Source organism: Lycium ferocissimum, chromosome 1, assembly GCF_029784015.1.
Source record: "Lycium ferocissimum isolate CSIRO_LF1 chromosome 1, AGI_CSIRO_Lferr_CH_V1, whole genome shotgun sequence".
In the NCBI taxonomy this organism is placed as follows: Eukaryota; Viridiplantae; Streptophyta; class Magnoliopsida; order Solanales; family Solanaceae; genus Lycium; species Lycium ferocissimum.
In genome coordinates, this window is record NC_081342.1 from 13,177,500 (window position 1) to 13,245,100 (window position 67,601).

At 33.0% G+C, this 67,601-nt stretch overlaps 2 protein-coding genes and 1 long non-coding RNA gene across 3 annotated transcripts; 2 read left to right on the forward strand and 1 right to left on the reverse strand.

The window, feature by feature from the left end:
• Positions 1 to 29,108: 29,108 nt before the first annotated feature.
• LOC132068803 (uncharacterized) lies at positions 29,109 to 30,757 on the forward strand. The gene is made up of 3 exons (XR_009417515.1): positions 29,109 to 29,202; positions 29,648 to 29,708; positions 30,495 to 30,757. It is a non-coding gene; the product is annotated as an uncharacterized LOC132068803 (long non-coding RNA).
• Positions 30,758 to 36,039: 5,282 nt separating this feature from the next.
• On the forward strand, positions 36,040 to 45,995 carry LOC132048857 (sucrose synthase 2-like). Its single transcript, XM_059439547.1, has 15 exons — positions 36,040 to 36,270; positions 36,860 to 36,992; positions 37,913 to 38,064; positions 38,172 to 38,364; positions 38,909 to 39,027; positions 39,137 to 39,353; positions 41,509 to 41,604; positions 41,688 to 41,861; positions 42,018 to 42,134; positions 42,251 to 42,417; positions 43,912 to 44,136; positions 44,618 to 44,939; positions 45,030 to 45,274; positions 45,389 to 45,527; positions 45,669 to 45,995. Exons 1-15 carry the CDS (start codon positions 36,173 to 36,175, stop codon positions 45,705 to 45,707), a joined length of 2,436 nt encoding a protein of 811 aa, XP_059295530.1. The 5' UTR covers positions 36,040 to 36,172; the 3' UTR covers positions 45,708 to 45,995.
• A 1,474-nt stretch (positions 45,996 to 47,469) lies between these two features.
• LOC132048864 (uncharacterized) lies at positions 47,470 to 53,506 on the reverse strand. Its single transcript, XM_059439553.1, has 6 exons — positions 53,126 to 53,506; positions 52,289 to 52,354; positions 48,959 to 49,033; positions 48,317 to 48,446; positions 48,108 to 48,230; positions 47,470 to 47,975 (listed from the first exon to the last, which is right to left on the reverse strand). The coding sequence occupies exons 1-6, from the start codon at positions 53,281 to 53,283 to the stop codon at positions 47,832 to 47,834; spliced, it is 696 nt and encodes a 231-aa protein (XP_059295536.1). The 5' UTR covers positions 53,284 to 53,506; the 3' UTR covers positions 47,470 to 47,831.
• Positions 53,507 to 67,601: the final 14,095 nt, after the last annotated feature.

The window sequence follows — 67,601 nt, forward strand, 5'->3', positions numbered from 1 at the left end:
AACGTATTTTATGATATTACAACTAAGAGCGGTTTATGTTGATAGATAATGATTTCTAAAATCTCATTGAAAGTTTTTCAACCAAATCAATGAATTTCACTCTAAGCTTTTCCAAGCCTTAGAGTGTGTGATATTAGGCACAATCAATTTAACCTCAAGTAACTATCCTCTTCCGAGCTCAAGTTATTAGATGGATTTAATGACCCAAATTCTTGTTAATCAATCTTTCCCAACCTAGATTTCCTCTTCCAAGCTCAATCTAAGTAAATGGGTGAGTCCTAGGGTTAGCTAATCCCTTTGGAAACATTCAAGAACGAGATTAATTAAATCAACAAAGACCCACTTCAATAGCAATAAGAATCATTCAATACATAAGCACAACAAGAGTTTCAATCCAACACTTTAATCATAGAATATTTCCATAAACAAGATTCAAGTGAAGAAAGTAAATACACACACACTTAGATATACAACACAAAACAAGGAATTGAAGAAAGGATTAAGAAATATCTCATCAAGTTCTTCCAATCTTCTCCTCCAAAGTGTAGAGAAACCTAGCCTCCAAAACTTGCAAAATGACCAAAGATGATAATGTTTTGCCCTAGCCTCTCTTTTGTAGCTCCCCCCAATTTTTCCAAGTCCAAAGAAATGTCAAAATCTGCCCCCATATTTCTGTTTTTGCAATTCTGCCCTGTTTTTGCAAAACTGTCCACTTTTGACAGTTTTGCAAATCTGTCCCTTTTGGCAAAACTGTCCAGTTTTGACAGTTTTGCAAAAATGTCCATTTTGGCCTCTTTTTGACTTTCTTTTCACTTGGTTTCTTCCGATTACTCATTTCAGCTACTTGGCTTGTTTTGCTCTATTTTGTTCCATTTTGGTCTATTTTGATCCATTTTGCTCTTTTATGCTCTCCGGGCATCTTTTCCTACAAAACAACATAAAAACACAAAAAGTAACAACAAAAGTGCTTAAGGAGTCACAAAAGCTTAAGGAATTAGCGTCGAATATCGCGTAATTTCACGACTCATCATTGTGGTAAATGGAAATCATACCACATGCCTTGTTCTCATGCCATCAAGTGTTTCGAGGCAAATGGAAATAGGGCATCAAATTATGTGGCATCAGAATATAACGTCAAAAATTATCTTAAAGCGCATGCTGATCATTTCTACCCACTTGGTGATCAGGCTTATTCGCCAAACGATTCATTTTCAATGATTGCTAACAAGGAGTATATCCGTAAATTGCGTGTTAACGCACGAACTCAGGTTCCCAATCAAATGGAGTATATCCGTAAATTGCGTGTTAATGCACGAACTCGAATTCTCAATCAAATGGATGTTTCGGATAGGACATACTCTCAAAAGTGCTCGACGTGTAAGGAGTTTGGCCATGATAAGCATTTGTGTAATCTACGAGGCCGTGGTGGTGCAAGTACCTCTGGTGGTAGAAGAACCTCTCATAGTGGAAGAGCCTCTCGTGGTTAAAGAACCTCATGATTTTATGAATGTATTTTAATTCTTCTTGATATATTCGAATTGTCTTGAATTATAAATCTTAAGTATTTTCTTCTTGTAATGAATGATGTATTATTTTTTTTAATCAAGCATTTTGAATTAGGCATTTTTAAAATGCGAGTTTTTTTAAACGAATGAGTTATACAAAAGTTCTTAACCAAAAGAGTTATATAAAAGTTATGTTATACAAGTGTGTCATATTTTGTGAAAACTCATATTTTGCGCGTTTAAATGTTGCGCAATATAAGTGTGTCATATAAAACAGTCAAAAGCGAGCATAGTGTTGTCAAATCAAGGATATCATTCCAAAAACTCATATTTTGCGCATTTAAATATTGGGCAATATAAGTGTGTCATGTAAAGCGGTCAAAAGCGAGAGTAGTGTTGTCAAATCAACGATGTCATTCCGAAAACTCATACTTTGCGCATTTAAATGTTGCGCAATATAAATATGTCATATAAAGCGTCAAAAGCGAGCATAGTCTTGTCAAATCGAGGATGTCATTCGGAAAACTCATATTTTGTGCATTTAAATGTTGCGCAATATAAGTGTGTTATATAAAGCGGTTAAAGCGAGCATAGTATTGTCAAATCAGGAGTAGTATATAACATGAATGACGAACAACTAGCAATCATATTAAAATGAGTTATTATGTCAATTTGGAACCAATTTTCTGATATTGGTTCTATCACATGTTTTACCCAAAACATATTCGAAGCAATGGGTAGGTCACGAAAACTAGATAAGGATGATTTTAAATACTCAAATTACCCGAGCTACGTATACAATCAAGAATAATACAATGAGAGCTAAGTGGAATTGGCATGTTAGGGAAGCCGAAATGCAAGAACCAAACTTGAGAGCACTCGACTCAAACATCCAAAAAGTCGTGCTACGTCAATGCATCGTGGTACACCACAAGAGTTCAATTTTGCTCTTAACCATTTTCGCGAAAAGAACAATCGGATGAAAGTACGTTGCCTCGGTGATAGAATTTGGTCAACATGGTTACGTCAAATTCGGATCCAAGGATTCGTACTATGAGATGTCCGATGAAGATAATGAATCCTCGTGACCCTATTAATATTTTTTTTATATAATAAAGTAGATAGGTAGGGTCATAATGATAACCCCAAGGGTACTTGGGGTTTGTAATTATATAAGTAGCCGTTCATTTGTTATTAAATCACAACATATTCAATGTCGAGTAGTAGAAATTTAGATTGGTTGGTATTTCTTCCTAATGATTCGAATGACAGTGGTGATGAAAGCTCAAATCATAGCAGTTATTCCTGTAAATCGAGTTATCTTGATAACAATGAATTGAAGATAGACGATTTGAAACCCCACCTTCTTATAGAGCGTAATGCTAATTTTTGCAATGTGAAATATTTAGATCCAAGAGAATATTATTGCGGGTTACGCCGAGAGTGGGCATATTGGCATGCCAAATCAGAACGTCTTGTTCGTGACTTGAAAAATGTCAACGCTAAAATCCCTACAAGGTTCTCAATGACCATGTCTCGAACTGATCCACATTCTTGTGAGATTGCCGTACAAACGATTAGAAAAGAAAACAATAGAATGCTAGCAAGATATTGTAGATTTTACATGCTAAAGTTGGCCTAAGAACAAGCATCATCAACGGGTAGAGAACTAACATCTACAGAAAAAAGATATGTCTTAAGAAATCCAAAATATTTTTCTGATGACGATAATGAGAAATTCTATTCTGATGATGATTAGGGGTTATTTTGGTTCACTTGCTTAGTTTTTGGGTCATTTAAGTTCTGGACTCATGATTTAATTTGTATTTTTAATTTATGATGAAGTCATCAATTTGAAGAAAATTAGTATGTTTTTAATTTGCTTTGATTATTATAATCTATTATTAATTTATATAAGCTTCTTAGAGTTAATAATAATACATAAAGTTCAACAATCACAATTTTAAAGAAAACACAAATAAATTAATACATAAAAGGTGCCGATTACATAGTACATGAAAATGTACAACTAGTAAAAACAAAATACAATAAAATAAAAAAACTAAACCACAAATACGTAAAAACAAAATACATAGAAATAATAAACTTAATAAACAAAATACATAAAAATAATAAACAACAACAAGATAGCATAAATAATCTTTCAAAATTTCAGTTTTTCTTTCAAAGTATTTTTCTCGTGTTGAGTGTCTCTAAGGCTAGCCTTTAAAAAACTTTATTTTTTCTTTGGATTCTTTTAGCAAGATCTCCAAAAGATCAATTTTTTCTCGAACTTCCATAAGCTTAAACTATAAGTCAAACTTCACGGTATCTCTAGTGATACGTGAAGTCGCGGTATCTCTATCAATAGAAGCTTTTTAAATTTCTCTGCCACAGTTTTATCTAGGGGAATGCCATCTTCCCATCGAAAATGTTTGCAACAATTCATATCCTATAAACATTACAAGAAAATCAGTTTTTGAAAGTAAAATTATGTAGATAATGTGAAAAAAATCTAAACCCTAAAAACTTGTAAAAACACTTACTTCGGATACTTTACAGCGCCAAAAACAACACCTGGATTATCTTGGTTCCATGATGTTCTTAGCTTACAGTAATAACCGCATTCACAAACATCGAATTTTATAGCAAAGTTTGATGTTTTGGAGCTTTGATACATGATTTTCGGGGCTTAAGTATGTCGAAAGAGTGAAAATGGAGGAGGTGAAGAGTGACTTGAAGATGGTCGAGTGTTAGGGTTTATATTAACCCTATTGCGCAGGAATTTCATGCGCAAAAGGACTTAACAGCGGTGTTAACTGTTAGCTGTTAAGTTTCCTGCGCAAAAGTTAGTATTGTAATTTTTTTTAGTGAATATTTATGTTCAAAATCTCACAAAGTGGATTATTTCGGTTGATATATATAATACTAGCAATACATGCCATATCTATTCACTTTAATTATTCAGTCTTTAAGGTTTGTATTTTGAAAATAACTTTTAAAAACATTCTAATTGTTATTATATATAGCAACATATGCAAAATGTATTTTTTGTACCATCACTTTAGTTATAATTAAAAAATGGAGTTGATGGAATTAAGTCTTTGAGATGGAAAGAGTCGGACTTTTTTCTCATTATCATGACAATAAAAGTTGTTAAATTTTTTCTTTTAAATTCTTTAATATTTTATATGTATACCGATAGGTTGATTTCCATTTCAATTAAGTAACTGCTCAGATCCAAACATAAGAACCATTGTTGTATATATTGGATTTGTTAAAAGCAAAACTAATAAAATATTTTTATTAAATTAATTTAAAAATATATTATAATTTTTTATATTAACAAATTATAGATAAAGCAAATTGTTACAAAGAAATCAAAATTAGAAAGATATATATTAAATCATTAATCACCAAATTTTAATTCTGAAATGAAAATATAAAGTAATACATTTTATAAATGTAAAGAAACAATAATCAGAGACTGCAAATGAGAGTAAATAAGTAAAGTATTGACAATGAAAGAAAACGGGGATAAAGTCACTCCCTCCCTTCACTTTTACTTGTCGGCGTTAACATATCAAGAAAAAAAAAATTCTTCTTATTTTACCCTTTACATTAATTATTCATTTTCAAATTATTTTCTAGGGCTATTGAGGCTATACACCAAGAAATATGAATATTATGATAAAATATATACTTTATTTATTAATTCTCAAAGAACGCAAAAAGTCAAAAGTGAACAAGTTATGTGTAGGAGAATTAAAATAACTTTTGGTACAAATTTGGATGGCTATTGTTCATCCTCTCTTTACGTTTAAAGTATTGACAAAGAAGGAAAACGGGGATAAAAGTCACTCCCTCTGTTTATTTTTACTTGTCCACGTTAACATATCAAGATAAAGAAATCAATATGGTAATTATTAATTAGTACGAAACTTCAATTATGTTGATTGTGTATAAAGTTAACGACTACGCATATATTATAGGCGTACATATTTGTATATATGTCATCCTTTTTGTTGTATTCATTTATTTATCATGGGGACCATCAAGCTAGGCAACGCAAGAAAAGTGGGGAGAATCATGCAGAAGGGGCTGGCCATTAATTTCCATGGAATTAATGAGTGAATATTTGTGTGTTCTTATTATTATTTTTACCCTTTAATTACTCATTTTCAAACTATTTTCGAAGGCTATTAAGACTTACACCAATAAATATGAATATTATGGTAAAATATATACTTTCTTTGTCCTATATTACTTGTCACTTTCCCTTTTGCATGCAGTAAAAGATATATTTTACTATCTTACCTCTATCTCTCCCCAATAAATATATTCTAATCAAAATTGACTATTTTCAAGAACATTTATTACCAAGCGTAAGATGGGAAAGATTTAATTAATTTTATCTTAGTTTTGTAAATGAACAAGTAATTTGGACATATATTTTTAGTAATGTGGCTAAGTAATATGGGACGGAGAGGATGAGATGTGAAAGATTTAATTAAATTTATCTTAGTTTTGTAAATGAACAAGTAATTTGGACATATATTTTTATTAATATTGAGTACTTCATTTATGAACAAGTAAAAGTGCACGGACAAAATAAATATGTGGTGGACAATTAAAATTGAAGTGCATACTTGTATACATGAGCGTAAAAATAAATATTCAAGAAAAAGTAGTTTAGTAATGTGGCCAAGTAATATGGAATGGAGGGAGTACTTCATTTATTCATTCTTAAAGAACTTGAAAAGTCAAAAGTCAAAAGTCAACAAGTATAAATGCACGGAGGAAATAAATGTGTCAGAGAATTAAATTTGAAGTACATACGTGTATACATAAGAAGAGATAAATATTCAGTACTATGACATATGACCACGTGAGATAAAAAAGTAGGAGGTTAAAATGTACAATTTATATAGCTTGTGGTACAAATTTTCTATTGTTGTGTTAGTCCTCTCTTCACAGTTAGATATATTAGAAATAAAAAAGAAGAAAAATATAGAATAGAAAAATAGACATATATTTTTAGTAATGTGGCCAAGTAATATGGACGAAGGGAGTACTTCATTTTTATTAATTCTTAAAGAATGTGAAATGTCAGGTATAGTAACGTAGCCAAGTAATATGGGAAAAAGAGAGTACTTCATTTATTATTTTTTAAAGAACGTGAAAAGCCAAGTAATGTGGCTAAGAAATATGGGACGGAAGGAGTACTTCATTTATTAATTCTTAAATAACGTGAAAAGTCAAAAGTGAACAAGTAAAAGTACACGGAGAAAATAAATATGTGTCAAAAAATTAAAATTAAACTGCATACATGTATACATGGAAAGAAAATAAATATTCAGCAAAAGCGTGAAAATTCAAAAGTGAACAAGTAAAAGTGCACGGAGAAAATAAATATATATCGGAGAATTAAAATAGAAGTGCACATGTGTATACATGAGAAGAGAATAAATATTCAGTACTATGGCATATATCCACGTGAAATTTATTAATTCTTAAAGAATGTGAAAATTCAAAAGTGAACAAATTAAAGTGCACGGAGGAAATAAATTTGTGTAGGAGATTTAAAATTGAACTGCATATGTCTATACATTAGAAGAGAATAAATATTCAGCTAGAACACGAAAAGTCAAAAGTGAACAAATAAAAATGTACGGAGGAAATAAATGTGTCGGAGAATTAAATTTGAAGTGCATACGTCTGTCTATACATGAGAAGGGAATAAATATTAAGTACTATCACGTATATCTATGTGGGATATAAAAATAGTTGGATAAAGTGTACAAGTTATATAGCTTATGGTACAAGCATTCATTGAGTATACAATTGTGAAGCTCACGGTACAAGCTGGAGAAGCGGTGTTAGCCCCTCCTCCATGCTTATATATAACTAGCAATACATGCCCGTGCATGTCTATTCACTTTAATTAGCTAGTCTTTAAGGTTTGTATTTTGAAAGTAACTTTAAAAAGATTCTAATTGTTATTATATATAGCAACATCTACAAAATGTATTTTATGTACCAGTCACTTTAGTTATAATTAAAAAATGGAGTTGATGGAATTAAGTCTTTGAGATGGAAAGAGTTGGACTTTTTTCTCATTATCATGACAATGAAAGTTGTTCATTGATGTGAAAAAGAAAATTAGTAAGAATAAGAGGGAAAATTAACATTTTGATTCTACATTTTTTCTTTTAAATTCTTTAATATCTTATATGTATACCGATACAGTTGATATCTATTTCAATTAAGTAATCGTTCGATCCAAACATCAGAACCATCGTTGTATATATTCAATTTTTTAAAAGCAAAACTAATAAAATATTTTAATTAAAAAATATATTATAATTTTTTATATTAACAATTATAGATAAAACAAATTGTTATAAAGAAATTATAATTAGAAAGATATATGTTATATCATAAATCACTAAATTTTAATTCTAAAATGAAAATATAAAGTAATACATTTTATAAATGTAAAGAAACAATAATCAGAGACTGCAAAGGAGAGTAAATAAGTAAAGTATTGACAAAGAAGGAAAACGGGTATAAAAGTCACTCCTTCCCTTCACTTTTACTTGTCGACGTTAACATATCAAAAAAAAAAAATTCTTCTTCTTATTTTACCCTTCACATTAATTACTCATTTTCAAATTATTTTCTGAGGCCATTGAAACTATGCATCAATAAATATGGATATTATGATAAAATATATACTTCATTTATTAATTGTCAAAGAACGTGAAAAGTCAAAAGTGAACAAGTTATGTGTAGGAGAATTAAAATAACTTTTGGTACAAATTTGCATTGCTATTGTTCATCCTCTCTTTACGTTTAAAGTATTGACAAAGAAGGAAAACGGGGATAAAAGTCACTCCCACTGTTTACTTTTACTTGTCCACATTAACATATCAAGATAAAGAAATCAATATGGTAATTATTAATTAGTACGAAACTTCAATTATGTTGATTGTGTATAAAGATAACGACTATGCATATATTATAGGCGCGCATATTTGTATACATGTTATCCTTTTTCTTGTATTCCTTTATTTATCATAGGAACCATCAAGCTAAGCAACGCAAGAACAGTGGGGAGAATCATGCAAAAGGGGCTGGCCATTAATTTTCATGTAATTAATGAGTGAATATTTGTGTGTTCTTATTATTAATTTTACCCTTCACGTTAATTACTCATTTTCAAATTATTTTCGAAGGCTATTGAGACTTACACCAATTAATATGAATATTATGGTAAAATATATATACTTATCACTTTCTCTTTTGCACGCTTCTTAAGAAATCAGAAATAAAATTTGTATTTTACTATCTTACCCCTATCTCTCTCTAATAAATACATTCTAATCAAAATTGACTATTTTCAAGAACATTTATTACTAAGGGTAAGATGGGAAAGATTTAATTAATTTTATCTTGTAATTTTATTTTGATTTTGTAAATGAAGAAGTAATTTGGACAAATATTTTTAGTAATGTGGCCAAGTAATATGGGACGAAGAGGATAAGATGTGAAAGATTTAATTAATTTTATCCCGGTTCTGTAAATGAACAAGTAATTTGAACATATATTTTTAGTAATATTGAGTACTTCATTTATGAACAAGTAAATGTGCACGGAGGAAATAAATATGTGTTGGAGAATTAAAATTGAAGTGCATACATATTTGTATACATGACCAGAGAATAAATATTCAGTACTATGACATATGTCTGCGTGGGATAAAAAAGTAGTTTAGTAATGTAGCCAAGTAATATGGGATGGAGGGAATACTTCATTCATTAATTCTTAAAGAACTTGAAAAGTCAAAAGTCAATAAGTATAAGTGCACAGATGAAATAAATGTGTCGGAGAATTAAATTTAAAGTGAATACATGTATACATGAGAAGAGATAAATATTTAGTACCGTGACATATGACCACGTGGGATAAAAAAGTAGGAGGTTAAAATGTACAATTTATATAGCTTATGGTACAAATGTCTATTGCTGTGTTAGTCCTCTCTTCACACTTATATATAATAGAAATAGAAAAGAAGAAAAATATAGAATAGAAAAAGACATATATATTTAGTAATGTGGCCAAGTAATATGGACAAAGGGAGTATCTCATCTTTATTAATTTTTAAAGAACGTGAAAAGTCAAGTATGATAATATGACCAAGTAATATGGAATGAAGAGAGTACTTCATTTATTAATTCTTAAAAAATATGAAAAGTCAAGTAATGTGGCCAACAATTATGGGATGGAGGGAGTACTTCATTTATTAATTCTTAAATAACGTGAAAAGTCAAAAGTGAACAAGTAAAAGTGTATGGAGAAAATAAATGTGTCGAATAATTAAAATTGAAGTGCATACATGTATACATAGGAAGAAAATAAATATTCAGCAAGAACGTGAAAAGTCAAAAGTGAACAAGTGAAAGTGCGCGGAGGAAATAAATATGTGTAGGAGAATTAAAATTGAAGTGCACACGTGTAAACATGAGAAGAGAATAAATATTCAGTACTATAGCATATATCCACGTGGGATTTATTAATTTCTTAAAGAATGTGAAAAGTCAAAAGTGAATAAGTAAAAGTGCACGGAGGAAATAAATTTGTGTAGGAGAATTAAAATTGAACTGCATATGTCTATACATGAGAAGAGAATAAATATTCAGCAAGATCGCAAAAAGTCAAAAGTGAACAAGTAAAAATGCACGGAGGAAATAAATGTGTCAGAGAATTAAAATTGAAGTCCACATGTCTATACATGAGAAGGGAATAAATATTAAGAACTATGACATATATCCACGTGGGATATAAAAATAGTTGGATAAAGTGTACAAGTTATATAGCTTATGGTACAAGCATTCATTGCGTGTACAATTTGTAAAGCTTATAGTACAAGCTGGAGGAGCTGTGTTCGTCCTCCCACCGTGATTTTATATATATATATATATATATATATATATATATATATATATACCAAAAGAAATCAGACGAATTCGATAAAATATTAGAAGATATGCAATATAGTGATGCCGAAATAGAGATAGACTCGATAATAAGTCAAAAAGAATTAATGGAATCGAGCGCGTCTATCTAGTCCATTCCAAAGAATAACCGTTGGAGAACAATATTTTTGTAGATACTAGTACAGGAAATGTACCTAGAAGAAGAGTTTTTAGAACAGCAGGAGAACCCTTAGGCAATATCAAACCATCAGGGAAAAGAATGCCTATAGAAGAACCTATTATTCTTCAAGAAGGAGGTAATAAAGGTAAAATATTAAATATAGCAGCACATGATCCACAAAGATGGAATTCAGTAATAGATCTTTGGAAAGGAATAGTAGTAGCAGACTATATAAAAACATATAATGATACAGACGCAGAAACAATGTATAAATATTTAGAAACTTTTTTAGGAGAATCAACCAAAGCTTTATGGGAAGCTTATAAGGAAAATTTTCCAATGGAATTTCAACACTTAGTATCCATGGGAGCAAATCCATATAATTTTACTAATAAAATACATACTTTAATTATAGGAGAAGATCCAAATAGTGGATTATTAGTACTACAAAGAAATGCGGTAATAAAATTAGAACAAATAAGTATAAGTAGTTTGTTTCATATTAAGAAATTTTTAAAACGATTATTTTTACTACTGTACTATTAGTGGAAATGCGTTTGATCAAGAATTAGGTAAAAAATTATTTAATAAACTACCAGGAGCCTAGGAAGAGAAATAGAAGATAGATGGAATAAGAGAGACGGAGTAGTGCAGAATCCTAATCTAAAATGGTCTATAGGAATATGGTCTATAGGACATAGAATACAACATATAATGGATATACTACAAGAAAAATGTACCCATATACAGATACAAAAATAACTAAAACAAAATGAAATGAACTTTTGGAAAAGTGTAGTCTACACTACTCAAAGTTATGATAAAGACAATTATAAAAAAGAAAAAGCATAAAAAATACAGAACACATTATAATAGAAATTATCCTCAATATAATAGAAAGAAATATTATCTTAGAAAATCAGCAGCTAGAAAACCTTATTTAGACAGAAATAGGCATGTAAGAAAATATCGAACAGAAAGGAATTATAAAAATAAATTAGAATGCTTTACTTGTGAAAGTGTAGAACACTTAGCAAATACATGTCCAAAAAGAATAAATAATAAGACAAGAAATTCTCAACTAATTGAAGATTTTCAAGAAACATTAATAAATGTAGATGAATATATATCAGATACAGAAAGTAAATATTCTATAGTAAGTGTAGACACTGAAGAAAAAATCAAAACAGACTCAGAAGCAGAAGAATTAATCAATGAAATACGATTAGAAAATCTAGACTTAGAAGCAATAGATAATTTAGCAAATATAGCGGAAGACTGTAACCATGAGTTCGAAAGAAATAAGGGTTTGGATAGTAATGCATGTTTCTTTTGTAAATGGTATCCTAGTAGAGACAAAAGAGCTAAATGTACAAATTGTTATATAGAAGGATGTACAATGTGTATAGAAAAAGATTTTAAAACAAAAATAAATAGAAAAGAAACCCATAAAAAAATTGAAGACCCGACTATTAATCTAAGAATGATAATATTAGAAACAAGAATAAATGAATTAGAAAATAGATTATGTAAACTGGAAAAAGGAAAACAAAAAGAAGTAGATAATGAAGATGAAGAAATAAGATTATCGAATATACAACCAATAATGAGACCATTAAGAATAATACCAGAAGATTCTCAAGCTGAATTAATGAGTATAGAAGATCATGAAGCATTAATATGTAATGCATAAAATACTTGCAAGAATTAAAATAGATGATTATGAGATAGAAACATTAGCATTAGTAGATTCAGGTAGGGGTGGGCATAAATACCGAAAACGAAAAAACCGAACCGAACCGAATGAATTCGGTTTTCGGTTTTCGGTTTTTGTGTTTCGGTTCCGGTTCCGGTGTTTTTAAATAGCAAATTCGGTGTTCGGTTCGGTGTTCGGTTTTGAATATTCGGTTGTTCGGTTTTTCGGTTTAACCGAAATTTTAATATAATATTTTTTTATACCAATATATATTAAAATTTCAGTCCATGAATCACAAATTCACACTTCACAGCAGATATCTTCTCACTTCTCAGTCCACTTCTATGAGGCCCAATTAATTACCCAAGCCCAAATCCATTTCACTAGTAATTAATTTAATTACATTTTTTGCACGGATTGCCCTTCGTTTGGGGTGGTCTTTAAATTTTGCCCCTCAAATTTGTGGTCTTTAAATTTTGCCCTTCATATTTGTGGTCTTTAAATTTTGCCCTTTGCTTGGAAAGATGAGCGAATACATGAAGTTCTGGGTTCGAACCATAAAATAAAAAAATAATTTCGCAAGCGAGCGGGGAGTGTATGCTGGGATAAAAATACAATCTTTAAGAAAAGTTAAAGTTATGCCGGATCCCTAAGATAACTAAAAGTCTGCCTCAAGACAAAGTAGACTTTTTAGTTAAACATAACTAAAAGTCTGGGAGGGGCATACAAAATTTAAACTTTGCCTTATAAGGCAAACTTTTTTTTTTGGTTGAAAGTCTATTTTATTCCATCCAAAAAACTTTTACAAAGACAAAGTTAAAAATTCTCGTACATGGTAAAATTCCTACTCACTAACTTGTATAAGTCAAACTAGGAGCAACTATTACATTAAAAAAAAACCAGTTTTCAATCAACTACACTTAGCTAGGGATAGCAATTCATAGCAAAGAAGAGCTCTCTGCCATTTGAAGTTGTTCGCCTTGGATGTGAATATGTTGTGCAAAAGTCTATCAGGAAGAAACTGAGTTTCTTGGGTCTGCCCACAGAAGATGCAATCAGGTGGCACTTGAATGCCAAATTTCTGAAGTCTATCAACAATTGCTAACTACTTTGTATTGCCAGGCAAAGTGTGAATTTGTATCTGGGATGGACATTTGGTTGCAGCATAATACTTTTCCATGTAACTTTGGTTTATATGCTTGAAAAAATACATATATATGCTTCAAGGCAAAGTTTGCCCATAAGGCATAAGTATGCCCCCAAGCATAAGTTTAGTAAATCCTTAACAAGTTTATGCCGATGGGGGCATACTTTTAAAGGGCAAACTTTTATGCCGGACCTAAGATAACTTTGTGAAGGAATTATCAAAGTTAATATACTTATGTAATGCCCACAAGGCATGAGTATGCCGGTCCGCATAAAATTTGTAATTCCTTAACAAAAGTATGCGGGTCCGGCATAACTTTGGTAATTATAAAGGGGTTTTCAAGTTGGTCCAAAGTCACGGTTCAGCTACACATCAAGAGGTTGTCCATCTCAATGTCGTTCAAAAGAGATGAACCTTTCTATAACAAAATGAAGGTGAATCAATCCCATAAATTCCATCAAAGGAGATGTTGCATTGACTTCTCATTGAAAAACATCAAACCAGATTACCTCAGGATCACAGTGCAATATGTTCTACCCTTGATGAGAAGACCCAGAGGAGCAGTGGTATGAAAGATTATAACATTCAACAGATACAGGAAAGATACATGGTGACTAACCAAGCAAAGCAGCAGCATTGTGTTCCTCACAAAGTTATGATCAAAGTTATGCCGGTGGGGGCATATTTTTAATGGGCAAACTTTTATGCCGGACCCGGCATAACTTTATCAGAAGGAATTATCAAGTTATGCCGGACCCGGCATACTTATGCCAAGTCTTCCCATACAGCATAAGTATGCCGGTCCGTGATAACTTTGATAATTCCTTAACAAAAATATGCCGGGTCCGGCATAACTTTGGTAATTATAAAGGGGTTTTCAAGTTGGTCCAAAGTCACAGTTTCAGCTACACATCAAGAGGTTGTCCATCTCAATGTCGTTCAAAGCAGATGAACCTTTCTATAACAAAGAATCAAGGTGAATCAATCCCATAAATTCCATCAAAGCCGAGATGTTGCATTGACTTCTCATTGAAAAACATCAAACGTTACCTACGGGATCACGAAAATATGTTCTACCCTTGATGAGAAGACCCGGTAGAGATGGTATGAAAGATTATAACATTCAACAGATACGGAAAGATACATGGTGACTAACCAAGCAAAGCAAAGATTGTGTTCCTCGCAAAGTTATGATCAAAGTTATGCGGTGGGGGCATTTTTTTAATGGGCAAATTTTTATGCCGGACCCGGCATAACTTTGTGAAGGAATTATCAAAGTTATGCGGACCGCATACTTATGCCAAGTACGCCTACATAAGGCATAAGTATGCCGGGTCCGCATAACTTTGATAATTCCTTAACAAAAATATGCCGAGTCCGCATAGCGAAATTTAAACTTGCCTTGCGAATTTTTTTTTAAAATTTTGACTACGCGTGGGTTCGAACATGAACCTATGGGTGTTAGCCAAGGGCAAATTTTAAAGATTTCAAATATGAGGGGCAAAATTTAAAGACCACCCCAAAAGAAGGGCAATTCTGTGAATTGCCCATTTAATTATCCAAGCCCTAGTCCACTCCTTCAGAATTCAGAAATCAAACCTTCAGTGCTTCTCTTCAGTCTTCACGCCTCGCTGCTCGGTGCTCACTGCTGGCACTGCTCTTCTTCTTGATTCTTCCACAATCAACGCCGAACTTCCACGGTGACACAGAAAATGGTTGCGTTTCTACTCCCACAAACTTAAGGTAATTTTATTTCCTTCTTATAATTTCTCATTTTTAGCTCCCACAAACCAGTTGTCTTTACATTCTTAATTTCTTATTCAAACGAAATTTCAATTCCCCCAAGTTTTAACTTGTACAAGATGGTAGTGACAATTTCCCCAAGTTTGTAATCTCAATAAATTCCCTCAATATATCGTAGAGAAATGGGTATGTCAATATCTAAGTTTGTAAAAATGCTATGGTATTTTTTTCGCATTTGTTGTGGTATTTTTTGTATTTGTTAAATTTTCTTAAATTATCATGGGTTAGGACTTAGGATAATTTCTTGCATATTTGTTGCTTTTTGCTTGGTTCGTCGAGTGCTTGTTGAGTTGCTCTCCCTCTTGTTATAGAGCTTTATCTTATAGTTTCTTCTCTTTTTTAATTTTTTATAGATGGCGGATGAAACTAGATTAAGTTTTGGATTTCAGGCGATAGCGTACCTAATGATTTAATGATAGTCTCTGCATGTAAAGTTGTTCCTCAAATTGAATTTTTGGGGATTCGTAAAGAGAAAATGGCTCTTGATGAGAGTTGAGACACGAAGTTTTGATTCTTTACTATATCCTCGGTTTTCTGCTGTTTGTGCCCATCAGTTAGGTTATATTTTCTAATTAAACATCGCAGTGATCAGTTTCGGTTAAGATGAACCTTTGAAACGCTTATCTATAGCATGAGTCGCTATATCGTGTTTTAGAGAAGTGAACTACCCTTTCATGGAACCCAAATGATTGGAACATTATAGTGGTGGTACAACTGCAATTCTTGGTTGCCTACCATCGCGGCTGCTGGTGGCTGCTCGTTTCTCGTTCTGGTAAAGCTTCTTCTTGCGGCTAGTTCTTGAATTCTTCTTCTTCGCTAGTTCTTTGAGTATTTCTTCTTCTGTAATTTCTTAGCTTCTTCGGCTTGCGGCCTCAGTGGATTCTTTGGTTGCCTACCCATTGCGAAATTTCTGCTTGGTTCTCTTCTTGCTAGTACTCTTGGTTCTCTGCTACTTTTGGTGGCTGCTTCTTGCGGTAAATTTCTTGGATTCTTTGCTTCTTTGATGCGAAATTTCTTGTTCTTCTTCTTCTTATTTCTTGGCAGTCCGGGCTTCTTCTTATTCTTGGTATTCTTCTTCTTATTCATGTATCTTCTTATTTCTTGCCGGGCCGGATAAAAATTCCTTTATGAACATGAATCATTTAGTAACGGGTGGCTATTGCTTAACCAATGCCAAAAAACCGAATTAGAAAACCGAAACCGAACCGAACCAAACTTCAAAACAATAGAACTGATCTTCCACTTTAAAAAAACCGAAACCGAAATACCGAACCGAACTTTGAAAAAACCGAACCGAACAACCGAACGCCCACCCCTAGATTCAGGGTGCACGAAATGCATAATAAATAAAAGAATAGTTCCACCTAATTTAATAAAAATTCTAGAAAAACCAGTTGCAGCCATGCAAATGGATGGAACACATAACATATATAGACATTATGTTCATAAGGCCTACATTAGCTTTATAAATACATGTTCAGAATTTTACAAACCAAGCTATAAAATGGACAAGATATGGGTAAGAGACCTTAATATAAATGTAGATTTTGTCATAGGATTAGACTTTATGTTACATAATAATGGCGTACGTATGATTACAAGAGATGGAGTAATTTTCTTAAAAAATATTACTCATACACCAAGACAAGTTCTTAAGATCGAAACTAGAATCCGTCATAAGAAGAACGTACCGAATCAACCGCAAAAGAAAGAAGATAGTTATTATAAAGAGTGTCAAGAAAATAATACATGTTGTAAAGAGAAGCCAGAAATTAAAAATTTAACTCTAGAAGAAGAAGAAATTCTAGGAGAAGAGGATTCGTTAGAAAAAAATTATACTTTAATAGATATAGAAACAGAGTTATATAATTTTAAAACGGGAATAGAAAGAATAGGAGTAATAAAGAATCAGAAAGACCTAGTTAGTATAATAAAAATACTAGATGAAATAGAAATTATAGGAGAAAAACCATTAAAACATTGGAAAAATAATAGGATTGTATGTAAATTAGATATAATAAATCCAGACTATATAATTAAACGACTTCGATTGAAGCAACAAATCAAGATGTAGAAGATTTTAAAGTACAAATAAAAGAACTATTGGATTTAGGAGTAATACGGAGATCTACTTCTAAACATGGATCTGCAGCATTTATAGTAAGAAATCATAGCGAAATAGTAAGAGGAAAAGCGAGAATGGTAATAAACTATAAAAGACTTAATGATAATACTAGGACAGATGGATATAAGTTACCAGACAAAACAGAATTAATAAATAGAATACAAGGAAAGAAAATATTTAGTAAATTTGATTGTAAATCAGGATATTGGCAGGTACGAATGCATGAAGAAAGTATAGAATGGACTGCATTCACCTGTCCTGAAGGACATTTCGAATGGTTAGTAATGCCATTTGGATTAAAGACAGCTCCGCCAATTTTTCAAAGAAAAATGGATAGTATATTTGGAGAATACAAAAGGTTTGTATTAGTATATGTAGATGATATACTAGTATTTAGTAGAGATATTAAAGAACACTTAGGACACCTACAAACGGTATTTAGACTATTTGTAGAAAATGGAATAATAATTAGTAAGAAAAAAATGAAATTATGTAAAAATTATATAAACTTTTTAGGAGTAGTACTAGGAGAGGGTAAAATAAAGTTATAACCTCATATAGCCAAAAAAGCTTTAGAAATGCCAGATAAGTTAGACAATGTTAAAGAATTACAATTTTTTTTAGGAATAGTCAATTATGCTAGAAATTTTATAAAAGATTTAGGAAAAATAGCAGGACCATTATATTCAAAGACTGGATCTAATGGTCAAAAACACTTTAATAATGAAGACATTAAATTAGTACAAAAAATTAAAGAAAAAATAAAAAAACATTCCCGATTTAAACATGCCTCTAGAAACAGACTATTTAATTATAGAAACAGACGGTAGTTTTGAAGGATGGGGAGCAGTACTAAAAGCAAAACCCAATGAATACAGTAATAAAAATGAAGAAAAGATATGTGCTTATCAAAGTGGTAAGTATAAAGAAAAAGGAAATATGAGTAGTATAGATGTAGAGATTTTAGCTGTAATATATAGACTAAATAGTTTTAGACTACATATCCTAAATAAACTAGAAATACTAGTTAAAACAGACTGCGAAGCTATAGTTAAATTCTATCAAAAGACAAATGATAAAAATAGTAGTAGAAGACGATGGCTAAATTTCTTAGATACCATTTCAATTTATAATTTAAAATTTGAACATATAAAAGGAAAAGATAATAATTTAGCAGACCAATTAAGTAGACTAAAGATTCTTGCTTCCGATTTTCTATTTGAACAGCATGAGACCTTCCAGTTCTCATACAGCAGACAAGGGGAAAGACATAGCCTCAACTCAAGACACATACAGATAGACAGTATTAGGTAACCTTCATTTTAGACCTACATCTTTATTAGAGAGAAATACTATGGAAAGAATACAATTCGGAGCCAATAATCTAGTAGCTTTTCCGCCATCAAATTGGACTTTTAAAGTATTACCAGAATATGTAATAGACAGACAACAAAGATGCTTAGTAGATAATCTATGGATCTCACATAATAGAAAGGATGCTAAACATTTTGTCGCTACTATAAATTCTCTTTGTCAGTATTTTACAGATCGAAATTTAGACAAAAAATTTAAATTTTATGTTGTAGTGCATGGTAAAACTAATGGTGTTTTTCAAACTTGGCTAGAAGTTGTAGCCTCTATTAAAGATATAAGAAAACCTCTTTTTAAATGATTTAATGATTTTATTGAGGCATTAGACTATGCTAGAGGAATGTTGGGTCCAAATTACTATATTTCTCCAGCTCTTAGATAAAATCCAGACAAAATCCTTCAGTACAATGTACAAAAAGACACAGACAAGATAATTTTTTGTGATCATTGTTCTACTATGACTGAAGTGGTCAAGAGATTAAACCAGTAGAAAGAGACATTGGTTCAAGAAAAAATGAAACTCTTGGATCAAATGAAGACATTAGAACAAAGACTACAAGCAGTTAAGTTCGAGTTAGTGCAATCGCAGAGCTCTCCATCTCCGATAAAAATGGATGAGACGGGTGTGCATTCCCCAATGAATGCAGTCAGACCCACTGTATCGGGTAAGGATACAGCTAGTCCGGTTCAAACGGTAGCAGGTAAAGACTCATCAAATCCGTTGATGGCTATCACTTTGCCAAAAAGTGAAGATGAAGGATGTTCATCTCTCCAAACAAGACGGAGACTACCAAAGACACTTGCGCAACGAGCAACTTCTACAAAGAAAAGCATACTTGCAAAAAAGAAAAAGAATGAAAAAATAGAAAATATAGAAAAAAAGACACTAGAAAATTTTTTCCAGACAAAAGAACAAGATAAACATATAGTTAAAAATCCTAGTCCAGAATTATCTCCAAGTCAAGGGATGTCACCAGTCCATAGTTCAGATTTCGAAGGAGATGATATTAATTTCCAGGACAGTGCATTTCAAGACTCTCAAGATCCAAATGATGTAGACTCAGGCATGAGTTTTGATTCAATTGCTCTACACAATCTAGATGCTTAGATCAGTTAATGGAGAAAATAATAGAACCTAAGTAAAAAGAGACGGTTGAAGACATTGGTTGAAAACAATAAGCCTAGCAAGAAGACAAAATAAAAAAAGGTGATACAGAGAACAAAGATAGAAAGACATTTCAGAAAGGAAAATGAAAGGAAAAGAAGCCAAAGACAATGACATTTGAAGACTTTAGTGGCATCATCTTTTAGAAAGAAAAAAGAAGACAAGACAATGAAATTAGAAAAGGAAGACTTTTGGTGGAAATCTGACAAGGACATCTCAGAAAAAGAAGACCAGACTTTATTAAAGTAACTTTAATAAAGTAATGGGACAGCTCAGCAAACGGACAAAATTATAAAGTATCTTTTGAAAAGTTTCACCTGACGATGGGGCCCCAAGAGCACCCGGCTGAACTCAAAAGATTCTTCACAAATTTGAAGTCCGCGGCCGAAGTTCGCCAGACTCCTATAAATAGCAGCGTTTGTGGAGAAGCAAATCATTGAGAAAAAGAGAACTTCTGACACTTCTCTCAAAAAACCTCTCCATATTCCTCTTCCCTTTCACAATGCCCCAACTCCTTTTTCCAGTAAAACCTTTTGTAATATAACTTCCTTGTAAAATAGTATTAAGCCTTCAAGTAATTTTCTATTAGTGTGAAGTAGTTTTCGGGTTCCCCGAAAGGAAAACCTCTCTCCATCTTCAAGTCATGTAAGTTTTTATCTATGTTTTCTGTACTAATCTCCCTACTATGTAAATTATTCTATGTTTAATTAAAATATTATGTCGATAATGTTTGAGTAATTACTTACTTATTATTATGAATCTATTACTCTTATTATATGGTTATTCTCTTAATTTCTTAATATACTCGATGGATTAACCTGTAAATTTCTAGGTGTTTGAAAGGCCGTTTTAATGTCCAAATGATAAGGGACGATGTTGGCCGTGGTAACCGGGGTGTGGTTAAAGAAGAGGGATATTAAGAACCAAGATTAAGAGAAAGAGATGAACAGTGTAATGAGATTCATAACTGAACAGAGTTTAAAAAAAAAAATTGGTGTATATGGGTACATTTTTCTTGTAGTATATCCGTTATATGTTGTATTCTATGTCCTATAGACCATTTTAGATTAGGATTCTGCACTACTCCGTCTCTCTTATTCCATCTATCTTCTATTTCTCTTCCTAAGGCTCCTGGTAGTTTATTAAATAATTTTTTACCTAATTCTTGATCAAACGCATTTCCACTAATAGTACAGTAGTAAAAATAATCGTCTTTTGAGTTCAGCCGGGTGCTCTTGGGGTCTCATCGTCACGTGAAACTTTTCAAAAGATACTTTATAATTTTGTCCGTTTGCTGAGCCGTCCCATTACTTTATTAAAGCTACTTTAATAAAGTCTGATCTTCTTTTTCTGAGATGTCCTTGTCTTGTCTTCTTTTTCTTTCTGAAAGATGATGCCACTAATGTCTTCAAATGTCATTGTCTTTGGCTTCTTTTTCCTTTCATTTTCCTTTCTGAAATGTCTTTCTATCTTTGTTCTCTGTATCACCTTTTTTTTTTTATTTTGTCTTCTTGCTAGGCTTATTGTTTTCAACCAATGTCTTCTGGTATCAGAGCTGGGCGTGCTAGGAGCCAATAATCTAGTAGCTTTTCCGCCATCAAATTGGACTTTTAAAGTATTACCAGAATATGTAATAGACAGACAACAAAGATGCCAAAGGATGCTAAACATTTTGTAGCTATGATCAATTCTCTTTGTCAGCATTTTACAAATCGAAATTTAAAAGATTCATAAAGCTTTGTAGTACTAATAATCCACTATTTTGATCTTCTCCTGTAATTAAAGTATGTATTTTATTAGTAAAATTATATGGATTTGCTCCCATGGATACTAAGTGTTGAAATTCCATTAGAAAATTTTCCTTATAAGCTTCCCATAAAGCTTTGACTGATTCTCCTAAAAAAGTTTCTAAATATTTATACATTGTTTCTGCGTCTATATCATTATATGTTTTTATATAGTCTGCTACTACTATTTCTTTCCAAAGATCTATTACTGAATTCCATCTTTGTGGATCATGTCTTTGCTATCATGTAATAAGATTCATAACTGAACAGAGTTTAAAAAAAAAAAAACAACGTAAAAATTGGGAGAATAGGCAGAAAATAAGAAATCCACCTACATGATAAGAGGAATTAAGGGGTGAGGGAGTACCGAGTAGGATTATTTAAAATATTAGCAAAAAATCACACAATATTGCTAGCAATATTTATATTTTTTATTGAAACAAAAAATATAACCCCCCTATCACTTTGGTATAGTTCTATACTCATTAATTTAGAAATAATAAATACAGAAACTTTGTCATCCCTCTTCTTTCTTTTGCAGGTTGATTCGGTTTGTGGTAGGGATCTTCTTATGACGGATTTTAGTTTCAGTCTTAAGAACTTGTACTGGTGTATGAGTAATATTTTTTAAGAAAATTACTCCATCTCTTGTAATCATACAGCTGCCATTATTATGTAACATAAAGTCTAATCCTATGACAAAATCTACATTTATATTAAGGTCTCTTACCCATATCTTGTCCATTTTATAGCTTGGTTTGTAAAATTCTGAACATGTTTTTATAAAGCTAATGTAAGCCTTATGAACATAATGTCTATATATGTTATGTGTTCCATCCATTTGTATTTTTAATGTGGTTTTTCTAGAATTTTTATTAAATTAGGTGGAACTATTCTTTTATTTATTATGCACTTCGTGCACCACGAATCTACTAATGCTAATGTTTCTATCTCATAATCATCTATTTTAATTCTTGCAAGTATTTTTATTGTTCCTAATTTTTTATCTTCATTACATACTAATGCTTCATGACCTTCTATACTCATTAATTCAGCTTGAGAATCTTCTGGTATTATTCTTAATGGTCTCATTATTGGTTGTATATTCGATAATCTTGTTTCTTCATATTCATTATCTACTTCTCTTTGTTTTCCTTTTTCTAGTTTACATAATTTAGTTTCTAATTCATTTATTCTTGTTTCTAATTAGATTAATAGTCGGGTCTTCAATTTTTTTATGGGTTTCTTTTCTATTTATTTTTGTTTTAAATTCTTTTTCTATACACATTGTACATCCTTCTATATAACAATTTTTACATTTAGCTCTTTTGTCTCTACTAGGATACCATTTACAAAAGAAACATGCATTACTATCCAATCCCTTATTTCTTTCGAACTCATGGTTACAGTCTTCCGCTATATTTGCTAAATTATCTATTGCTTCTAAGTCTAGATTTTCTAATCCTATTTCATTGATTAATTCTTCTGCTTCTGAGTCTGACGAGTCTGTTTTGATTTTTTCTTCAATGTCTACACTTACTATAGAATATATACTTTTCGTATCTGACATGTATTCATCTACATTTATTAATGTTTCTTGAAAATCTTCAATTAGTTGAGAATTTCTTGTCTTATTATTTATTCTTTTTGGACATGTATTTGCTAAGTGTTCTACACTTCCACAAGTAAAGCATTCTAGTTTATTTTTATAACTCCTTTCTGTTCGATATTTTCTTACATGCCTATTTCTGTCTAAATAAGGTTTTCTAGACCTTTGATTTTCTAAGATAATATTTCTTTCTATTATATTGAGGATAATTTTCATTATAATGTGTTCGTATTTTTTATGCTTTTTCTTTTTACAACTGTCTTTATCATAGCTTTGAGTAGTGTAAACCACACTTTTACAAAAGTTCATTTCATTTTGTTTTATTTTGTTTTTTGTATCGTATATGGGAACATTTTTCTTGTAGTATATCCATTATATGTTGTATTCTATGTTCTATAGACCATTTTAGATTAGGATTCTGCACTACTCCGTCGCTCTTATTCCATCTATCTTCTATTTCTCTTCCTAAGGCTCCTGGTAGTTTATTAAATAATTTTTTACCTAATTCTTAATCAAACGCATTTCCACTAATAGTACAGTAGTAAAAATAATCGTTTTAAAAATTTCTTAATATGAAACCAACTACTTATACTTAGTTGTTCTAATTTTATTACCGCATTTCTTTGTAGTACTAATAATTCACTATTTGGATCTTCCCCTGTAATTAAAGTATGTATTTTATTAGTAAAATTATATGGATTTGTCGAAAAAGTTTCTGTAAATATGAACTTAGGGCTTTTTCGACTTTTCTATATTCTCTTCTTTTCTCTATATCTCTATATAAATACCAATGGTTTATAGCTATTTGTCTAACAAAGGGTAGTGTTCTCATAAAAATAACTAATATGGCCTAAATCGTTCACAGGTGCCTTTTTGAGAGTATTTCCTAGATCTTATATATCCTAATAATTTATATTCTAAACCTGATATTATATCTATTAATTCTTGTAATCTTAACTGATTCTCTTTAGTCTGATATATTCCTGATATAGTTTTTTTAGCTCTTGTTTTACCTTTAAATAATTATCTTGCATTACCCTAAGGGGATAAATTTTACTTTTTGCTCTAGATGTCTAATACGATCTTCAGCTCTAACTATCTCGTTGTTGATGAAAAATATTTCCCAATTAAGATTATTTCTTAAACTTAGTATTGTTATATTATTATGTAAGTCTAGGCGATGGACTATGTCTATGTATCTACTGTATTCAGTTAAAAACTTTCTTGTTTGTCTAAGATTTGTAAGTCTTTTTTGGGTGAAATATATCATACGATAATTATAACTTATGTATCGAGTAAAACTATGTTGTCTCATATAATCTTGTCTATAAACAGGTATAGCAGTTCGTCTTTTTAGTCTAGCAGAAAATGGTCTTCTCATAAAATGTTGTCTAAAATATAGGTTTAGGTCCAAAAATCTTCTTGCTCTGAGACCAAAGCAAGTTTTTCAGACAATACAATAGGTAATAATCTATTACCTATTATATATATATATAGAATATAATATAATATAATAGAAATAGATGGGTACAATATGGAATGCTCTATGTACAATTCGTTAATGCTATGTTGGTCCTCCTTTGGCACTTATATATAATATAAAATAATAGAAAAGAAATATAGAATAGAATATAATATAATAGAAATAGATGGGTAGTATAATATAAAATAATAGAAAAGAAATATAGAATATAATATAATATAATAGAAATAGATGGGTACAACATGGAATGCTCTATATATAATACTAGCAATACATGCCCGTGCAATGCACGGGCCGAACATGTCTATTCACTTTAATTAACCAGTCTTTAACTAACCAATCTTTAAGATTTGTATTTTGAAAATAACTTTTAAAAACATTCTAATTCTTATTATATATAGCAACATATACAAAATGTATTTTATATACCATCACTTTAGTTATAATTAAAAAATAGATTTTAAAAATTAAAAACATATGATGGAATTAAGTCTTTGAGATGAAAAGAGTCGGACTTTTTTCTCATTGTCATGACAATGAAAGTTGTTCATCGATGTGAAAAAGAAAATTAATAAGATTATGAGGGAAAATAATATTTTGATTCTAGATTTTTTCTTTTAATTTCTTTAATATATTATATGTATACCGACTGGTTGATATCCATTTCAATTAACTAACTGTATTGTTGCATACATTGGATTTTTTAAAAGCAAAATATTTTTATTAAATTAATTAAAGAATATATTATAATTTTTTATATTAACAATTATAGATAAAAAAAAAATTGTTACAAAGAAATCAAAATTAGAAAGATATATGTTATATCGTAAATCACCAAATTTTAATTCCGAAATGAAAATATAAAGTAATACATTTTATAAATGTAAAGAAACAATAATCAGAGATTGCAAAGGAAAGTACAATAAGTAAAGTATTGACAAAGAAGGAAAACGGGGGATAAAAGTCACTCTCTCCCTTCACTTTTACTTGTCCACGTTAACATATCAAGAAAAAGAAACTTTTCTTCTTCTTATTTTACCCTTCACATTAATTACTCATTTTCAAATCATTTTCTGAGGCTATTGAGACTATACACCAATAAATATGGATATTATGATAAAATATATACTTCATTTATTAATTCTTAAAGAACGTGAAAAGTCAAAAGTGGACAAGTTATGTGTAGGAGAATTAAAATTGAAGCGCATACGTGCATATATGAGAAGAGAATAAATACTCAGTACTATAACATATGTCCAAGTGGGATAAAAAAGTAATTGGTTAAAGTGTATAATTTATATAACTTTTGGTACAAATTTGCATTGCTATTGTTCGTTCTCTCTTCATGTTTAAAGTATTGACAAAGAGGAAAAACAAGGATAAAAGTCACTCAATGTAATATCCCATATTTAATAATGGGTATTTTGGTGATTAGAAAAGAAAAACAAAAAAAATATAGAAAACAAGCATATTTCTTACAAAGATCAAAAAGAGGATAAATAAATAAAATAAAGGAAAATGGGCCAAAGCCCAAAAGAAAAGGACAAGGACGGGAACATAATAGGGACTAGTGAATAAGTCCGCGCTTCGCACGGTTGATTTTTTTTTAATTAAATAATCTATGTATTAGAGTAGCTTCTATAACTAAAATCTTAGTTTCAATAGTACTTCTTATTACATAATGTGGTGAGTAACACCTTTTGTTTTCTTGACGACATAAACTAATCGGTAATCAAATAAGCGGTCTAATTAAAAAAAAAAAAATCTATAGACTCTTGGTCTAGAGATAGAACATGTAAAAGTACAATTTGCTAACAATTGAAAATTACATACAGTAAAGTTACCTTAATTCTTAAAAGGAAGATCGAAGTTATATCTAATCTTTTAATTCTCCCACTTTCATAGTCAAACAAATGACAAAGCAAATCTGCCTAACTATTGCCCAAAATTAGAATCAACATTACCAGTTTCAACAAAAAAAAAAAAGGTATTGACAAAAAGAGAAGATTATGCAGATAAAAATTCAAAACGTTCATACATAGTAGGTAAGCTTGTGCATTAATCCCTAGCAAACTGAAGATAATTGTATCTCTAATCCAATTGAATTAAGTCTAAAATTATCTAGAAATTTAAATATAAAATTTTAAGTAAACAAAAATGAGTAAGTGAATAATGAAAAATATAACCCTATGAAATGCTAAAAGATTTTTGTAGGTGGATAATGGCAAATATAACCCTATAAAAATAGGGAGACTATATCACAAAGAAAAAGCTATTATTATATAAACTATATTAATTTAAACTTCTAAAAAAATGGTTAGTTTAGCCAGCTATATTAACATGATGTGGAAATTTAAGTAATTAAAATGTGAAAGTTGTTAAGTCAGAGATAATATAAAATGGACTTCAACTTTCATGTTTTTTTGTCACCTTATCTTTTTATTTATTTTTTCTAAATTTCAAAGATAATTATCACATAATAACTAAAGATAAAATTCTTGAAATTGATCAGCATGATTTTTTTTAGATAATACTTATAATAAAATAATACATCGGTCATATTCCTTTTTAATCTTACTGAATAATTTTTTGAATTGACCAGAAATTAAAATAGTCTTCATAAACTTCATACTTTCACTGCCTAAAAAATATTTGCTCATGAGAAAATCCACCAAAAGAAAACAACGAAGGTATAAAGATAAAAAGCACCTCAAGCCGTCAAGCTCTTCGTTTTCTAGCTCAAAAATAGAAACGAAACCCAATTTCATTTCTTGTCCCTTCGTTGCCACTGAAAGATGATTCGCGGTAGAATTTCTGACCTTCATCTCCTTCCGCTCTCTCTCTACTATATATTGAATGTCGTTAGCACGAAATCATCAAGCTTTACTTACATTTTGAGAGCTTGTAAGGAGGCCATATTATGACCTTTGCAACACCGAGAAATGAAGCTCCGCCTTCATAGGAATGGGTAGTCGAAACTTGAAGAGCGACTCCGTCTTCCACAAATAATCTTCCACGTAAATGGTTGGCTCTTAAAAACAACTTTAACAATATCTTCAAAACCAAAATAGTCCAAATCCACTAAATTCACACGTCGATCCCTGCAGAAAATAAGAAACCTAAAATCAACAAAATATGTAAAATTTTAAACCATAACGGGAAGAAAGAAATACAGGAAACTAAGACTTTCATCACCTTTGATTTTCAATTTTCAGGTGAATTCAAACATAAAAAGCCGCAAACAAAAATTAAAGCACAACATTTCAAGCTAATATCAATTAATATAGGTGACAAAAACCGGAAAGAGTGATGATTATTATTCTAACGTTAAGCATTTGGAAAAAGTCCCCAGATACAAATCTAAATATATATAAATCTACCTAACATATAGAATTATAGATAGAATGACAACATTGAATCACAATTTCAAAAAGCTGGAAACTTTTAAGAAAATGGAGGGGTAATATGAAGAGGGAAAGGTCCGGTCAAAACTCATAAGAGTTGTTAATAGAGGATTGTATTTGGGTGTGGAGGTTACAAATGATATTTAAGGTGTAATTACTTATAAATAAATGAGGCAATTGATGGGATTTCTGTTAAAAAGAAATGAGGCGCGATGGAATTTTAAAAGTTTCTTACAATTTTCCTTGTCTTTCTTTAATACAATAATAAACCAAAGAATGAATTTAAAAAAAGATAAATTATTTTTACTAATAAATTTAATACAAAGTAATTACAATAATTATAGGGGAAGTAATGACAATATAATGCTATTAAATGGTGAGTGAGTCTTCATTATGGGTGGAGGGATGAGCTTTTTAATATTTTATTTTATTTGGTAAAATAGAGAAATGAAGAGAAAAATGTCAAAAATTGAGAAAAAAGATAAATGTCAATGGAGGCCATAGAGAGGTGTCACATATGATTGTCTTTCTTTAATACAATAATAAAACAAAGAATGAATTAAAAAAAAAAAAAGATAAATTAGTTTTACTAATAAATTTAATACAAAGTAATCACAATAATTATAGGGGAAGTAATGACATATATAATGCTATTAAATGGTGAGTGAGTCTTTATTATGGGTGGATGGATGGAATTTTTAATATTTTATTTTATTTGGTAAAATAGAGAAATGAACAGAAAAATGTCAAAAAGTTGAGAAAAAAGATAAATGTCAATGGAGGCCATAGAGAGGTGCCACATAGGATTGTATATTCCTAGCTTTATATTATATATAGATTAGGGAAGGGAGTATTTTATATTATCAGTAGCCACCAACAACAGTGAAAGCAGCAAAACAAAGGAAAGCACCTTTTTACTGAAGGAAAATTACGGAAGAAGAAGAACAAGTAAGTCAAACTTTAACTTTGGTGAATTATGAGAGATTTCCTTCCTGTACCAACACCTAGCCTATCATTAATTTATTAGTTGAGTAACAGAAAAAGAGAGTGTAATTTTTCCTTCTCGGTGTAGTGCAGCCATGGATTTGCTACAAAAATAAGTGATAAGTCATCACATTAAGGGGAGAAGTACCACTAGCAGTAAAGTAGCACAAGATATTTTTAATAAGTCAACTTCTTCTACCATTTAGAGATTGGAGTATCAATTTAAGAATAAATGTAGATCATGACCCACCTTCCATCTCATCAAGTTACTCCTACATGAATTTATAAGGAATCACTAGTCAAATTTCATGAAATAGGCATATGGGGTTGACGAATGATTAGTAGGATTGAACTGATTATATTGGAAACTTATGAAGCTGATATATGGATTAATTTTGTGATAACATAGGTAGTTGAAGAAGTCCTACAGATTTGCGTGGTGACGAGTTTGGTATTTCGACACGAGTACTGTGAGCAGTAATCTTACCATAATTTGTATTTTCATAACCTTCATAGTTTATACATGATTTTGAAAATAAAATGCGTTACTGATGCTTTGAAATTGCATGTAGGACAAGTCCTTTAATTGATATGGTACCAAACAGTTTACTTGAGATATTTTCTGGTTATTCTAATTGTTTTCACCGTTACTAGATATGTTTTACCGTTACTTGAGATATGCTTACCGTTTCTGTAATGAAATTACATGATTTGATAAGAATTAAAATGCCCTGTATTGTTTGAAAATGTTTTCATATGAGTATGTACTATTTGCAAACAAAAGTATTAATGGGAGGAGACTTTGAAGGGTCCCGTAGCTAACGGCGGGTTCGTTAGACCTAGTGCACCTTGTATTTACAGATTACAGTTATAGCCCTCGCTAGTGGGAAGGTAGAACTAGCATACATGTACAGTTTTTCCCTCGAGTAGGGACCTACAGTTATATTTGACTCCTTTTACGAAGGGGTCCACATGATATAGATTACATGATCCTTTCTAGGAAATCTCCCAGATATAAGAGTTGATATGACAGTGTTTACAGAGTTTATTACTGAATTGCTAAATGATTTCTGCTTACATGAAAACAGACAAGATTGGTTATTGTTACCATTTTTTCCAAAAAGGGCATTTATTTCATGATAGTTATCGAATATTATATAAGCATGTTTTATGACTTGTCCCCAATAAAAACGGTTGTGGTTAAGTGTTATTACTCACTGAGCAAGCGTCTCACTCCTCGCTATTTTTTTTTACAGAGACCGCAGGTGATATTGGTGAGGATTACGGTAACTAGAGAGCACGAGTTGAAAGTTTCTGGTGAGCCCCGCACTTGTTCGCGTGGGCGAAGAGTCTATTATTTATTATGATCTTTTCTTTTGAACTCTTAGAGTTGCTCCACAGTCATTTGATTTATTCCATGAGTATTTTTTTATTATTATAGACCAGTGACTAGTATTAGGCGTTTTTCTCGTATTTCAGAGATGTTTTAGTATTATTGCGTTAAAAATGGGTTGATTGAGGATGATTACATTTAGTTTGGTTGAGATTGGATATTTCTGTTGTTGATTTTGAGACAGGAAAGTTTTGGATAGTCATAAAAACAGGGGAAACTCTGCTCGATTTTCTGTAAATTCCCGTTAAGGCTTGCCTTGGGAATCCTACCCCATAGCGTCGGTCATGGTCCTAAATTGGGTCGTGACACCCTCCGTTTACTCTTACTTGTCCACGTTAACATATCAAGAGAAAGAATTTTTTGTTCTTATTGTTAATTTTACCCTTCACATTAATTACTCATTTTCAAAGGCTATTGAGACTTACACCAATAAATATGAATATTATGGTAAAATATATACTCCCTCTTGTCACTTTCTCTTTTGCACGCCCCTTAAGAAATCATAAATAAAAGATTTATTTTACTATCTTACCCCTATCTCTCTCCAATAAATACATTCTAATCAAAATTGACTAATTTTATCTTGATTTTGTAAATGAACAAGTAATTTGGACATATATTTTTAGTAATATGTGGCCAAGTAATATGGGACGGAGAGGATAAGATGGGAAAGACTTAATTAATTTTATCTTCATTTTGTAAATGAACAAGTAATTTGGACGTATATTTTTATTTTTAGTAATGTTGAGTACTTCATTTATGAACAGGTAAAAGTGCACGGAGGAAATAAATATGTGTCAAAGAATTAAAATTGAAGTGTACATGAGGAGAGAATAAATATTCAGTACTATGACATATGTCCATGTGGGATAAAAAAATAGTTTAGTAATGTGACCAAGTAATATGGGACGGAGGGAGTACTTCATTTATTAATTCTTAAAGAACTTGAAAAGTTAAAATTCAACAAGTATAAGTGCACGGAGAAAATAAATGTGTCGGAGAATTAAATTTGAAGTGTATACGTGTAGATATGAGAAAAGATAAATATTCAGTACTATGACATATGTCCATGTGAAATAAAAAAGTAATTGTTTAAAATGTACAATTTATATAGTTTGTGGTAAAAATTTATATTGTTGTGTTAGTTCTTTGAAGTGCATACGTGTATACATGAGAAGAGATAAATATTCAGTACTATAACATATGTCCACGTGGAATAAAAAAGTAGTTGGTTAAAATGTACAATTTATATAGCTTGTGGTACAAATTTGTATTACTGTATTAGTCCTCTCTTCACATTTATATATATTAGAAATAAGAAAAATATAGAATAGAAAAATAGACATATATTTTTAGTAATGTGGCCAAGTAATATGGGACGAAGGGAGTACTATGAAAGTCAAGTATAGTAATGTGGCCAAGTAATATGGGACGAAGGGAGTACTATGAAAAGTTAAGTATAGTAATGTAGCCAAGTAATATGGGACTAAGGAACTACTTCATTTATTAATTCTTAAAGAATGTGAAAAGTCAAATGTAGTAATGTGGCCAAGTAATATGGGACGAAGAGAGTATTTCATTTATTAATTCTTAAAGAACATAAAAAGTCAAAAGTGAACAAGTAAAAGTGTATGAAGAAAATAAATGTGTCGGAGAATTAAAATTGAAGTGCATACGTGTATACATGAGAAGAAAATAAATATTCAGCAAGAATGGAAAAAGTCAAAAGTGAATAAGTAAAAATGCACGGATATATGAGAAGAGAATAAATATTAAGTACTATAATATATATTTATATGGGATAAAAAAATAATTGGTTAAAGCGTAAGTAAGTAGATATCCCAAATTGCTAAAACATCTGTCAACCAATAGAGGTAAAAGGCTTATTCGTGTAGAGTTGAAAAGTAATGTGGGAAGAACTATTTGCCAATGAGATACGGCCAAGTATATAGTACAATGCATTCTACTTTTTGTACAATTAGCCAGTGCTATGTTCATCCACCCTTTCCCACTATAATATAAGTATATATATAATATAATATAAAAATAATAGATATATATATATATATATATATATATATAAATAAATATAATAGAATATAATAGAAATAGATGGGTACAACATGGAATGCTCTATGTACAATTTGCTAATGCTATGTTGGTCTTCCTTTGGCTATAGAATAGAATATAATAGAAATAGATAGGTACAACATAGAATGCTTTATGTAAAATTTGTTAATGCTATGTTAGTCCTCCTTTGGCACTTATATATAATAGAATATAATAGAAATGGAAGGGTACAACATGGAATGCTCCATGTACAATTTATTAATGCTATGTTAGTCCTCCTTTGGCTATAGAATGGCCAAAGTCATAGATGGACCCCTGAACTTGTCATGATTTTTCATCTAGACCCCCAACTGAAATGTTGACCATCTGAACCCCCGAACATAAGATAAAATGTGCTATTTGAACCCCTCGTGCAGCCGGACACACGCGTGAAGCTCACTTGCCGTGACATGGAAAAATAGACCAGCGACATGGAGCCATGTCATGTTACTCGTTTTTTTTTTTTTTTTTTTAATAAGCCATGTCAACAAAAACAATTAATTTTAACAAAAACTCTATTTTAAAATCTATTTAAATAATTAAAATAAATTGAAAAACCCAACCCATCCTCTCCGATAGCCCACCTCGCCGCCTACACTGCCGCCGCTGCCGCTTTCTTTTTTTAAAATTTTAATCATTAAAAATTAATTTTAACAAAAACTCTATTTTAAAATCTATTTAAATAATTAAAAAAATTGAAAAACCCAACCCATCCTCTCCGATAGCCCACCTCGCGCCGCCACGCGCCGCCCCGCCTCTGCGCAATCGCGCTTTCTTTTTTTAAATTTTTAATCATTAAAAATTAATTTTAACAAAAACTCTATTTTAAAATCTATTTAAATAATTAAAAAAAATTGAAAAACCCAACCCATCCTCTCGGATATCCCACTTCACCGCCACCACTGCCGCCACTTCCCCCGCCGCCGCCACTTCAAAATCTATTTAAATAGCGTTTTTGTTAAAATTAATTTTTAATGATTAAAAATTTAAAAAAAAAAGCGGCGGCGGCGGAGGAGGCAGCGGCGACGATGGCGGCGGTAGGTGGGCTATCGGAGAGGATGGGTTGGGTTTTTCAATTTTTTTTTTTAATTATTTAAATAGATTTTAAAATGTAGTTTTTGTTAAAATTAATTTTTAATGATTAAAAAGAAAAAAAAGAAAAAAATTGGTCTCTCACGCTCGTTTAAAGCGGTGAGCTTCACGCGTATGCCGGCTTGCACGAGGGGTTCAAATGGCACGGTTTATCTTATGTTCGAGGTTCGGATGGTCAACGTTACAGTTGGCAGTGCAGATGGAAAATCAGGACAAGTTCAGGGGTTCATCTATGACTTTGGCCGCTATAGAATAGAATATAATAGAAATAGATAGGTACAACATAGAATGCTCTATGTACAATTTGTTAATGTTATGTTGGTCCTTCTTTGGCACTTGTATATAATAGAATATAATAGAAATAGATGGGTACAACATCAAATGCTCCATGTACAATTTGTTAATGCTATGTTGGTCCTCCTTTGGCACTTCTATATAATATAAAAGAAATATAGAATATAATATAATAGAAATAAATGGGTACAATATGGAATGCTCTATGTACAATTTGTTAATACTATATTGATCCTCCTTTAGCACTTATATATAATAATAATAATAGAAATATAATAGCAGAAAAATTAAGAAAAGAAAAAGATTAAGGATAAACAAATAATGGCTGCTACGCGTCTACGTTGTTGCATATATGGACATTTGGCAGTGCTTAGCACAACGTTAACAAATTATTTATCCCTTTGCCTAAAAGTTTGCAAATGGACACACGTCACATTTCACTTGCCACCATTTGAGCTTCGACCACGACAGCATAATGAACTAATTCAAATTTCAAACCACGAAAAAGCAAGATATTTGTTTGAATTTGAACAGTAAACAAGGGAAGAAAAATGTCGAAACATTAACTGGGAGCCAGTCAAACATAGCATGGGTGGAAATAACATGTGAAAATTCAGTCAAATCGTTTCATAATAACGTCAGTTAGTTAGAAATTAAATAAAGAACATATAATATAATATAATATAAATATTAGTTCTACCAAAAACCTTACTTATAATAGTAAAATATTTTCTCCGTCTCAATTTATATGACACTTTTCACTTTTTGAGAGTTAATTTAACTAAATTTTAATTGATTTAGATTAACTCAATATTATAATATTAAAATTTATATATTTGAAAACTATATGAAAAGTACTATAAGTTGCAACATTCCTCATATTAATTTGGTGAAAAAATACATTTTAAAATGTTGATCAAAATTCATGTAGTTTGAAGCTCGGGTAGTGAAAAGTTTCACATAAATTGGGATAGAAAGAGTACTGCATTATAAAAAATAGCTATTATAAGGTCTATCCCTAAGGGGTCGTTTGGTATGTGGCTAGATTATTATAATTCGGAGACTGATTTATCTCATCTGAAAAATGGAATAAAATAATTCAAAGTTAATAGATTAAGGTGGGATATCTCATTCTTAAGATTGTGCTTCATTTTATATTTTATTCAGTAAAAGGTGTAAACTTATTATGAGATGATAAATTTATACAATATAATATAAAAAATTAGTGTTCGAATACGACAACTTATACCATGCACCAATCCCTTTAAGTTATTAATTTCACTTTATCATAATCATGTATGCATAATCATCTTCTAGATGATATTACATACCAGTATCAATATTTATTAAGAGAGTGGCTAAGCCGACATATCAGACATCAATAACAGTGGAAAGAGACGTAGATTAATTTTCTTGTTTGGATAAGAACGGGAATAGGAGTCTCGAATTGGATTTCAACATTTGTACAAAACAAAAAAACAAACCTTCAAACAATCATGTCTCAAACACCAGTACTATAATAATACTCCCTCTGTTTCAATTTATATGAACCCATTTAACTGGACATAATATTTTAAAAAAAGGTGAAGACTTTTGAAATTTATAATTCAAAATAAGTTTTAAATATTTATGTGGCTATAAATCATTTCATAAAGTGAATTTGCTTCCAAATTCGAAAAAAAATCATTCATTTTGACAAAAATTTAAAAAGAAATAGGTTCACATAAATTGAAACAGTGGAGTATTATTTTACAATGTGCTAGGTGGGTCCCACGAAATTTAGACAATATTATTACAATGTGCTAGGTGCGTCCCACGTAATTTAGACAATATTATTACAATGTGCTAGGTGGGTCCCACGTAATTTAGCCTTCGGATTCGCTTTCACTCATCAAACCGAATACTCAGTAAACCGCCACCTTTTTCTCTGTTTTGTGATTTTCTTTCCACCACTTTCTTGCCCATTTTTTCTCTCTATAATAATATCATCTTTACATTTCTACAAAGTCCTGTAAAAAAAATTTCTTTGAATTGTTACTCGAAAAGATGTCGAAACCTAAGTTCACAAGAATACCTAGCATGAGGGAGAGAGTTGAGGATACTCTGTCTGCTAATCGTAATCAGCTAGTTGCTCTCCTCTCTAGGTATAAATATAAACAACTATATATACTTACACCTCTATATTTGTCTTTAATTTTCTGATAGATCAACTCCAAACATGCTCTGGTGAAATTATGGGTTCTTGAAATCTTGGTTTTGATAGCATGATTTGTATTGTTAAAGTGTCTGATCATATTATCTAAGAGTGTTAAAGATAGCAAATTCAAGATTACTTTATGGGTTCAAAATGAGTATATTTATTGAGATTTTGGTGATTTTTACATGTATATGTTCCGAAATTACAAGTACTGAGTTCAGTTGAACTCGTAGTTTGTTAACTACATCCGAGACAACACACTATTGATTGATTGTATTATGTGTCAACATGCTACACACTGGATTCTGATTCTTTTTCATGGCCAAATATATTAAAAGCTTAATTTTGGTTTAGTTTGAATGATTTTTGGGTTCAACTACTACCATGTGAGCTTGGCAAAAAATAAGTTGACAAAACAACTAGTTTTAATTGATTTATTTTTTAAATATATTGGAGAAATTTCAAGGTTTCTTTTTGTTTGTTCGTTTCTCCAGTTTGAGTTATTCATCTATATATGTTTTTTTGTTTGTTTGAAGATACGTGGCGCAGGGAAAGGGGATATTGCAACCTCACCACTTGATTGATGAGTTCAACAACGCAGTATGTGATGATACTGCTTGTGAGAAGCTCAAAGAAGGTCCCTTTTGTGAAATCTTGAAATCTACTCAGGTATATTTCACCAATCCAGGCCATTAAACATGATAAATATGTTCTCTCTTTATTAATTTTTTTTTTTTTTGGGTGTGTGTGTGTCTTTCAGGAAATTTGAGAATGAACTGCAAGTGTTGTCTGTTTCATGCCTTAGCTAGAGTGATTTAAAAAAAAAAAAAAAAAAAAAAAAAAAAAAAAAAAAAACACTGGAAACTTACTTAAAAAAAAAAATCCTTTGTTCATCGGTAAAGCCTGCTTTATTATGTATGAAGAAAGCATTTGAAGAGCCTACCCAAGATTGAAGAAAAAAGATGTAAAAGATGGTGTTCATCTTCTTTTTAAGGGTCAGCTTTTTGGATTTTCTGATCATACCTTCCCTAGAGGCGAATCCAGTATTTAGACTCTATGAGTTCAATCTTTAAGGTTCTTGGCGTTGAACTTATTGCTTTTTGAAATTATGGGCCCAGACCTATAATTTGTTGCTAATTTAGTAGAGTTTTACACTTAAATTCATTCGCGGTTCAACTGAACCCAGTACCTGCATGCTGCATCCATCCCTAACCTTACCCATGTAGAGGCGGGATCCAGAATTTAAACTTGATGGGTTCAACCTTTACGATCCTTTCCTTGAATCCGTTTCACTTTTGAAATTATGGGTTCTAACGTGTGTTGAAATATTTGCAAATTTCTACACATAAATCTATGCTCCGTGTCGAAAATACTGGGTTCGATTGAACTCAATAATCCAGGTTACCTGCCTCTGTCTCCATGCTTCCACTTCTTCATGTGACTGATACACTACCATTTCACTGTTTGAATTAGTTGCTTAATATCAGAGCAGCTTTTGATGTTACTTACTTGTCTCTGACTGAATTTCTTGTTCGTTTTGCTGACAAGTAGTTTATTCTGTTAATGCTTTCGCTTTGTTGTCAAAATAGGAAGCCATTGTGCTCCCACCATTTGTTGCTATAGCAGTTCGTCCAAGGCCAGGTGTTTGGGAATATGTTCGTGTTAATGTATATGATCTGAGTGTTGAACAATTGTCTATTCCTGAATATCTTCGTTTCAAGGAAGAACTTGTGGATGGAGAGTAAGTTCTTTCTTATCTCTGATTCTCTATTGCAAGTACGAAACATCAAAACTTACAGAAGTTGAATATCTTTACAAAATATGTTGATTTCAAATGTTGTACGCTAGGGATAACAATCACTTTGTGCTTGAGCTGGATTTTGAGCCATTTAATGCATCAGTTCCTCGTCCATCACGCTCATCATCCATTGGCAATGGAGTCCAATTCCTCAATCGTCATTTGTCCTCAATTATGTTCCGCAGCAAAGAGTCTCTGGACCCATTACTTGATTTCCTTAGAGGACACAATCATAAAGGGAATGTAAGTACTGAAAGCAGTTTTTCCTTTGTAAATGTCTGTTTGTCCCTCATTGTCTACCACTCACATCTTTCGGTACGTTGCAACCATTATAAGATATGTAAAATGCTCCTACATCGAATTTCATCATCAACAAACTATCTGCTATTGTATTGCTGGATGAAGAGCACCATTATTTTTTATCTTTCCACTTGATGGATGCTCCCTCCATCCCAATTTATGTGGTACACTTCTTTTTTAAGTCTGTCCCAGAAAGAACGTCACATTTTTATAATTAGAAACAACTTAACTTTAAAATTCCTTTTTTTCCCTTAATAAAATGATATATAGGCACACAAATGTCTAAGGTTTGTTTTAGACCACAAATTTCGAAAGTCTTCCGTCCTTCTTTAAACTTTGTGCCTAGTCAAACGGTGCGACATAAATTGGGACTGAGGGAGTAATAGTTTATCCATCAGTTGACTTTCGAGAATAATATTGTCTCACTTGAAAATGTTAAAGAAGTATTACGACTTGTATTTGTAAGATGGATTGTCTATCTATGCAGGTCTTGATGTTGAATGAACGTATACAGCGAATCTCCAGGCTGGAGTCCTCTCTTAATAAAGCAGAGGATTATCTCAACAAGCTACCACCAGATACATCTTATAAAGAGTTTGAATATGCGTGAGTTTGTACATACATGTTTTGCCTTCTTACAAGCGTATGCAATTGCTCAAGAGAAGGGCAAGATATAGTAGTTGAAACTGTCTTTATGGAAACCACGTGCATGCAGATTGCAAGAATTGGGCTTTGAGAGAGGTTGGGGTGATACTGCAAAACGTGTATTGGAGACGATGCATCTGCTGTCTGACATTCTTCAGGCTCCTGATCCCTCAACCTTGGAGACTTTTCTTGGTAGATTACCAATGGTGTTCAATGTCGTCATATTATCTCCTCATGGATTCTTCGGCCAAGCAAATGTCTTGGGTTTGCCGGACACTGGTGGCCAGGTAATAACAAGGAGAAAAGGGTCTTGTATTATGTAAATAGTTTGCTTACAGCTCCAATCTCTTTTGGGATATTCCCCTTAAACAGTTTGGTATCAGCTAGTTCCTCCTCCCCATAAATATTGTCACCTAGTTTTTTCGTTCAATCTAAACAGTTTGGTATCAGCTCGGACCCTTCACTTTTGCTGCCGCACCTGTGTCCGACACGACACGACAACGACACCGACACCGACACCGGATTCGTGTCGGATCTGGTCAAACAACATTGGATGCTTTGACCAAATCCATGGACCAATCTGAGAAAAAATTTGAGGCCAAATTGGAAGAAACGGCGAGCTCTTGAAGAGTGGACACTTATTGTATCTGGAAGAGTTTCAAGTTAATTAAAAATTAATATTTAATTATAAATGAAACATAACTATAAAAATTATTTTTGTTTTTTATTTCTAGGCATAGATTTAGGTGTTTTTCTTATAATTTGAATTATTTTAGCAGAATCCCCGCACCCGTATCCGCACCTGGATCGTACCCCCGAATCTTAAAATTTAGAGTATGCCGAATCCGACCTGTAGATCCGTACCCGTATCCGACACTCGACACCGAGTCCGAGCAACATAGGTTTCCGGAAGATCCTTAGCTCAAGAAAAAGCATAGGAAAGGTTAGATATGGGTAACAATTCAAAGCAATTATGAAAATGAAAACAACGAAAGTGAATAAGTCATGATAAACCATTCTGTGCAAACAGATACTCTTAAATCAAGGGACAAGAAACTAAAGATCAATGCAACTACTCGCAAGAAAGGATAAACGCGACTACCTACTAGCTTTCTACCCTGATTTGAGTCCTCCATACCCTCTTATCTAAGGTCATGTCCTCGGTAAGCTGAAGATGTGTCATGTCCTGTCTAATCACCTCTCTCCAATATTTCTTCGGCCTACCTCTACCTCTTCTGAAACCATCCATAGCCAGCCTCTCGCACCTCCGCACCGGGGCATTTGTGTCTCTTCGGATCACATGCTCAAACCATCTCAGTCTCGCTTCCCGCATCTTGTCCTCTGCCGAGGCTACTCCTACCTTGTCTCGAATAACTTCATTCCTAATCCTATCGCTCCTATTGTTCCCACACATCCATCGCAGCATTCTCATGTCCGCCACTTTCATCTTCTGAACGTGAGACTTCTTGACTGGCCAACACTCCGCCCCATACAACATAGTCGGCCTAACCACCACTTTGTAGAACTTGCCTTTGAGTTTTGGTGGCACCTTCTTGTCGCACAACACTCTGGAGGCAAGCCTCCATTTCATCCACCCTGCACCAATACGGTGTGTGAGCTACAATATTAGCTAATGAATGAATATATATTTTTTGGAGAAAGTGACGAAATATGGGAACATATGTATCTACTAAGGGTGTTTGGTAGGAAGGAAAATGTCTTCTTGGAAAAAGTTTTCTAGGTCTACTTATTTTCTAGTGTTTGGTGAATAAGCAAAACAAATTGTCCCAAAAGCATTTTTGTATATAATTTATTCAAACACTACAGGACTGAGGGCGGGGTAGGGGTGTGAGGGTGGGTGGGCGGGCTGTGTTGAGAGTGGAGAGGAGACAATTAGTGTGGAAGGCTAGTCATGGAACTTGTTTCCATACTTCCACTAGGAAAGTCAATTCTCGTCATTTTAAGGGACTAATTCTTTTAGAGAAAATGTTCTCCAAGAATTTTTGACCAACCCACTACAATTGAAAAATGTTTTCTGTTTCCCTCCATATCAAACACACCCTATTACACCCCTCCAGAAAAGCATAATATCTGGTCTTCTATTTAGTACTTATGGGAAAGGCTATCTTCTTTGGGAAATTCCAAATATTACATTTGGTTTTCCTCTCCCTGCAAATTATATGCTGAATCATCGCTAGATGTGCCAGTTTAACTTTAGACATAAGGGTTAATAAGCGACCATTACTCTGTCCTTTGTTGCAGTAGGCTTGATCAGGCACTCTGCTTTTGTATTGTAGTTAATATAGTTCGTATAGTTGCCAGAAGCTAGAGCAGTGTTGGAAAACTCAGTAATAGTAATTTTAGGCAATGCTTATTACTGCTAATGTTACTGAAGCATCCATGTTTTTTGTTGATTTTGTTCTCCTTTTGGTTGATTCGTAGGTTGTCTATATACTGGATCAAGTGCGTGCCTTGGAGGCCGAAATGCTTCTTAGGATAAAGCGACAAGGACTTACCTTCAAGCCTAGAATCCTTGTTGTGAGTACATATCTGATATGCAAGCTCTTATTTGGTGTGTGGGATTGCAGTTGACATAAATATGTTTTCTCTGATTGCAAAAGGTCACCCGACTGATACCTGATGCTAAAGGAACTACATGCAACCAGAGATTGGAGAGAATTAGTGGAACTGAATACTCGCATATTTTACGTGTCCCGTTTAGGACTGAGAATGGAATCCTTCATAAATGGATATCTAGGTTTGATGTATGGCCTTACCTGGAGAAGTTTACTGAGGTAACCTCTTTGTCCCTTGGAAATCGCCTTTTGTTGCTGATGTTTTTCTGCTAATATGTATTGGAAGAAGACATAATTGCCCTTTTATAATATCTCTGGACCTTTCTATTAGCTATACATTTTCCATCTAATGTTTTCACATGTCTTCTTGACCAGGATGCGGGAGGTGAAATCGTTGCTGAGCTCCAGGGGAAACCAGATCTGATTATTGGCAATTATAGTGATGGAAATTTAGTTGCCTCCCTGTTAGCATATAAAATGGGTGTCACAGAGGTAGGAAAGATATAATTCTTTAACTGGGTAGCACAATGTCTTGAGGTTATGTATCGGCAATAGTAATTTTGCAGTAATTTTACCCTTTGCTTTTTTTTTTTCCTTTTCCTTTCCAGTGTACCATTGCTCACGCGTTGGAGAAAACAAAGTATCCTGATTCTGACATCTATTGGAAAAAGTTTGAGGAGAAATATCATTTTTCATGTCAGTTTACTGCTGATCTACTGGCAATGAATCATTCAGATTTCATTATCACCAGTACTTACCAAGAGATTGCAGGAACGTGAGTCATCTTAATTTGGTCGTTTAAATCTGATACTCTTGCCTGGTTGTCTATTTAGTCCATTTTGTAGTTCATATATGACATCATCATTTGAGGAACTGTGATTGGTGATTAAACTTACATATCTGTGGAAGCTCTACAATTTATTTTGTAATTGGATAAACAATCTTTGTTTTCCACCTGAGCTTGTAGTCAGAGAAATAATTGTCAGAGTTTGAGCTAAAACTTGGTTCATTATCTGTGGAGTATATTTTGATGTGTGGCAATTTACAATTTCATACTGCAACTGTACTGCAACTTAGGTTATCTCTACTACTTTATTGTCAGTACGTTTATTTCTTTAATATTTTCTTCTTAGCATTTCACTCTTGCACTTCTTGCATACCTGTCCTTAAAAATGATTTTCTCGAGCCGAGGGTCTATCGATAACAGCCTCTCTACCCCGCAAGGGTGGGGTAAGGTTTGCGTACATCTCACCCTCCCAAGAACCCACTTGTGGGACTATACTGGGTATGTTGTTGTTGCTTGCAATTTACAATTTCATCTTTCTATTTCTTATATTTGTATATGTTTGGGCTTTTCTTTGTGTTGATCATGTTTACATGGCTGAACCTAGAAAAAAAGTGAGTTTGCTAGCTGATCCGTACTCATTGGATGCTTTAAAGTCAGTATATGTTTTGCTACAAGAATGACCAATGTTGTTAAATAAGAAGTAAATATCGATTGGATACAAAGTTATTCATCTAGTAAGCAAGCAGAAAAAAAGAGGACAAATGTAACATCCTCAACCCATTTGAGACTTATAAAAATTTGTATGTAGAAATTTTTTCGGTTTGTAACCACATGTATATTATTCCATATGGATGTGAACATTGATGTGACTTAGACTTCTAAATGTTTTGTATTCCATATCCAACAGAGTTTTACAGAGTTAAGAGGAGAAGAGTGAGGAAATACTAAATGTACGGTGCTACCCTTGGCTTCATATCTGGAAACTGAATTCAGTGTTCCTGTTTGGTCCTTGATTTCATTCTCCCCTTTCTAGCTTGAGCTACATCAAAGAAATTTCCACCAGTTGTGAAAAAAATAATGCTCACCTTACTGATGCAACATAGAAAACATGTTTTCTCTGCGAAGACCAATCATTTTTTTCTGCCTGTTAAATCACCTCAGGATAAAAGTGCCTATGAATAGCATTGTAACTCGTGTCATGATTCATGAATAGGGTACTAGAATTGGATGGTTGAGAAATAGTAGATGGTCGATTGTTAATCCACTAAACATGCACTTAATGACTTATATGATGGAAAATATGATGGCACAGATTTATTTTGTTAGTAACATAGTACTTAATCCTTTATTTTATACAATCGGCCTGGCTACAATTTTGTCTTGAGAGTTTATGGAGGTTACTTAATTAATATTGTGGGGACATAATGATGTTAGGCATTAGACGAGATGCTTTGCTTACAATTTGATAACCGCTTGTTTCAGGAAGACTACTGTTGGTCAGTATGAGAGTCATGGTTCTTTCACACTCCCAGGCCTATATCGGGTTGTCCATGGCATTGATGTTTTTGATCCCAAATTCAATATAGTGTCTCCTGGAGCTGACATGACAATTTACTTCCCCTATTCTGACACGGAAAAGAGACTAACGTCTTTGCATGGCTCGATTGAGAAATTGTTATTTGATCCCGAGCAGAATGAAGAGCATATGTAAGTGAGACATATCCTAGTAATTTGGAGTAGGTTACGCATTGATTTGCATAAATATGGACCTGACACCCAGAGATTTGCTACCTTAAAAAAGGAGGGTCTAATATGATTCTCTACAAATAAACTTCTAATGAAATTTGTTCAAAATATTTTTATATCTACTTATTTATAATATTTTTATGTTCTTCTTTAAATGGTTAATGCTTTATTTTTTGATAAGTGGTTAGTTTCCACAATTCTAAATTAATGCCATTGTCATAGTAGCTTTGTACATGCATAAAGATTGCTCATACGATCCAAAGATCCAAATAAGGCAACAATGTCGCAGTACTTGGACCTGCTTCTGCTAAACCACCCTTGATTGCAATAGTTAATATGAGAGTATATAATAGAGATTGGATTTTTGTACTTTGCTTCTGATTGGTAGTTTTATTGTGATCCATAAATTAGCGGAGACTGATGTCATACTCTTTGATTACAGAGGTCACCTGAATGATCAATCAAAACCCATAATTTTTTCAATGGCAAGGCTTGACCGGGTTAAGAACATTACGGGACTAGTTGAGTGCTATGCTAAAAATGCCACACTGAGGGAATTGGCGAACCTTGTTGTAGTAGCTGGATACAACGATGTAAAGAAATCCAATGATAGAGAAGAAATAGCAGAAATTGAGAAGATGCATACTCTTATTAAGGAGCATAACTTGGATGGCCAATTCAGATGGATATCATCCCAAACAAACCGGGCACGTAATGGTGAGCTCTATCGCTATATAGCTGACAAGAGAGGTATATTTGTTCAGGTATGATGTGTTTGTATCGAATCGTTTCCACTTCCATTTTCCTGGACCGAAAGAAAAGGTGGTTATCGGTGACAAATATCTTCCTTTCAGCCTGCATTTTATGAAGCATTTGGACTCACCGTGGTTGAAGCTATGACTTGTGGTCTTCCAACATTTGCAACTTGCCATGGTGGTCCCATGGAGATCATTGACAATGGTGTATCTGGGTTCCATATAGATCCTTATCATCCCGATAAAGCTGCTGACCTCATGGCGGAATTCTTCCAACGCTGCAAAGATGATCCTACACACTGGGAAAAAATATCTGCATCTGGTCTCCAAAGGATTCTTGACAGGTTTTTATAGAAAGAAGATTAAAGAATGTTCCCTTGATATTGTGTGAATGAAAGATAGCTTTCCCATCTTTGTTTTGAACATCACTCAATTTCTCGTGTTTTACCAATTTTAAGGTTTACATGGAATATTTACTCGGAGAGGCTGATGACTTTGGCTGGTGTATATGGTTTCTGGAAGCTTGTTTCAAAACTTGAGAGGCGTGAAACTAGACGATACTTAGAGATGTTCTACATTCTCAAATTCCGTGAGCTGGTGAGTGCCTTTTTTGCTCATTCTCATTTCAATCAAAAATATAAATGCGGTTTAAGTATTATTTTACACAAACATGTCCGCGCTTGGGGCTGTAGAAAGGACTTTTCAAGACAATTTATGTAAGATTTACTGTGTTTCCAGGCAAAATCTGTTCCTCTAGCAATTGAAGACAAGCACTGAGCATTGATGGTGCGAGCAGTAGGATTTTGTGAAAATAATCATAATGGCATGGATTGGAGCAGCTGTGTAACTCTAGCGAAATGTAGACATAGATGTTACACTTAACTCATTGTTCCACCATCAATAAATGTGACGAGAAAAACAATGGGCTGCCCCTATCTACTTGAACTAAGGGGGTGGCTGATATGCACTTTACTGTGTGTGTTTTTGGTTGAAAAGACACTTATGTTAATAGGGAATACTACTTACTGTTGCATATTTTGCTCCAAGAGGATTGGCATACTTGGACGACTAAAGGCTGCTCTGTAAGTTCTATGGATGGGGTACCAAAAGGAGGGTCATTTGCACATCTTCCCTATCTGGTCATTTGCACTTCTTACGTATCTTGTGCTGGTCTTTAATTTTTGCCCCTCATAATAAATAAATTTTTGCGGGGCGTTAATTTATATTTTCTCACATCATGTATCCCATCAGTTACGCCCCACGACGTAAGTTTCTAAAAGAAACTTACGTTTAGAAACTTACGCACCACTAAACATAAGTTCTGTTGTGAGGGACAAAAATTAAACACCAGCCCATTTGAAGGGCAAATCTTGCAGTTTCTGTTCAGTTCCAATTTCTTTTTCCTGCATAACTAATGTCTTGTGCAGGAATTTACGTATTTAGGATCGAAGATGAAGCAACAAAATGACAAAAATCTCTTCATGTTGATTTTATTTTGTTAGAAAAATAAGAACACATTTAAAAAACTTCATGTTGATTTTATTTTGTTCCCAAAAAAAAATAAAAAAATTTATACACTGTAAGTGGTAACTTTTAATATAAAGCGCAAGTTCGTTGAGTAATAATTTTGACATTACAATCTTTGTTATATTATTAATCATGGTCCAATAGATCTTTTAGATCTCAATTGATGTGGAATTCCAATAGCTGAATGCTCTTTCAACAAGTTCAAAGTTCAAGATATATGTTCCCAATAGCTTCGTAACATCCACGACATTAAACATCAGTCACTAACCTTCAGGCTTTTTCCTTCTTCTAACCTGACTTGGATGCATAATGTAAGCTGCTATAAACACTCTTAGTGGTGATGTGGAATTCCAACTCGAATGCTCTTTACTGGTCATATAAAGTAACATAGTTCTTACTTACTGGTCGGATGATTACAACAGGGATCATCAACAATCAAAGCCCGCATGGATTATGGTATTCAAAAATACCAATTATGTTGCTGTCGTGTCCATGCTAATAAAAAGGATGCGTCATCCAGTTACTACATAAGATTGTGTAGAGAAGCATGATCATTGGCATCAAGAAACAGTAGTACGCAATTATACTCGTTGATTTGCCTTTGGCTGAGTAGATTACAAATTAAAATGATAATACCAATTTGGACTCTTACCTTGAGGGTTGGCAGTTTGACTTTTTTACAACAGAAAGAAAACGTTACTTTCATATTACAAGTTACAAGAAAAAGTTGGTATACATGGATAGACCAAACCACTCCAGAGCATTAAACAGAGCAACAAGCACCGGGAGACAATTAACCATGATTAGTTGGCATGTATTCTCACTTCATCAAATCACTTAACTATAGTAAATTTACATGGTTGGTAAGCAGATACCCACTTGCTATTGAAGGATCTCCAAAATAAGACCATGCAGTCAATGATTAAAGACACAATCACCTTGATAATCAGAATATTCTCCATGCTCAATGCAGCTATGTAATAAAACTCAACAACTACTTAAGGCTACAACATGGTAAGTATTTGTTTTGTTTATTTCATAACACAAGATGAAATCATGCATCTACAAGCATATTCATACTGAATTGCATGACTAGTTCAGAGTTCTGAGCATAGCTTCTCACAAAAAGAAATGGGAATATCTGAGACAGAAGGCCATCACAAATATAGGTATCCTACGTTCAAAATTCTACAAAACTTGATGAGAGGCGCACTGGGAAATGATAGTCAGATCTTCTTACTGTGGGGGCATAAAATTGGTCACCAGCAGTCAAAACCCATTACATTGGTTGAAAGAAATGGATTTTCAGATCAGTATATAATCAAAACTATTTCCACTATTCTACCAAGCCTAAAGTTGAAATAGAAACTAACATCAGCTGATGATCATCTTGTTCAGGAATTCAGCTTGTTCAGGAAAGTATTCCAAAAGTTCATCTTTTGTCACCCAGATAAAATCATCACACTTTTTAATATCAAATTTGTTGGCTGCAATAACTTGGGATTTGAAGAAGAAGCGCTGTCACAAAAAATATAGAACAAACGCATTAGAAACACTTTGCAGAAGCTATCAGGGAATTTCCCCCCTCCCTTCCTGTGGATTAAAAGAATTTATACTGTCTCACTACTTCGATAATTAAAATGTCCATACCTTGATTGATGAAATTTTCTTATCTTCAGTGGGTTGTATGACCATATGACCCATAGGGGCATTTCCAACAAAATATGTATGTGAAAGATCTCCAATAACAGATTCTAGGGCAGACTCAGCACACTGCAAATAGTTGCAACAAATATCTCATTTTTCTAACCCAAATTACTGAAATCCCAAAAGAAATAAATTGAATAAACACTATTTACCTTGCGAAGGGTCTCTTCAGACTCATAAACTTTTTCTGGGAAATGCCAGACAGGCTTTCCACTAGGAGAGCCATGTGTGGCACCATGAACAAGAAGATAGAGTCTTCTGTCAAGTGCTCGCTGTAATGACCTTATGCATATCAACAAAATTTCATAATCAGTAACATGAAACAGTAGCCAGCGGAAGGAAATCAAATGCTGTGAATATCTATTGACATACTATTCATGTTCGTGCAAATCCAAAGTCGTGTATGCCATATTGGAGCCTAAAGCTCATTAAACCAATAAAAGAAAGTGAACCAACAGTTACTACCTTTTAGCAAATTTTGACTTAGTGATTAGTTGAAGAACAGAGGCAAGCTTTGTTGTATGGGGGGAAGGGGTGAAGAAGGCATTCAAAGAGAAAGGAAAAAAGCAAACGACAACCGCTCTCCGTTCTTAAAAATTTAAGGCACGTCAATGTCAAAAATTTAGTTATGGTAAATAATTTAGAAGTCAATAATTACCTATTGACAGGAAATGTTGAGTCTGCTGAATTTTGGTAAAGCAACTCTTGAATAGAAAAAAGATCTTCTAGTGCAATGTCCATTTTCAAATTTTTATATAATGTTTGACATAAAGTAAGAAGTCCAAGCTTGGTACCTCTGATCATTAGTTTTATCGGCCTCTGAGATTCGAGGAGCTGGTTTATAATCAATTTGATAATCACCTTTTCCCCTGCATATGAATAAAGATGTTACTGTGCGGCCGTGCCAGTTGACCATGTGGCATTTGATACTAAACAGAAAGGTCGAAAACTAGACAATGGTATCTGATAAGCATGTTCAAAAAGAACCGTATACATAACTAACGACTAATCAGAAAGAATACATGAAAAGAAAAGGCAATAGCACTACACTAGTCAAGGAGTAAAATCAGTTGGGACATAATGCTCTTATTTCTAAAAGATGGGGCAGTGTTTACTGTCCAACACGTGCACTGTTAGATCTCAATTTCTTAAAACCCGATATATTTAGATATTAATGAAATTAGGCCATTTCTAATTTTCTACCACAACATCATTAATCTGACAAGACAGTGAAGCTCTTCAAATTGTAAAATGCCAGCACTAAGATAGTGAGAGTATTCTTCAAGGTACATAAACTGTTCAATTTTGCATGGAATAAATGAAATAGGTCAAGTATCCTCTTTATATGTTGTACCCTATTTAATTGATAAGAGGCCATTCAATTTCATCACCACAAAAACTTTTGGCCTTGTACTATTGAAGAATGACTGCTGAGGCCTGATCGTGATCGCTTAACAACTTTCTTGTGGCTTTAGATCATGGATATTGAAAACCAAGCTGATTAGACTTTTAGTTGCTTTCCTTGAGTTAATGTTTTATAGTTGAATTTACCATACTCAATAAAGAAAGTGTATATTTGTTGCATTCCGGAGAAAACAAATGCCAAAACTGAAGGTGGAAAGAACCAAAGAGAGAGGGGATCAAGATTTAAAAGAAAAAACAATGAGTATGCCTCAAATCTCATGTATTTTTTGGATCAACAGTAGTATACAGCGCTATTGGATTTAGCTGTGATATAGGGTGTATGTCAGAAGTATCATAGAAGAAAATACTTGAAAGTTAGAGAAAGGACTGCCGGTATGGAAGAGACATATCTACCAAGGGGAATATCACTCTTGTAATAAGCATGCACACAAAGTGAGGGTAATGCATATTTTTTTAATCAGTAGTAGTATTCTAATTTGTTATCTTTCAAATTATTTGGCCAATATAGAAAAATAACTTGGACAAAAACCAGACATTCTTTAGTAAAGGAGGAGAAATACAGCTTTAAGTATCACCTTCTGAATTATTAGAAATGCCAACGCAAATGTAATAGGAACCTCAGACTTTAGAATCAAAGTTTACTATAGAAATGCTAAGGAAATTACCACAAGATCGTTACACATATTGGTCAATGATATCATTAAAGGCAACTATTGACAAAGGCAGGTCCATGATTTGAATTTTATGGGTTGGAGTTCAAAATTCTACCACAATCAATCTAATTTATTTTTTTTGAGTCAAAGGTAACCAACAATCAATCTAATTTACTGAGTTCAAAATCTATTATTTGTATATCTTTAGTGTGTTGTTTAACACATATATAGGTTCTGAGCTAAAGTTACTCGGTTCGCACGAACACGTAACTTGTATGCTAGGTTCGCCCTGGCTACTGAACCATATGCAAGGAAATATTAGGTGACAATGAGATTCATGCATATGCTAGGAGGGGAGAACCAGAAAATAAATTATAGGAAGGTTATATGTTGTATAGCCATCACTGCCATAAAGTCAGAGGTGACTGGTGAGAGAATAATTATGTTCCCTAGTATCTCATGCTTTGATGCGCTAGGTTTGCACGGAAAGAATCCTCGTGCATTTGAAGAGAGAACAAAACCTGCACCTGGGAGTACTGTGCCATTTATTCTATTTCTGGAAATGGGGAAGTTGATGTTGAGATTCATTATTTAAGGGTTTAATCATATAATTCTTGTACACCAGGATTCCAAAAAATTTTATTAACAGAACTTCAAACAAGAAAATAGTAAAAGGGCTAAAACGCCAAAAAATTGATCTTCTCTTTTGCCAATAGAGGAAGCAACAATTACTCATATTTTCCTGCAGTAAGTTACAGTAGCAACCTATGGCCCTAATTAGGCTTATGATGCTAGACAACATTGTGTGGATTAACGGTGGAAAAGTCCAAACACTGGGAGAGAGGCATGATTGGTAATGCACGATGAATCAGAAGCTGAGAAGACTAGTTTCTACAGTAAATTTCAGATTTAAGAAAGCTAGACACTCAAGAGGAAAATAACAGGAAAACAAGGAAAACCTTGAAATCTCTCCAAGACTAACTGTGCCATTAGCTTTCATGAGCCATAATCAATGTGTTATATTTTGGTACTTCTAACAGGATTTCATGCCTATAGCAATGAGCTATTTTTCCTGAAATTTTTTCCCCACTTCTTCATTCATTTGTAAGTTATAAATCCTTCCTTTTAATTGTTAATTGTATTTTAAAAAGGAAACTTGACCTTACTCTATGAGTATGAAGATTCCCTAAACCAACTAGGAAATAAATTATGATACCTATTCTCACAACTTCAAATTATCACAGCTGTAAGTAGTTTCCTAGAAAGAATATTTTCGCACAGATTTCCACAACTCAGGAATTCCGAAAATTACCAAAATACCTCTAGTGCTGGAATTCCAGAACTTAAACAATCTACGGAAAATAAAGGGCACCAAATTACAATCGTAACCAATCAGTAACAAATATTTTCTGGGCGAAGCTATTATGCATCCAAATTTTGAACTTTCTATTTGTCTCTTCTCTATTGTCTTCGTCGTCGACAGCATCAACCATTGCTGCTCATGCCTTTTTTAATAACTTAATACAGAACAGAGTAGATTCTGCTGTGGAAAACATCAACCAGCATTTAAAACAATATATCTCACACAGACAACTCAATTCTAGAGTAAAGAAGAATGCTCGGAACACCTTCCAACCTTTTTGACTTTTATGTTCTCTGCACAGTCTACAACAATTTCACTGGTCTATTATGTTTTAAACGCGTTTCATGTTTCGAATGCACACTCTTAATACCATTCATTACTACCTCCGTCCCAATTTGTGTGGCATCATTTGACTTGGCACGGAGTTTAAGAAAGAAAGGAAGACTTTTGAAATGTGTGGTCCAAAACAAGTCTTATAATGTGTGGTTTTAAATCTTTCAATAAAGTTAAATTGTTTCTAAATATAGAAAGGTGACATTCTTTTTGGGACAGACCAAAAAGGAAATGGTGCCACATAAATTGGGACAGAGGGAGTAGTTAATATTCATAATGATGATACATAATTCACAAGAAAAAGAATAAAATGACAAGGTATAATTCAGGCAATGCAACAAAAACTATACCTGGTATCAGACTTCTTCAGGAAACTTTCTGGATACTCCCGTCGATACTGCTGCCTCCAACGAAACCTATAAAAGCAATTAATAATAGCATTACTGCAATCAAATAAACACTGATTAAAGTTTACTAGTTATCCACATTGTCATTTACCAACTCTTGTCCAGGAACCTTTGCTCTTTTTTGCCCTCTCATTTTCTCCTTTTACTGACATCCTAGTTACCAACCTAATCTATGACCTCATTATTCTCAACTTTATTAGAAAGCACAAAAGCAAAATTAAACAAAAGAGGCTCCATTGTTTTTTGGATATACTTCATAACAGTTACTAATCAAAAGATTGAAATAGCTATCAACGCCACGTTTTCGCTTCCAGTAAGAGCTATAACCGTTATAGAAGATCCAGAAAGTTGACCTGACTAGTTTGGGATTGAGACATAATTGTTGTTATTATTGTTTTTAGCACTATAGTTTTGTAAAGCACATATATCAAACTACCCCCTTACTCCCCAATTAACAGTCCCATTTTCCAGAAAACGAAAAAAAATCAACACTAATTTTTGTTTTTGTCATTCTATTATAACACAACAATAATAGCATGTATTGAAAAACTGGTTCGATTGAAAATTGAAAAAAACATCTCTTTACATCATATACATGATTTAGGATCAATTAGGTACACCTGTATAGTTGAGGAATTTATGCTCTAAAAATGGTTCATTGTAATTGGATTATACTACAACAAAAACAACAACATACCCAGTGAAACCCCACATTGTAATTGGATTACATAAAGACTATTGAGTAGAAAAAGAAACTACACATTGGAAAGAAAAACTTACGAAAATTCTTGAAAAGCATAGACAGTAGGATCTATTTTGGGGACAACAACTGGTAATCTCTCGAACAGTACGGAGGCGACAATTTTATCAGTGTTGGATGAAGAAAACCAACGTTTACATTGCACAGATCGACCAATTGAAGAACACCACCTTTGCATTTTCACAAAACCCTAAAACCCCAAAGTTCCACAGCTCTTTAGAAATGTTTACTTAGTAATTATTATAATCTCTCTGTGAAATGCGTGTAAGCTCAGTAAAAGTGAAACCTGAGGTGTTGTCCCTTGAATGTACATATTTTCTTTCACAATATCATTTTTTTTTTCCTTTTCTGACTGTTAGTTTTTGTTTAGGGTTTTCTTTTTTCCTCCTCCTATTTTTACGTTCAGCCGTCTCGTTCTCTTTTTCGGAAAAGGGCCAAATATACACTTTGTTGGAACAATTAGCTATACGTGACCTTTTAGTTGTGAAATTAGTTTAGGTGATTCGTGGGGATGAATTAAAAGCAAAATCTAATTAAATTTGAGATTAAGAAAATTGAAGTCCAAAATATATTTTTTCAAACTTAATATATATATATATATATATATATATATAAAATATATATATATATTTTTAATTTAAAAAAACACTTTTAGACCTCCTTTTCCTCCACCGTTACGCACACCCCGCCCCCCAATTTTGCTATCTTTTTTTTTTTTTTAAGTTTTGAATTTTTTATTTTGTTGTTTCACCAGTTACCTCCCCATATATATATATATATATATATATATATATATATCCTCCCCCTCTTCCCACCCCTCCCTGCCCCCACCATAACCCAATATAAAAAAAAATTAAATTTTTTTTTTCAATTTATTTTATTTTCTTTTTTCACTAGCCGCCCCCCTCCTCCTCCCAAAAATCCTCCCCCCCCCCCCCCCCCCCAAATTTTTTCTTTTTTAAAAAAAGTTTTGATTTTCTTTATTTATTTTTTTCATCCCCTCCTCCTCCTCTCAACCCTCTCCCTGGGCCCGCCCCAAAAAAAAATTAATTTTTTTTACTAACCCCCCTCCTCCTCCTCCCACCTCTTCCCCCCTAGTTTTTTTTTTAAAAAAAATTGATTTTCTTTATTTGTTTTTTCACTCCTGCTCCTCCTCCCGACCCTCGCCTCCCCCCGATTTTTTTTTAATTTTAATTTTTTTTATCAGCCCCCACTCCTCCTCCTCTCCCCCCCCCCCCCCCCCCCCTCCCCACCCCAATTTTTTTAAATAAATTTTTTATTTTCTGTTTTAAAAAAAATTAATTTTTTTTCTTACTAGCCCCCACTCCTCTTCCTCGCCCCCAATTTTTTTTTAAAAATTTTAATTTTCTTTATTTTTTTTTTTCAACCACCCCCCCCCTCTCCGCCCCCAATTTTTTTAAAAAAAAATTTTGAAAAGTTTTCTTTTTGTTTTTTTGCACCCCACCCTTAGGAAAAAAAAAAAATTGTTTTGAAATTTTTTATTTTATTCCACCACCCACCATGATTTTCTTAAAAAATGATTTTTCTTGAAAAGAAGTTTTGAATTTTTTTTTGGTTTCTTACTACCCCTACCCACCCAAAAAAAAAATTGTTTATAAACTTATTTATTTTAATTAGTTGTGGTATTTGGAGCCAAGGTGGCTGCTGAACAATTTCTATTTATGAATTTATTTATTTTGCTTACTAATTGTTGTAATAGATGCATACAGTAGAATTGTTTAGTTGCTTAGTTATTGCAACAAATTACTCACCTTGTTGGAAGAAATCAAACAATTGCTTAAATTATTGTAAAAACTAAAAAATATGTCGCAATAGATGAGTTAATTGTTGCAACAGATCATACACTTGTTGAAGAAGTTGCAACAAGTTACTAATCTGTTTCAACAGATGGATCAGTTTAAACAAGTCACTAATCTGTTTAGACAAGTTGCCTAAATGATTGCAGATATAGTAAATGACAATCATCTGAGATGTTGAAGAAGTTGCAACAAGTTACTAACTGCTCCAATAAGTAACTAAACTATTTAAACAAGTTACTTAATATTTGTTTAGACAAGTTGCCTAAATGATTGATGTTTATGAATCATTTAATTGTTGAAGAAGTTGCAACAAGTTACTAATCCGTTCAACAAGTAACTAATAGAATTGTTTAGTTGTTTAAACAAGTTACTAATCTGTTTAGACTTAAAGTTGCCTAAATGATTGCAACAGATCATACGATTGTTGAAGAAGTTGCAATAAATTACTAATCTGTTTCAACAAGTTACTAATCGTTCCAACAAATAACTAATCATCTGATTGTTAAAACAATTACTAATCATTCGATAAGTAATCATAAACAAATTAATGGAAGAAGTTGCAACAAATTACTATCAATGATTTTAGTAGTTATATATATATATATATATATATATATATATATATATATATATATATATATATATTGATCACTAAATATGGTCGATTTTCATGTTGTTTATCACTAAATATGGGTGAATGACGTAGTTCACACCAATTCACTAACGATGATCACTCCGTTTAGTGTGTATTGGACTTAGTTGATCATCTATCGACCCAAAACACCATCAAATTGCTTAATATATATATATTGATATACTAAATATGGTTGATTTCCATTATTTATCACTAAATATGGGTGAATCAAGTAGTTAGCATCAATTAACTCCGATGATCACTCCGTTTAGTGCGTATTGGACTTAGTTGATCATCTATCGACCCAAAACACCATAAATTGCTTAAGTATATATATTGATCAATAAATATGGTTGATTTCCATCGTTTATCACTAAATATGGGTGAATCAAGTAGTTAACATCAATTCACTCAATGATCACTCCGTTTAGTGCGTATTGGACTTAGTTGATCATCTATCATCGACCCAAAACACCATCAAATTGCTTAAGTATATGTATTGATCAATAAATATGGTTGATTTCCATTGTTTATCACTAAATATGAGTGAATCAAGAAGTTCACATCAATTTACTCGATGATCACTCCGTTTAGTGCGTATTGGACTTAGTTGATCATCTATCATGACCCAAAACACCATCAAATTGCTTAAGTATATCTATTGATCAATAAATATGGTTGATTTCCATTGTTTACCACTAAAGATGGGTGAATCAAGTAGTTCACATCAATTCACTCTAATGATCACTCCGTTTAGTACGTATTGGACTTAGTTGATCACCTATCGTGACCCAAAACATCATCAAATTGCTTAAGTATATATATTGATCAATAAATATGGTTGATTTCCATTGTTTACCACAAATATGAATGATTCCCTTTATTGATCGCTAAATATGGGTGAACCAAGTAGTATCATCATCGCAAATTGCTTAAGTGTAGTATATATTGATCAATAAAGTAGTATGATTTCGTTGAACAAATATGTAGTATCCTTTGTAACAAGCGTAGTATATTTGTAGCAAGTGTAGTATCTGATACGAATTGTAGTATCTTCTGCCGCGCAAGTGTAGTATCTGTTGCAGCAAGTGTAGTATCTGTTCTAAGAATACACTTAGAATTGCCATCTAATCCATAAAATTACTATCTAATCCATTAAGGATGTTAGTGTGTGTATATATATATATATATATTCATCACTAAATATCATTGATTTCATTTGTTTAAAACTAAATATGGGTGAATCAAGTAGTTCACATCAATTCACTCTAATAATCACTCGATTTAATCCATCGACTTAGTAGATCATATATATATATATATATATATATATATATATATATATATATATTATCACTAAATATCATTGATTTCATTTGTTTAACACTAAATATGGGTGAATCAAGTAGTTCACATCAATTCACTCTAATGATCACTCGATTTAGTGCATACTGACTTAGTAGATCATATTTTCTGACTCAAAATACTATCAAATTGATTAAGTATTATATATTGATCACTAAATATCGTTGATTTCATTTGTTTATCACTAAATATGGGTGAATCAAGTAGTTCACATCAATTCACTCTAATGATCACTCGATTTAGTGTATACTGACTTAGTAGATCATCTTTCCTGACTCAAAATACTATCAAATTGATTAAGTATTATACATTGATCACTAAATATAGTTGATTTCCTTTGTTTATCACTAAATATGAGTGAATCAAGAAGTTCACATCAATTTACTATAATAATCACTTGATTTAGTGCATACTGACTTAGTAGATCATCTTTCCCGACTCAAAATACTAAAATTGATTAAGTATTATATATTGATCACTAAATATCGTTGATTTCATTTACTTATCACTAAATATGGGTGAATCAAGTAGTTCACATCAATTCACTCTAATGATCATTGGATTTAGTATTATATATTGATCACTACTTATGATTGATTTCATTTGTTTATCACTAAATATCATTGATTCTCTTTGTTGATGATGAATCAAGTAGCATCCGTTACAACAACTGTAATATCTGTTGCAACAAGTGTAGTATATGTTGCAACAACTGTAGTATCTGTTGCAGCGAATGACATAGTTGCTGAACAGGTCCTTACTTTTGTTGGATAAAACACAACAAGTTACCCAGTTTCTGCAACAAGTCACTCCACTTGTTGAAAAAACCCCGACATGTAACTTAGATTCTTGTAACAAGGCTGTCGATTATTGCAACAGTTTGCTTATTTATTTGAAAATCTTTTAGTAGTTGGATAAAACACAAGTTACTAGTTGTTGCAACAAGTCCTGTTACTTGTTGGATAAAACCCAACAAGTTACAGAGCTGTTGCTACAGATTCATTACTTGTTGAAAACTGTTCAGCAATTTATTAACAACAATACACACATTTGTGATTTGAACACGATCAACATATCATATAAACCAAGTTCACAAGCACCAAGAACAGAAATTACCATTCTAAAAAAGAATAACATTAAAATGTCATAAAGTTCCAACAAATAACTATTATTACAACACAGTGCAATTAACAACTATGGAGCATTTTGGCTTGGACAACAACTACAAATCTGTTGGATATTTTCTACAAACAGAACCAAATAACTGAAGCTATATCCAATAGATTTGTAGTTGTTGGAACAGATTGTCTACTTGTTCCCACAAGTGTAGAACTTGTTACAACAACTATAAATCCGTCGGATATCTTCTATAAATAGAACCAGATAAATACCAAGACAAGAACAAAAAAAACCATCTATTGGATATCTTTTCCTAAACCCTGAACCATACCAGGACAATAACAGAAAAACCATCTATTTCACTACAAATACACTATAACAACAACCTGAATTTTATCTAAACTTTTCCTAAACCCCCAAAAAAAAAATCAAAATTTCTTTTCAATATTCTTTTTGGGGGAAGTGGCAAAAAAAAAAAACTTTTCAAAACTTTTTTTTTAAACAAACATTTTTTTTGGAAGAGTGGGGGGTGGTAGGTGCAAAATAATAAAAAGAAAAACTTTTCAAAACTTTTTTTAAAAAAGCAATTATTGTTTTTTTTTGGGGGGGGGGGGGTAGTGAGGGGTGGTAGGAGGAGGGGAGCTGGTGAAAAAATTAAAAAAAAAAAAAATTTTTTTAAATTTTTTTTTGTGGGGGTGGGGGGGGGGGGGGATGGGAGGAAAGGAGTGGAGTTGGTAAGAAAAAAATTAAACTTTTTTTTTTTTTTTTAGGGGAGGGGTGGTGTTGGTGAGGTGGGGGGTTGCGAGGAGGAGGAGAACAAGGGGTGTGAAAAAAAAATCAAAATTTTTTTTAGCGGTGGGGGTAGTGAGGGGTGGGAGGAGGAGCGGGGGTGGTGAAAAAAAAAAAAATCAAAACTTTTTAAATTTTTTTTTTTTGTGGGGAGGAGGAGTGGAGGCTGGTAAGAAAAAATCAAAACTTTTTTTTAAATTTTTTTTTGGGTAAGGGTGGAGGGAGGGTTGCTAGGAGGACGAGGAGGGAGGGGTGAAAAAATAAATAAAGAAAATAAAAAAATTAATTATTTAAGGGGGGGGGGGGGGGGTTAAGGGGTTGGGAGGAGGAGGGGGTGAAAAAAAAAAAAAAAAAAAAAAAAAAGTTTAGGGGGTGTGGGGTGGGGGCGGGGGAGGCGAGTGGGGGGCATGGGGTCGGGGGCGGGGTGGGTCAAAGTGTTAAAAATAAAACTTGAGTGCAAAGTGTTAAAAATAAAGTTGGGGGTCAAAGTGTCAAAATGGAAACTTTTGGGTAACTTCAAAACCCCTTAATCACTAATAGAAAATTATCATCTCCACCTAATAATTAAAACTTGAGTCACCTCTCCTAAAATAAAAAACTAAAGAGTCACCAATAATTAAATGCCCCCACTTTGTTATACTTTGGCTTTAAATATACTCATGTCGTTATACTATTAGTTCAAATATATCTTTTTTCTGTTAAAATTGTTCAAGATAGACATCCAATCCAACATGATACTAACATTTGATGAGGTAGATGCCATGTGACATGCCACCTCAGCCCCTAACCATTTTACCCCTCCCCTCTATTTGTTCTTCCACCACTAACCCTCTACCATTATTACCACCAATTGGACCTTAAGATCGACTCCGACTAAATATGTTTGTTTATTCTATGAGCTTGTCTTTGACTCTTTCTGCTATGATCTTTCTAACTAATTATCAGGGGCGGAGCCAGGTAATGGCTAGGGGTTCATCGGAACCCCCTTCGGCGAAAATTAGCCTGTATATCCAAGGTTAAAATTATTTTTTATGTATATATATATAGTAGATGTTGAATCTCCTTAGCTTCTTCGTTTGTTTACTACTTTATATTTTGCAACCCCCTTAGTGAAAATCCTGACTCTATTTTAGTTCAACCTGCTAACACATATTGCTCCTTTAAATGTTCCGATGAAAAATAGCAACAGAACTGAACCTCAACTTTCAATTTTTCCATCTGAAACTTGGTCATTGGATCACTTGCCACTTCTCATGAATCTTGAGTAGCTATATGTTTTCTGTGCTATAACGCTGTATGTTGAGATGGTTCAACTGAAAAAACAATTGCTATCTGATAAAATTTTAACTACTTCTGGTTTCTATGTCCAATTTTTAAGGTTTAATTGGTGGCAATGATGGTGAAGAGGAAGAAATTTTTAGTGGTGGAAGAACAAATAGAGGAGAGAGGTAAAATGAGTTAGGGTCTTTGAGGTGGCATGCTTAAATCAAATGATCTTGTCATGTAGGATTGGATGTCCACTCTGGACAACTTTAAAGGAGAAATGGTATATTTGAACCAATAGTCTGACGACAGGGTATATTTAGGGCCCGTTTGGCCATAAATACCAAAAACTTTTTCACTTTTTTTGGAATTTTTGAAGTTGGAGTTGTGTTTGGCCATAGTTTTTGAAATTGTAGTTTTTAGTGAAATGTAGTGTAAAAAAGTGAAAAAATTGAAATTTTTTGAAAAATAAGTTTTTCTTGTTTTTAGTATTCCAGAATACTACTCTGGAAAAAAGTGAATAATTTTTATGGCCCATCGCTAAAAGTAAAAAAAGTGAAAAAAAAATTTCGGAAAAAAGTGAATAATTTTTATGACCAAACGCCCACTTAGACTCAAAGTATAATGAAGGGTATATTTGACCCTTTCCCAATAGTACAGGGGTATATTTGGCCCTTTTCGAAGAAAAAAATTATATTTGCTAAAAGAAAATAATACTCATTAGATAAAACAATAAAAAAGCTAGCCTCTTTCATCTCTTCGAAGGGAAAATGCTCATGTCCGTAAATTAAACACTTCACACAATTTATTACGACTAAATACTTCAAAAACAACAAAAGCCATCTTCAAAACAAAACACAAGTTCAAACTAAAATATAGAAGCCATTGAAAGAAGATGGCAACATCATCAAAATGGGAATGATAGAAATTCAACACATTGCGTTGGAGTTTGATAGGTAAAATTCTAACTGTTACATATTGTGATGGTATTTCACATACGTGAAGCGTTGAGTTATTATAATTAGGAAAAATGTCAAAAATATTCCTGAACTATTCGAAATAGAATAACTTTGCCCTCAATTTCATTTTTTTCTTTAATAAAAATATCCTCGCCGTTAGTCAAACAGCTCAAAAATGCCTATCATCCACTCTGACAATGTACTCCAGAACAAGAAAAAATGGTCAGTTTTGCCCTTAAATTATTGGACGATGTTACCCTTTGTTTAACTGGGTTAATAATTACAAATAATAGTTAAAAAGCAAGAGTTTTAATTTCAACAACAATAACAATATACCCAATGTAATCCCACAAAGATTAGTGCATGCGCAGATCTTATCAAGTAGAGAGGCAGGACTTTTAATTTAAAAATGGAAAAATGATACATATTGTAATCATCAAGTTGAACTGATAATATAAAGTTTAATTCCATTTCAATACGCCTTCTCGACGACTTTGGCTAATATCCACTTCCTTTTCCTAAATTCCAAGAATCCGCGACTTTTGTAGCACAAAAAACAAAAAGTTAAACCAAACTAGCACCAAAAAAAAAACATTCTTGGGTTTCGCATAAAGGACCAGCGCAAAAAACTTGGGCGCTCACGCGTAATTTAGTGCGTGAATGGGGTCAACAAAAAAGTCAACCCCTCCTTCCCCGCATTGACCCGACTTTAACCCCACCATCACTACCGCGGTTTCGATGGTCTTTGACCTCAAAACGCTATTATTTTCATGTTGTTTTAATCAACTAAATTCTTGGTATATTGAAGTGTAGGAACAAGTTTAGGTTGGATTTCGAATAGAGCGGCGTAGAACACATTTCAAAAACTCAAAAAAGCTTCAATCTAGGTATTTCACTACGAATTTTCTATTACATTGTTAAATATATTATTACCCTAAGCATGGTCATTGTGTAACTGTGGTGGATTTCTCATTTTACGCATTTTTTTGTGCGTTTTTGGGCCGTATACCTTTGCGGCATTGGCCCATTTTTTTCATTTTTTTAAATTTGTTTATCTATTGTTAATTAGTTAATTATTTATTGCTTGTTTATTAAGTATTTGTTAATTGTTCGATTAGCGACTTAAGTATTTATTAATTGTTAGACTAGCTATTTTAATTGTTAGACTGACTAATTATTTATTTAGTTTTTGTTAAGCCAATTGTTTATTTGTTAATAATTTCTTAATTGGTTAATTAATTGTTTATTTGTTAAATATACGATAATAATTTATTAATTTTTTGATTAGTTACTTAATTGTTTATTTATTAAATATATGATAATAACTTGTTAATTATTTGATTAGTTAGTTAATTGTTTATTTATTAATTATTTATACTAATTGTATGCTAACTAATTGTTAATTATTTGACTTATCTTTATATTTTAGGATTGAAAACCCTTAGTTTAGGATTCATAACCCGTATCTTAGGATTGAAAACCCTTAATATAATTTTCTATAAAAGATTACATAACTAATATTACTTGTTAATGATTTATTTAAAATACGTAAAACAGATGGGTCACAATCCTTAATAAAATTTTCGATAAAAGATTACATAACTAATATTACTTGTTAATGATTGATTTAAAATATGTAAAACAGATGGGTCACCACAATCTCCAATAAAATTTTCGATAAAAGATTACATAACTAATATTACTTGTTAATGATTGATTTAAAATACGTAAAACAGATGAGTCACCACAATCCTTAATAAAATTTTCGATAAAAGATTACATAACTAATACTACTTGTTAATGATTGATTTAAAATGCGTAAAACAGATGGATCACCACCCTCTTGATCCGGGGCCCTTCGACCGAGAGTTCTTTGTATCTTCGGCCGAGCATAGGTCGCAACATATATGGACATCCGACCTGCAGACTGGTCGAGGTCGAGTACCCGGTTAGGGGACTCGGCATGGGAGATCTTGGGCGCTCGCCCCCGCATCCTCGTGTCCTGGATATACTACGTTGGGGCGGTATCTACGGTGCGTCGAAGTTCGTCGAGTACAGCACGATAGGTCGCTAGTGAAGACATTGATTGAGAGGTGGCGACCGGAGACGCACACATTTCATCTCTGCACCGGTGAGGCTACCATTACCCTTCAGGATGTGGAGGTCATTTATGGGCTACAGGTTGATGGACGCCCATTGTATATTGAGGAGCCTCCTATGCTGCCGCCTTACCGGGATGAGTTGACTAGGCTCACCGGTTTCGCGGCTTTGGATGGTCATATTTCCGGCCAGAGTCGGCTTTTGTTGTCGGCCACTTTACGCTCGGCTTGTGCCTCGCGGACATGCGGCTCCAGATTGGAGGGGACACGCGCCGGGCGTGTTGGCCAAACGTTCGCGTGCATGCCTACTCGTCATTGGGGGCCATCTTGCTCCCCGAACACTTCGGGCCCGCACGTGAGGCAGGGGTATCTTCGGTATATCGACGATCTCGGCGAGATAGGATGTTATAGTTGGGCTGCTGTGCTGGGCTACATGTATCGAGGATTCTGCCGATGTTCTATGGGCACGAGGGTGGAGGTCCCTGCATTTTGCTCTCTCCTTCAGGTGTTGACACCCAATTTTGTCCCTCCTTTATTCTAATTTATTTCCTTGGGTTTTTAAATTTTTTAACGAGCTAAATGCTTTGTTTCACTACTATTTTTATTACTATTAACATCGTTACTTTCTTTACTCTGTTACGAGTTTTAAATGGTTCGTCATCGTCATTTAGGGATTTGTACTCGTTAAATTAATTACAAGACAACACTTTGTTAAATCCTTATTTTTCTACATATCAATTATTAATTGTCTTCATATAGTATATATGGTACTAGTTATTAAATTAGAAGCCCAAAGAATAATTTAAAATAGGGGAGAAAAGATCAACATTTTTTTTAGCCAAAACAGGCCCAATTCGTGACTAGCCCACAACAATCCGTAGCCCATTACCGATTTCCCCTCCTATTCCAAAACGACCAGCCCACTAGCACTACGTCTACGCGACCCAATCCGGCCCAGCCTTTCCTCTTCATCCCTAAAACCTAATGAACAAAAGAAAACAAACACAGCCCTGCTTCTCTCTCTTTACGCCTCCCACCTCTTTCCTCTTCAACATAAGAGACGATTCGCCTTTAGCCATGGCAGATTTCTGTCTTACCATTTCCATACAAGTCCTCCCTCTCTCCTACCTGTAACGTTCGGGTCAACATAAACAACGAAAACACTTTGAAATTTCTGAAAAGGGAGATCAGCTTTAAAGATTCGATTCGGTTTTCAAACAGCGATTGACATTAAAATCCCGCCCAAACGAAACCCTAGTTTTCGACACCTATAAATACGTCTCTAAGTGCTCAGCCGAAAGGGGGGAATTTTGGGGGGAATCAGTAGCTCACTTTAAAGTTTCATCCCATTTGACAAATCCTTATCTGTTCTTAACCATTTTCTCATACGAGAAACTTTCGGGTCCGTTTCGATCTGGTATTTGAATCTGTTCGGGTGTAGATTCGAGACTCGAAGCCCCGTTCACTGCACCCACAAGAGGTAATACTTGACCTTGCTTTTTTTTTTTTTTTCTTTTTTTTATAGACGCTGTTTAGGCTGTAGGAAATTCACATCTTTGGGTGCTGTGATCTGTTTGTGTAATGTATATCGGGATTTTGGAGGAGTATGTCTAGTTTGATTTCATGCATGTTCAATATATGATTTTCTTGATTGGTTCTGTGAGTTAGTTCATTTCGCCATAGGAACTGAATAGTTCAGTACACTGATTTAGTATAAAAACATGTATACACGACATATAAAGGCAACATACTAGTGTATATCTCGGACTATATTTGTTGTGTTGCTGTTGTTGAGTAAACTCAACTTTAAACTCTACCCTTTCGACAAAAAGCGTGAATCAAATTTGGTCCGTTATATTGTAATGGACATTTGATAAAAGCGAGAACCTTTACGTAGATTATGTTTTTGTTTTTAGCCGATTGTTGTTGTTTTTTTTTTTTTTTAGCTGGTAAAGTCTGAGTGACTTTGATTGAAGAATTTATTCAGGTTATCTGGCTAAATCAGCTTCTCATTATTGTTTTATGCCGAAGTATGATGCTTGTTCTTCATGTGCAATTCGTTTAGTTGAAGCTTGTGTCAGATCAAGTTTTGTGTTATTTAGGATATATATGTGAAGGCTGATGATAGTCCATTTACAGTGATTCCTGCCTTATTCCCCTACTTGTAAACTATGCGCCATGTAGTATTTAGTTCACCTTCATTATCATTTCAAGATCAAATAAAATCAGTCCTTTAGCTATTGCTCTCCTGCATTTTGTGTCATTATGTTTAGATTCGGAATTTCTTTAGGCATTAGTTAGTATAACAAGCATGAGTTTTGATCCATTTCATTGATTAAATAGGTCTGCTCCTAATTCGAAATGTAGCAAAGTGTGTTTCCCGTCATTATAATGTAGGAGATAATTGTATGAGATAGTTTGGTACAATATTACTATTAAGTGATTTTCGACTTTGCTTGTTTCATTTCCATTGTCTATTAGAAAGTTGGAACCTGTTTTAACTCCCTATCATTTTTTCCGTTCTTTTCCTTGCATACGTGCTATGGAGCCGAAGAGTCCTACAATGAGACTACGTATATCATCATTGAGTGAAGATCAAGCGTTTCCGCCTCATTTTTTCACCGGCTTCTCTCGCCCTAACGTATCCCAAATAGAAATTCGAAAGAAGGGCGAGGGGAATGATGAATATTCTCTTACCTTCCGCTATTAAATGTTTGCTTTATATTGTGAATGTTATTTTGATGTTGGTTTGGGTCCAGATGCTTAGGAAAGTCTACAATGATTTATAATTATTCGTTGGTAAAATTCCTGTCACGGCCTCTTAAGTTTAGAAGTCCCAGAATTCTGTAGAGGTCCATTGATTCAGTCCATAAGTCCATTCTCTTTTCCATAGTGTGTAGCGTATACAAGGCTGTAAGGTTAAAAGCTCACTGTAGGGAAGCATATAGGGATTTTTATTGGTTGAAATTAGCTAATATTTAATAGATGAACTTATCATATAAGTTAAGTGAAAATCTGATGATTTCTTAAACCTTAGTTTTCCTAACAGACAAAACGTCATTGAGTTGGGCCAAACTATTTCGATATTTAGCCACTTATTTACTTAAAAAAGAAAATCAATCATTTCCACTCCAAACACTTTTAAGAACGGCTTTCATGAATTTTATTCATTGTCCCAATTAAAGAGACGTAAATGTTTTCTCCAAAATTAACAAAGTGCTGCCCCTTGTCATTTCAGTGTTTGAACAAAGAAAATCATTTTTATTACTAGCCTAATTAGTCGTAAGTTCGGTCGGTTAACCATTATTAATGGAATCTAGAGGATGCCTAATACCTTCCCTCTAGGTTGTTTGAACCCGTACCTAAAATCTTTTTTGGTTTCGTAGACTTTAAAATAAAATCAACTTTAAATAATTACTTTAATTAACTTTAGGTGCCCTAATTCATCATAAATAATTTGGTGGCGACTCTTAACTTTAAATAACCTCGGAATTACCGAGATGTTATAAACTATTTTGACCCAGGTTAAAATAGGGTATGACATCAGGTAATATATTTAAGTGTGTGTAATTAAACACAAAATATATTTTTTAAAAACGACGATAAAAATATTTTTTAAATGACTATATCGGATATGGGTGTGGACTAGGTTGAGACTTTTTTCCAGCGTGCAAGCTCACCATCCCCCACTCTTCTTGTGCCGATGCCATACGGGCACGGAGATGGTCGCGGCGTCTTGGCCAGGCGGTGTGGAGGGCGCGCCACAACCTTACTATCGTTTAGGGATCGGCTAGACGCGTAGCGGCGCGGACGGTATGTTCGTATTTTGGATACACACGCTATTTGAACCACATAGGCACTATTTTTAGTCTTTTATTGTACAAAGCTAATTCGAATTCTTTTTACGGGATTTTATATGGACGCGGTATGATCATATTTTGGATGAGGTTTGTCGGCGTTTTGTAGGGCTGATCGGCACGTGGATGTCGCGGTGTCCATTGATACATATGGATATCGTTGAGTATCACGTGCGGAAGCCCGTGTTACGGCGGGATTTAGATATGTACAAATATGCCGCGGCTACGGTTGGGGCGTGACCCACTATGCGAGGGGACGAGCGTGCGGGCGTCGATGATGCATGGCGGCTCCCGTATGCGACGGGTCGAGGAGTTGGGATGTCGGATGGCGAGCCTTGCGGTGGTCGGACAACTCCCGTCTCCATGTGTATATGAAGTGGTACGTACGGACCTCTCGCGTAAATTATTGTTTATAGTTTCACATCCTAAATTGATAATTAAAAAAAAACGTGACACATTCGAAATCTGTGCGTGAAAGGGGAGTGTAAAAGGATTATCTATATATTAAATTATCTAGAACAACAGTAAGTTCATCACCTTGATATTAAATTATCTATATATATATATGATTTTATTTAAAAAATGTTTTTT

Coding starts and splice junctions, on each gene's coding strand:
- LOC132048857 (XM_059439547.1), top strand. CDS start 36,173: ATGTCGAAACCTAAGTTCACAAGAATACCTAGCATGAGGGAGAGAGTT. Junction 36,271..36,859: donor CTAGTTGCTCTCCTCTCTAG/GTATAAATATAA, acceptor GTTTGTTTGAAG/ATACGTGGCGCAGGGAAAGG. Junction 39,028..39,136: donor TATAAAGAGTTTGAATATGC/GTGAGTTTGTAC, acceptor ACGTGCATGCAG/ATTGCAAGAATTGGGCTTTG.
- LOC132048864 (XM_059439553.1), bottom strand. CDS start 53,283: ATGCAAAGGTGGTGTTCTTCAATTGGTCGATCTGTGCAATGTAAACGT. Junction 48,447..48,958: donor GATAAAACTAATGATCAGAG/GTACCAAGCTTG, acceptor GATATGCATAAG/GTCATTACAGCGAGCACTTG. Junction 47,976..48,107: donor AGAAAATTTCATCAATCAAG/GTATGGACATTT, acceptor TTTTTGTGACAG/CGCTTCTTCTTCAAATCCCA.